Source organism: Zalophus californianus, chromosome 1 (assembly GCF_009762305.2).
Source record: "Zalophus californianus isolate mZalCal1 chromosome 1, mZalCal1.pri.v2, whole genome shotgun sequence".
In the NCBI taxonomy this organism is placed as follows: domain Eukaryota; kingdom Metazoa; phylum Chordata; class Mammalia; order Carnivora; family Otariidae; genus Zalophus; species Zalophus californianus.
The window spans coordinates 58,554,797-58,626,885 of NC_045595.1; the positions used below are offsets into that span (position 1 = coordinate 58,554,797).

Consider the following 72,089-nt stretch of genomic DNA (forward strand, 5'->3'; position numbering starts at 1 on the left):
GAAGCAGGTTTAAGGTTGGAGAAGGGGCGAATCAAGAGTTCAGTTGGGCACAAGTTAGAGGCGCTCATGAGATGTCTAAGTAGATGCCAAGTAGACAGTTGACTTCATTCATCCTGAGTTGGGACAGGGCCTGAGCTGGTGACAGCAAATGGGGAAGTCAGGGACGAGTGAGATCCCTGGGGTGTGAATTTGGATGGGAAGAGAGAGGTCCGCTCCTGGGGCATGCCGGTATCCATGCTGGGAGTTTGGGGAGGGCACAGCAAGACTGAGAATGAGTGGCCAACGGCAGGCGACTCTGCCTGACACCGTGGACAGGTCCAGAAAAGGCAGGCGGAAGGCTTAACGGCTAGCTTAGGTCAATGTAGTGACCTCAGCAGTTCCCATGCAGCCAAGGCTGAGAGTTCAGTGAGGGGCTATAAGAAGATGCGTGTGGGAGGCAGGTAGGGTTTGGAGCAGAAGGTGGGGCAGCGGGGGGGCGGGGCAGCAAGGGGCGGGGCAGCAGAGGGCAGGCATTTCGGATTTAAGAAGGGTTGCTTATAAGATGAAGTTTTACACCACAGGTCTGCTCCTGGGGATGATCCCCCCACAGCAGAAGAATCTAGAGGCGGTGAGGGGAAGCAAAGGCAGAAGCAGCAGGGGCTGGAGGCTGGGCAGAGGGAGGGGGCTGCGCTACGCCACCAGGAAGGGTGTATCCCTGGTAACATTAGGATGGACACGGATGCAGGTACCTGGGCAGCTAGTTTGGCGGGGCGGTTTAGGGAGGATGGGAGTACACAAGCAGGGCCTCCAGGTCTGGGACCATGAGGTCATAGTGAGACCAAGTTACCGGGAGCCGTATGAGGCTGCTCAGGTGCAGGCATGGAGCAGGAGGAGAGCAGGGACTTGCCAAGTGAGTATGAGGACCCTGGTTGGCCGGCAGAAGTATTAGAACCGGGGCCAGAGGCAGTGATCTGGAGAGACAGAGGTGGCAGGCCATGGGGGCAGGGATGGAATTTGAGGGGACAGGTGGGGCTAAGACGAGGTCTAGGGCCTGACCATGGGAGGGTGGCTCCAGGAGCGGGGGAGCAGTACAGGAGAAGGGAAAATGTCCAGGGCATGAAGGATGAGTTATGTGTTGTGCAAACCCTGACCCACCAAGCCCTTCGGGGCCCCCACACCTGCCGGCAGAGGCCTAGGGTAGAAATCCAGGTCCGGAGCCAGGAAACAGAATTATCCTTTCATATCTGAGTGCCTATGAAGAATGGACCCACGACAGGTTCAGAACTCAGTGGGATGAAGCTTTCTGCAAACCTATCCAGAAACAATTGCAACAGAAAAGGCCCGTGCGCGATGGGGAGGCTTTCCTGGCAATGTCACCAGACCCAGAAACCACTAATGGTAAATTGATGCGACGACAAAAAATCAAACAAACAAAAACCTTAAGAGCATCTCTATGCCAAAAAACAAAAACAAACAAAGAAAAACCCAGAAAGAAAAGAAAAAGAAAAAGAAAGACTAAGTAGGGCCATGTCACCCGGGAAGACTTTTAAAGACCAGTAGACAAATGGGAATCCTGTTAACTTCAAGAGTAATTGGAGAAACATGAAAAAAAGAAAAAGTAAAAATGTGATACTATTTTTCATCTGTCTGATTGTCAGATTAAAGGGTTTGACACGTGGGATTCCAAGGCTGAGGAGAAAAATGCGTTCATAGGCATGGTTGGGGGCGCTAAGTGGGTATAACCTTTAGGGAATGCAATTTGGAAATTGCTCTCAAATTTAAAATGTCTATTCCCTTTGGCCCTGCTGTTCGGCTTCCATGTTCAAGGTAAATTGTTAACTGAAAAAGGCAATTTTGACTCCAGCGGGAGGTGTCTTTGTGATAGAGGTTGGTCCCGGGAGATTTATTAGGGGAGAACGGAGCAGGTGGGTGGGTTGCAAACCAGCCCCTGGGGCCCCCTGAGCTTCATGCCCCACAGGGAGGGGAGAACATCAGGCCCAGCACTGACTCTGTGTGGCTGGGGCTTGGCTGAGGAGGAGAGCTTTGAGCCTGCATGGAAGGGGGTAGGGCAGGGAGGACTTAGGGGTGGCAAATGGGTTGCTCAAATGCCAGCAGAAGAGAGCTAACGTTGGGGAAGGGGTGAGGAGCAGAGGGGATGGAGTGGGCAGAGAGGCGCCAGCTCATTCTGGATCCAGGAACAGCAGCTGGGCTGACTTCTCCAGAGGAGGTCCGGCTGTTTACCAGGAACCAAGGGAGGTGGGAGGAGGAGGGGCTGGGCTGGAGGAAGCAGAAGCGAGTTGGAGGTGACATCAGCTAGTGGCCCTGTGGCCTGCCACCCTAGGCAAAAGAGCCAGCCCAGTTACAGATCCATCATTCCCTCCACATCTGACCACAGAAACTCCACCTACCTGCATCTTTGGAGCTCACAGAAGCCCGACAGCTTCAATGACAGCAGCGGGCCTTCCCCCAGAGGGCCAGGCCTGTGCCCGTGGAGGCTGCTGTTGACGCCCTGGCAGGTGCCGGGGCTGGGGAGTGCATAAGAGCAAGCCCAGACTCCCTCTCCCAGGTGAGGGCCGGTGGCTGCTTCTGGGTGGGCCTTGCCTTGACTGTGTAGGTGGTGCTTTATGGCTCCAGGTACCGGTCTGGGTCCAGGTGCCCGTGGTCGGAAGCCTGGGCTCACCACTTGGACGGGACGAGACTCTGGTTTCCTGGTGTGAGGATGAGGCAAGCCAGCTCCCACTTGAAACAGGGCCTGTGAAGTTTGCACAGCTCTGTGAACACACGAAGGATAACTGCAGCTCCCACTCCCACAGGGGGACCTCCAGGGTCTGTGCATCCTACCTCGCTGCAGCTGTTTAGAAGCCTGGAAGGACACACATCCAAGTGCTAAGGGTGGTCGCCTCTGGAGATAGGCACTGGGGGAAGGGAGTGCCTTCCCGTTTTTTTACCTCATATATAACTACCTGTACGGTTTTACAATAAACATGTATTACTTTTGTAATTAAAGCCTTGAATGAAGAGTTCTTTTTAAAGACAGACACAAAAGCCAGGGCCTGCAAAGTAAGCACACACTGCTGGCACTGCCCTGCCAACACTCTGGTTCCTGTCAGGCTGGCTTTGGTGGAGCGGGGGGGGCCTCCCCAGGACCGGACCTTGCCTTAAATCTGCAGGTCAGGCAGTGTTGTCTGTGTGGGGCCGAGGGGCAGCAGGGAATGAGGTGGGGGGAAGGCCATGGTAACCAGACGGATCACAGGGCAGGAAGAGCTGGGGAGGCTGGGGTTCCTTTGATACCACCCCCTCTATGGGGATCATTGCTGCCCCAGGAAACACCTACTCCCCTGACGGTGTGAGATCTCCTCAGCCTCCGCCCCATACGCCCCGACAGGCCTTTGGTGGCCAGGCTGCCAGCCTGGAGACACTGTCTTCCCACAGAAGAGCAAAACAGATTTGCTGGGGGCCTGCAGAGGCCTCCAGGGGATGGGGTGAAACGGGGGGGGGGGGGGAGAGTGGATTCCACCAGGCAGGAGCAGGGAAGGGTCTCTGGGGTGCCCAGCAGGGGGGGTCAGAGGTGGGGGTGAGGGAGGGATGGGGGACAAAGCTGGAGGGGAGCAGGTCAGGGAGGGGAGCGCTCTGTTGAGGTCAGCTTGTGCAGAGGGAGTTTGGAGCTGAGACCTTGATCCTGAACCAGGGCTGGCCTGGGGGCACCTGCCCCTGCGGGGGGGGGGGGGGGGGGGGGGGGGAAAGGCCAGGGGGTAGCTCTGAATTGAACCCTGAGAGCAGTAGGAAGCCTTTGAAGGTTGTTCTGCCCAGGGGTGACTGATTTTTCATTTCAAAAACATCCCCTGGGCTAAGGGGGAGGGGACTGGCAGGACTAATAGGGAGTCTGGGGGCTGTCAGAAGGAACTCATCAACAGGAATTGGACAGATCTAGAGCAGCTGGGGGCTCCCCCTCTGATCTGGGGAGGGGTGAGGTCTTGGGCAGCCGTGTAAAGGCAGGAGGTCAGAGGTGCAATGGTGGGAGTTGGGACAGGACGTCACCTGCCCAGGGAAAGGGCAGAGCCACACCAGGACAGGGAGAGGCTGGGAAGCCACCTTATTGTAAAATGAGTCCTCCCTAAATTAATAAATGCTCATAATACCGTTCCACTTGGAAACCCGATGTTGTTTGTTTTGGGGTCTGAACAAAATGGTTTTAAAGTTTCCTTAGACTAAAAGCACACGCCCACTGAACAATGAGATGCACCCAAAAAGGATATTCTTTAGACACCCTGGAAAGATTGCCAGTGGCACAGGGGAGGGAGAGACAGGGCATCAGTCTGCAGTAGGAGGTGCTCTGTGGGCACTGTTAGCTCTGTGCCCGAGTCCTAAACACTGGGGCAAATCATGCATGGAATTTCTCCAAACTAGGAATGCGTTCACTCCCACCAGTGCAAGAGAAGGAATATGAAACATGAAGAACAGTGGCCACCTCTCAGCCCTCCTCCCTGCCCCACTGGGCTGACGACAGACGTCCAGGTACAGGGGCGGTGCTGCTTGTTTTCTCAGCATGGGCAGTACTGCAAACCCGGGGGAGCAGACTCCAATGTCTGGGGCAAGAAAAGCCATCTTTTAATCCAGCCCGCAGATCCTTACGGTGCAGCAAGAACCATGCCTCCAGGCTCGTGTTCTGGATCGGTAACCAGTTTCTCAGCCTTTTGGAGCAAATACAGGTCCCTTTCATGCCTTGTCTTACTGACTTTCCACGTGGGTGCTCCCAGTCACAGCCCACTTGGGTCTTTCCTTCTGCACTGATGTCACAGTGCTCTGGTCCCAGTGGCTTTCTAGTTAAGGGGTGACATCTGGCCAGACATGGGGCCCTTGTGTTTTCACTTAACCCTGAGGGTCTGGTTTAAAGGCAGATTCTGATTCACTGGGTCTGGGTGGGGTTTGAGATTCTGAATTTCTAACGGCTTCGGGTCCTGGTCTGAGGTCCACAGCGAGTAACGAGCTCTAGAGCACATTTGGGTTGACATTTTTTACTCCGTGCACTTTTAGGATGCTTCCTGATGCCGTGATGCCTGCCTCGTGAATGATCTATTCTGTGGTGTGCACCTGCTGGTTTTCTTATCTGGTTATTTCCAGATGGACCCGCTGGTTGCTTCTGGCTCCTCACACCCCATGGCAGTGAAAGATCTTGCCCAAGACCACTGGGTCTTCAGGGTTGGTGTGCACTGAACTCGAAGAAGCACCCCCTTGGTCCGCAACAGCGGCATCATGCCAGCCAAGAGACACCAGCAACACCTTTTGAGTTTGCCAACCTGACGGGCTAAAGTGAGCCACTATAGCTTTATTTTGCATTTGTCAATAAATAAGGCATTCTGCTCACATGTTTGTGAGCCTTTGAAGTTTCTTTTTCTTTTTCCCTATTTTAATCCTTTAGCCTGCTTTCTTAATAGAGCTGAGTCTTTTACTTGTTGATTTACAGGAATAGATCTCTATCAGCACACATTACACTAAATATTAGTCCTTTTTCAATTTTAGACATGCAAATGCCTTGTTCCAGTCTATCACCTGCCTGCTAACTTTGTCTCAAGTATCCTTTGTTGAGCAGAAATCCTTGATTTTGATGTGCACAAATCCATCCATTCTGCTTTGTGATTGTTACTCTGGGGGTTGTGTTCAAGGAGTCCTGCCTCTCCTCCCCACCCCACCCCTGCCCCAAGAGCTCTCTCTCATTTATCACTTCACCTCTGGTTTTATCTTTCATTTTTAGGTTCTTAATCCTTCCAGAAGCTACCTCTGTATATGGTGAATACAGAGAAAAATAAGACTAGACAGCTGCTACCACCATCTACAACAGGGGATGGCATTTTATTTGTAGGTTAATTGGGGGATACTTGACATCTTTATAATATTAAGTCACCCCCATTCAGGAACACTAAATTCTTTCACTTTTTTCAGGTCTTTTTAAAACATCTCACTTAAAATTTCCCCATGGAGGGTTTTTTTTTCCTTTAATTTTTTTTATTGTAAAAGAAAATACGCATGACATAAAACTAATCCTCTTAACCCTATTTCAGTACTCAGCGCAGTGATATCAATGTATTCATAATGCTGTGTGACCAACCCCACCATCATCGTCGGAGATCTCCTCCTCTTGTGAAAACGAAACTGTGTTATATTATTCAATAATAACTGCCCCCCCCCGCAGCCCCTGGCACCCACTGTCCTACCTTCTCTCTCTGTGAGTTTGATGACCTCATGAGTGTGGGATCATATGGTGCTTGTCCTTTGGTAACTGGCTTATCTCACTGAGCACCATGTCCTCAGGGTTCACCCATGTTGTAGCATGTGACAGAATTTCCTTCTTTTTGAAGACAGAATAATATTCCATTGTCTGCATAGACCACATTTTGAGTTTATCCACTCATTTGTCAGTGGTCACTTGGGTTGCTTCCACCTTCTGTCTCTTGTGAATAATGCTGCAGGGAACACGGTGTACAAATGTCTCTTCGAGACTCTGCTTCCAATTCTTTTCCCCATGGATTTTATGTATTCCTTACTAAGGCAATTCCTAGATGCTATACATTCTGTTGCTCTTACGAATAATATCTAATCTATTATAGTTATTATATTTTCTCAATGGTGTGGAGAAATGCTGCTAGGTTTTCTAAGTGGATCTTGTATCCACCAATCTGGGTGAATTATTAAATTTCAAGGTTTGTATTTTGATGGGTTTTTTTATGTGGCATATGTATAAAATGTCATATATACAAATGACATAGTATATATATATATATACTATGTCATTAAAAGAATGTGTCTAGGGGCGCCTGGGTGGCTCAGACGGTTAAGCATCTGACTCTTGATTTTGGTTCAGGTCATGATCTCAGGGTCATGAGATTGGGCCCACATTGGGCCCCAGGCTGGGTGTGGTGTCTCTTAAAATTCTCTCTCTCCCTCTCCCTCTCTCCCCCCGACCCCACACAAACTCTCTCCTCTCTCTCTCTTAAAAAAAAAAAAAGAGAGAGAGAGAGAATGTGTCTAAAATTTCCTGCATTAAGTAGAGTGTTCTGTTTTATAAATTAACCATGATAAAATTAAAGCACAAGTAGAAAAATTAGTTTGAAGTTGGTGAAAGAACACTGTGCCTGTTGTAACAGGAGGAAAGGGGGACTGAATATGTGACCATGGTAAGTCCGTGTATTTTGTCAGTGGGACATTGAAGGACTGTGGTAAAATAACTTTGTCCCCCAGGTCCTGGCATCAAGCTCCTACATGCTTTGGGATCTCCTGAGTGATAGGAGTGTCTTTTGTGTGTGAATGAATGAGCTGACTCTTCGCAGAGGCTCCTAGAGAGCTTCAGGATGGAGCCTGGTCTCCAGAAAGACCAAGTTGTTATTAGAGAGTGTTGGGACTTTCAGCCTCAGCCCCTGAATTCTGGGGAGGGGACAAGGGCTAGAGATTGAGCTAATCACCCTTGGGCAATGATTTAGTCAGTCAAGCCTACATAGTGGGACGTCCATAAAAACCTTAAGTGAAGGGGTTTGGAGAGCATTGTGCTGGGGAATACGTGGAGGTGCTGTGAGGGTGGTGTGCCCAGAATGGTCACAGGAGCTCCAAACACCTCCCTCATCCCTTGCTCTATTCATATCTTCCATTTGGCTGTTCTTGAGTCATATTCTTTATAGTAAACAGATAAGCTAGTGAGTAAAGCACTTTCCTGAGTCCTGTGAGTCATTCTAGGGAATTATCAAATCTCAGGGGATGGGTCATGGGAACCCCCAAATTTGTAGTCAGCCAGGCAGAAATGTGAGTGGCTTGGGCACCCCATTTGTGGCTGGCATTTGATGTGGGGGTAGTCTAGTGAGACTGACACTTCAACCTGTGGAGTCTGGTGCCAAATCCAGGTGGTTGGTGTCAGAATTGAGTTGTTGGACACCAGTTGGTGTCAGCGTTGGTGGCAGGGGAAAAAACCCTTCAAGGGCTTATAAGAGCTTCTGTTTTCTCTGCAAAGTAAGAGATAAAGGCATTTACAGAGAGAAAACATGGTTCAGTAATATAAGAAAAAATAGAAATATTAAGGTGCCTGGGTGGATCAGTCGGTTAAGTCTGCCTTCGGCTCAGGTCATGATCCCAGGGTCCTGGGATTGAGTCCCACATGGGCCCCCTGCTCAGTGGGGGTTCTGCTTCTCCCTCTGCCCTTCACCCTGCTTGTGCTCTCTTGCCCACTTGCTCTCTCTCTCAAATAAATAAATAAAATATTTAAAAAAATAGAAATATTAAAAGTAAGAAGTAAAGCTCTAATTTGGGGGAGAGAGTGGGATGGGTGGCTGACTCATAAGCCTGGAGGCTGACTGCCAACATCACCATTTTACTAACTAGTGACCTTGGAAAATCATTTACCTATGTTCTGCCTCCATTTCCTCACCTGTAAAATGGGCTCAGTAGCAGGACCCGCTTTGGAGTTCTTGTGAGGCCTAAATGAAAGATTCCTGGCATATCCTCAGCACTCACTAATTATTAGCTGCTATTATAATTATTTGCAGTAGTATTTCTCCTACCCAAACCCTCATGAGAATAGATTGGACTTGAAAAATAGTTTTAATAAGGTAGCCAGTTCTAGAGTCAATAGGCAAAAATCTAAAACTTTTCTAAATATCAGCAGGAATCAGAAAGGAAATATAATAATAGACAAGCTTCCAATCACAAAAGCAAAAATGCCAGATAGCATATGACAATAGCATATGACAAAAACAAACCTAAAAATTCCTATGGAAGTGTAAAAGTCCATGAAAGTCAATAAGATGGGGGCAGACACTCTCTACCAACTATATAGACTTATTAGAAAGTTACAGTAAATTAAACACAGTTTGGTACCAGAGTAGTTTTTTAAAAAATCAATGAAATAGCATAGACAGTGCCAAACATGGCCCTGAACTCATATGAGAAAACTGGTATAACACAGAGAGGCTGTAACAAATTGCTGGTGAAGCAACAGACTGCCACAGAAACAGTGCTGGGAAACTGGTCATTTGCATGGAAGCTTTAAAGTAATCCTTTATGTCATAGCATGGGCAAGAATAAATTCCAAATGGATTAAGTGCTTAAATTTAAAAAAAAATATATTTAACATTAGGGGAAAATGTTGGAAAATACCTCAGATGATGTCGGGGTAGGGAAGAACTTCTTAAACAAGGCATAAAGAATAAGGTGAATTTTGTTGCATTAAAATTAAAGCTTTTAGATGATAAAAGACACCACCAACAAAGTGAACAGACAGAAGGGAGAAGATGTGTGCAATGCATAGGACTCATGGAGAATTTGTACCTAGCTTATAAAGACCGCTCCTACAAATCAGTAAGACAAGGACAAAAATCTGAATGGAAACATGAGCAAAGAATATGAACAGGCAATTCAGAGAAGAATAAATCTAAATGACAAACACGAAAACATAATAAAGCTCATTACAAATCAGGAAACGCATATTAAAGCAATAATGAGATGTTATTCCATATCCATTGCCTTAGCAAAAAATATAAAGTGTGGCAAGAAATAACTGTTGGTGGGAATGTGGGGTGATGGGAACTCTTGTACTCTGCTGGCGCTGGGGGTGGTGGGCACAAACTGGCATAGCTACCTTGGAGAACAGTTTGGCGTCATCTACTACATGAAAGGTGCACACGTCCCCTGACCCAGAAATGCCACTTCTGGGGATCAGCCTGGAGAACCTCTTACATGTGTCAGAGGACAGATATCCAAGGATGTTCACTACTTGGAATGGTAAGAAATAATAGTAAGGAAATTGGAGCAACCTAAATGTCCATCAACAGGAAAGGGATTACACAAATCACAAATTGTGGCATTTTCATACAGCAGTGAAAATGAAGTATTTCAACATCAATGTATCTCAAAAACCTAATGCTGGTGGAAAACAGCTAGTTACAAAGCAAGATTTACAGTGTGATGATCTAGAGTTTTAATGCATGCAAAACAATTCTATATATTGTTTATGGACACAAACATATTTAGTAGAAGTTTAAAATTGAGTGGCCCACAGAATGAAAGAAAATATTTATGGATCATATATCCGATAAGGGTTAATATCTGGAACATATAGAGAACTCCTAAAATGCAACCACAAAAATCCTAATTCCAAAAATACGTAAAGGGCTTGAATAGACTTTTCTCCGAAGAAGATAAGCAAATGGTCAATAAGCACACAAAAAGATGCTTAGCTTCACCAATGATTAAGGAAATGCAAATTGAAACTACAATGAGATCACCGCTCACACTTGTTTGGATGGTTACTATCAAAAAAGTAAAAACAGTAAGTGCTGGCAAGGATGTGGAAAAATTAGAACCCTATGCACTGCTGGTGGGAATATAAAATGGTACAGCCACTGGGGATAACTTACGGTGGTTCCTTCAAATATAAAAAATAGAATCATTGGGATGCCTGGGTGGCTCAGTCAGTGAAGCAGCTGCCTGCCACTCAGGTCATGATCCCAGGGTCCTGGGATCGAACCCCACCTTGGGCCCTCTGCTCAGCGAGGAGCCTGCTTCTCCCTCTCCCTCTCCCTCTGCCTTCTGCTCCCCCTGCTTGTGCTCGCTCTCGCTCTCTGTCAAATAAATAAATAAATAAATAAATAAATAAATAAAATCTTTAAAAAAAACAGAATCATCATATGATCCAACAATTCCACTTCTGGATATATACACAAAAAAACCTGAAAGCAGGGTCTTGAAAAGATGTTTGTACAACCTATGTTCACAGCAGCATCATTCATAACAGCTAAAACATGGAGGCAATCCACGTGTTCGTGTTGGACGAATGGATTAGCAAAATGTGGTCTATCCAGACAATGGAATATTATTCAGCCTTGAAAAGGAAGGAAATTCTGTCACATGCTACAATGTGAATGAACCTTGAGGACATTATATTAAGTGAAATAAGCCTGTCACAAAAAGACAAATACTGTCAGATCCCACTTATACGAGGTCCCTAGAGTCATCGCATTCACAGAGACAGAAAGCAGGATGGTGGCTGCCAGGAGCTGGGGGAGTGGAATGGGGAGTTCGTGTTTAATGGGGACAGAGTTTCTGTTTGGGAAGATGAAATGGTTCTGGAGATGGCGGTAATGGTTACACAACAGTGTGAATGTACTTAATGCCACAGAACTTCACTCTTAAAAACAGTTATGACGGTAAATTTTATACTATGTGTATTTTACTACAATAAAACAAGAAAGAACTGAATGCCAGAACAGAGGGGGACAGAGAGAAAAGGGATTCCAGAGGAGAAAAAAGAGTTCAAATGTAATTTCTCTTTAAAAAAATCTCAAACTGTGGCATAATATTAAGTTTGTTAAATTTGCCAAATTATAGTGGTACGCACATGAATATTCATTATTTTGTTCTCATCACTTTTCAGTGTTTTGAGACATTTCATAATAAAAAAGAAAATAGATACATGAAGACATGAACCCCAAACCCTAGAATAGGAACAACAACACAAATAGCCAAAAAAGGAAAAAAATAATAAAAGGAGAGATTACTTTTGTATTTTTTATTGCATTAGTGTTTATCCATAAAGCTGAAGTTTATTCTTTCAACAGACTCAAAAAACTGGCCATTGGCCAATCTTTGTAAGAGAGAGAGCATGCAGAGGGAGATGCAAATTCTCATCAGGAGAAAAATGGAATTTAACTTCAAGGAAAGAGAATATTTTTTTAAAAAATCATAAGAATGTGTCATGAACAATTACTATCATTACATTTTAAATGCTTAATGAGATGGACAACTCTCTAGGAAAATCTGTATAATCAAAAATCAAACCAAGAAAAAGTAGACAATTAGGAGAGCTCAATCAGCTTAAAGTAAACTAAAAGTGGAGCCAAGATCAACACGTAAAATATTTGTGCATGAATTTGACCAAGGCATTTCATGCAACTTATTTTGGAACATGGAAACACGGGGCACCACTCACAGTAGGCTGTGACCAATTCTGTTGTCAAGTGACTAACCAAACACTTGCCCACAACCCCTCCACTTTCATCAAACTCTACCAAGAGAGGCCAAAAAAAAAGAAATACTCACTTTCTCAGTCTTCCTCACAATTAGAGGTTCCCATATGACAATTCTGGCCAATGAAACACAAACAGATATTTCCTGGGAGCCTCAGGGAAAGTTCTTGTTTTCTTGATGAAAGGAGAAGGCCATCTGGTGCCACCATCCCCCTGCTTCCTGCCATGGACAGGAATCCTGGAGCTGAGATGGCCATCTTGCAGCCATGGCTGAAAAGCCAAGACACTGCAGAATGAAGGCCCAGATCTGGTTGAGTAACTGAAGGAAGGTCAACAGCCACCTACCCTCTACACTTCTTGTCATGGACACTGTTGAAAAGTTTCATATTTGTTTATCTGTTACTTACAGCTGAGTCATTTCTAAAATAAGCACAAACCTGATTTAAACCCCATCAAGGACACTATAAGAAAGTTAAGTTACAGCCAATCTCATACACAAACAGATGGAAATAATCCCAAATAAAATAGCAAGTCAAAGCCAGCAGTGCATTAAAAGAAAATGCCAAGTAGGGTTTAGTCCAGGAATTTAAGGATAATTTAACATTAGAAAAGTCATCAATGTTATTCACTTCATTAGCAGACTAAAGGAGAAAAACCATCTGTTCATCTCAATAGATGCTAAAAAAGCATTTGATGAAATTCAAAACTAATTCATAGTAAACATTCTTAGTGAACCAGGTGTAGATGCTATCTTCTTTAATTGAATAGAACTCTTTATTGAATAGAAATCTGCAGCAAATATCTTACCAGGAGAAGAGGAGAATTTCCACGAAAGTGAGAAGGTAGGCAAGGATGTGTGCTGTCCCTGTCAATATAAGCTCTAGCCAATGCAAGTAAATAAGAAAAAAGAATAAGCATACATTTTGGAAAGGGAGAGAGATAATTGTCATTGTTATCTTGTTGTTTACAGGCAACAGAATCATCTATTCAAAAATCTAAGAGATTTTACAAAGAAACAACCTTTCTCTGGCCTCTTTTTCATAGCTATAAATGAGAGATACTATTTGCATGGACCTCATAGGGTCATTAGGACTATTAATTGACTTAGTGCATGTAAGGAACTTTGAATGCATATGATAAGCACTAATAAGGCACAAGATCAACTATCCTAAAGACCAGTCATAACAAATTAGAAATTGAAAAAAAAAATCTTCTTTTTTAAAATTTTGTTTACAATAGCAATCAACCTATGATATACCAGAAATAAACATAACCAAAGATGGGACTTAGGCAGCAGATGACAAAATCCCTAGAAGGAACAATACAGAAGTCTGGAACAAGTGGAGAGACGAAGTGGGCCTGAGGGGTGCCGTGAAATGTCATCACCCTCCAAAGTAAGTCAGGTGTTCAATGCAATTACAAGCCATATCACACAAAGACTTTTCCTAGAACTTTGCCAGCCAGTCCTCAGATGTACATGAGAAGAACGGAAATCCATGAATACCCTAAAATAGACTGTAAGCACAGAACAGGGAAGCCCAGAGTCACCTGCCCAAGTCATTTCCTCTTCCTCCTATGGGTATGCCTCAGTCATAGAAGTGGAATTGTTGGTGCTTGCAGATCCCCCGCCAGATCCCAGGCCAGATTCTGCTCTCCAGTGTCCAATGCCCTCCAAAAAGATGTACCGACTCGTGATGATGCTAACATAGGATGACCACGTTTGCCCTAAAGTTGATTATCCATACTTTAGTATCTGACAAATCAGATAATTGAAAAATATCCCACTGTTTTAAAAATTATTAGTGCAGCTAACAGGATGAGATCATGTGTTTTCCTATTTGCCACAGTCCCCACTAGTCCCAGTGGCTTTATGGCATAGAACTATAAGGTATATAAGTAGGAGTGGAATAGCTGGATCACCGGGTACCACAGCTTCTACTTTATTTTTAATACCAAACAATCCTCCAAAACGAGTGTCCTTAGCTGTACTCCCACCCATGTGTGAGCATGTAAGGAACTCTGCTTGCTCTGCAGCTGCCTCAGCTTTTGGCATTGTCAGACTCTGTGATGTTAGCCATGCGAGTGGGTAGATAGTGGCATTTCATTGTGATTTTCATTTGCATTTTCACAATTACTAACAAGGCTGAGCACCTTAAAAATTTTTATTTTATTTGAGTACAGTCGACACACAATGTTACATTAGCTTCAGGTGTACAACACATGATCCAACAACTCTATACGTTATGCTGGGCTCACTGCAAGTGTTAGCTGCCATCTGTTATCGTACAGCACTGTTACAATATTGTTGACTCTAGTCCTTAGGCTCTGCCTTTTATACCCGGGACTTATTCTTTCCGAAACTGGAAGCTTGCCCCTCTCACGCCCCTCCACCCAATCTGCCCATCCCCCACCCCCTCCCCCCTGGCAACCATCAGTGTGTCCTCTGTATTTATAGGTCTCATTCTGCTTTTTTCATGTGTTTTGTTTTTTTAGATTCCACAAGGCTGAGTACTTTTTCATAGGTCTGTTGGCATTTGGAGATCCTCTTCTGTGAAGGGTCTGTTCAAACCTCTTGCCCATTTTTCTGTTAGGTTATCTCTTTTTTAAATTGATATGTAGGGTTCTTACTATATTCTGGGTTGCAATCCTTATCAGTGCCCTGCGGATGTAATCTCACAGCTGCCTTTTCCCTCCTCAATTTACTGCCTGCTTTTACTCACCTGGACCATTAGGAACCTGACTTTGTGACATGTGCATCACATCTGCTCCCATGAGCATCTGAACATCCGTGACATCTTAAGGCCATTCAGCCTCTATCTCTCTGTTGAGCTGCAGACCCACATGCCCAGCTCCCTTCTACAGTCTTGCTATTCAAATTGGGTCCACAGACAAACAATACTACACCCCCAAGGGCTGGTTAAAAATGCAACATCTTGGGCCCTATCCCAGACAGATCTCCAGAGCCAGAATCTCCATGTGAAGTAAGATCCCTGGGGAGTTTATGTGCACATTCAAGTTGGAAAAAATCTGCCTTGGTCCCTTCCACAAAGCTGTGTTGTGCACACTAGCATTCAGCATATCTTGGAGAACAGAGTGGCTCCTGCATGCGCATCCCTCACCCCCACCACCAGCAGCCCTGCCTCCACGAAGGGCCCAGTCTCCACCCAGGGTTCAGGGGGAATCAGGACCTCCCACAGGCTGAGAGAGCTTGGCCACTTCCACATGGAAGTTTCATGTGACCCTAGAATGAACACATGCCAAAACAGGGATACCAAGTTGGATATATTTAACTAAACTTAGCAAATTAATGTTTTACACACACATTTCAATATATCAGCTATAGGTGAAATCTCACTGCAGACAATCAAAGGCTAGATCCAAAACACTTTGGTCATGGAAACTCCAGGCCAGATGGGGTCCTTGGCCTCTTGGCGACAATCCCCACAGAACCCCAAGCACCCCTAGTGCTCTGTTGGCTCTCTCCTCTCCACCTCCAAAGTAGCTCAGAAATCCCCCTGCTTCTCTCTGTCCTGCTACCCACACCACCTGTCTACTAGATTATGGCTTCCTCTCCCAAGGGCACTGCCTGGGGCCATGCTTGACCTCCTAAAACCTATTATCCACCCTTCAGCCAGAGCATTCCTTCTAAAACACAAATCTGTTTGTGTCACTTCTGGCTTAAGCCAATTCAATCCCTCCCTGCTGCTGTCAGGATAAAATAAAACTCCTGACACCCAGTTAATTCTAGCCCATCCCCAGCCCTCCCACCATGCCACCAGCCAATTGAGCTTCTCTGTTCCTCAAATACTGACTCTCACGAAAGGCTCCAGCAGCCTCCATCTCTCCATCCAGAAGTTTCCTTCTCAACCACCTGCCCTAACTTTCAGGCCTGGATCAGGGCTCTTGGGCCCTCTGCTTCCCCCTCAGAGCGCATGCTACTCTTCCCACTGTGGCCTGTTCAGGGGTCTCTCTCCTGAGTGGAACCCCGGGGCCACTGCCTCCAGAACCACACCTGTTTGCTCACAGTGGTGCCGGCTCCCAGCACAGGGCTGACCCTGAGTCGGCCCTCAGCAGCTGATGCATTTGGGCTCTCACCTGCTGGGGGTTATGATGGCTAAAGAAAGCTGCCCACAAGTTAGCGTGCAAGTCTGTGTGGACAGATGTGTCTATTTCTCTTGGGCAAATACTGAGGAAAAGAATGCTTGCCAAGTGCATATTTGACTTTACAGGAAACTGCCCGTGGTTCCCTTTCCCATCCTGCTAGGAAAGAAAGGGGTGGCAATGGGTCCTTCGTCACCAAGGATCTGGCTTCCTCCGCCAAGAGTCTGTGTTCTCAGCAATACAAGCGGGGGCTCTAAGGGAAGAGGAACCATGTGTTCCCCCAGTGTAGGAGGAGCTGGCTTGCTGGCATCCCCCTGTCTTCTCTCTGGCTCCTTCACGTCACACTCCTAGTCCCCCCCACATGCTCAACACTTCTGGTGACTTTCCTTGTGGTCATGCTGTCCTCAGTTAGGTTGTGAAGGGCTCTTTTTTGCAGCCATTGGATGGAGCTGGGTCCTCGTATGGACTCTGGCCCCCATTAGGACCAGGCTGCACACAGGGTTATGCTCCACCATGACAGAGGTGGTCCCTGTCCAGACGGATGGGGTCTCCTAACATCTATGCCCAGAGGAGTCTCCCTGCCTCCTGGCCAAGGTAACATCTTAGGGGGCTGCTTTTGGTTTCAACCTGCCTGGGACTTAAACATCTAGTTATCTCAGCCTCTTGTACATGGACCAGGGAAATCTCCAGCTTCTATCCTAGGTGAGAATCCAACCTCTACCCAAGGCAGGCTGGAGGCTCCACTGAGGTTTCATCCCTGGACAGACCTCCATTCCATCCCTTCTAAGTGGATTACTGCATGTCCCATTGTTGGCCTACAGACCTTCTTCCCCCAGCCCAGAGCGCTGCTTTCTGCTCCATACCCTCAGCTTAAACCCCAGGCCCCAGCCCTGCCCCACAGACAACACTGACCACGCCCCAATCTTGCCACATCTCCCTCCTCTCTCCTCCACCCTCTCCCCCTCTCGCCTAAGAGGTTTGAATCCTGCTGGGGCTTTGAAAGAAGATTGGCTGGGGGTTGATGAATGTCAGGGTTTACCTGTGAGACAGAGCTCAAGGGACTCCATTTCTGCCATTTTTCTGCTAGCTCCCATTTTATTAATGTTCCATAATTTGCCTGCAAGTAAGCCAAAGAAGCTATGTTCCCACTCCAAGAGGGAAACAAGAAAGTTAATCATTCTGAGTTTGTCCTAGGCCTCAGACACCTAATAACATCTAAGGAGAGCCAGATCCCAAACACAATCTAGCGCACTAGCTGCAAATAAACCTCGGCAGACACTGGCATCAATACCCCTCCCTTCGGTAATTTATGAAATAACACCTATGGTTCACCTGACACTTAGCTTTGATCAGACCCTACCCTGGATTCCTCAACGAACACGTACACGGGACCCCTTTCCAATATAAGCCCTTAGCTACAAGCGACAATAGGACCCATTCTCCTTTCCTTTCTGAATCTCCCACCCTATCTGCTATTCTCCACCTGTCACTTATGTGCTTCAGTGAACTCTGTTTTCACTTGCTGCACTTCACGTGTGATTTCTACCCTGCTCGAAGCCAAGGACCCCCTGGGCTGGTCCTGTGGGACGCCACTCTGGGCCCTCGGATCGGGCCTGCCTGCATCACCTGGGGCCAAGAAGCTCTGCAAGTGTCCCCTACTAGAAGGTATAAAGGCAGCTTCTCTGCACTGCCTGTCAGCTTGGCCTATATGCCACGTGCCCTCAGTCCCTGAACTGTTCCTCTGCCCTGTCCCGTTGGTCACTCCTGGGATGACCACCCTTGTCGCTTCCAACTATCTTTTGAAAAAAGAAAAATCAACTTTGAGATGTAATTTACAAGAATAAAGTTCGTCTACTTTAAGTGTAAAGTTTGAGTTTTGATAAGTACATACAGTCATATAATCACCACCGTAATTGTGGCCTACAGTATTTCCATAACCTCAAAAAGTCTCCCTGTGCCCCTCTGCAGCAGACCACCACACTACCCCACCCCCTGGTGACCACTGATCTGTTTTGTCACTAGAGCTCAACTGGCTTTTCTACCTTCCTTGTGTTTTCCATGGTCCTAAACTGTAGAATGGGCTAATGGTGTTTATTTCCTGCAGTGGTAGGAAACGTCGAACAAGAAATAAAATGAGGTTTTATTTGTATAGTTGCATTATGTGTAAAGGGGTAGAAGATTTTTCTTCAAATTTGAAGGATTTTTCATTCTCTGCCTTAGAACACAGTCCACTTTGCAAATCCTAAGAGTACCACCTGGGTAAGAAAAACAATCTTCCTTCTGGGCAGCTCCAACCACAGCCCTGCCAAGCCTGTGAGATGTCGCAGAGGGAGAGAAGTATATGCATTTCATCACCAGCAAAGAAAGTGTGATTTCTGTTGGGAGCCACAAACCACAATGCAGAAGGGCAGTGCTGGGATGGCAGGCCCAGGGAGGGCACTTTGAAATGTTGTGCAAAGTATTTTCCTTGCAGGGAAGTCTGGGGGTCCTGCAGCCCTCCATGCATTGATGCTCAGGCCTCCCCAGCCTCTGGTGGGAAGAGAAGAACCCAGTGGAGAATATAGAAGGAGTTGTCTGGGTTCACAAAGAATGAGCACAGATGCAGTCTGAGATGGAGGGAAGATCATTCAGGCACTTAGCTCTTCCAAAGGTGATTTTTAATAAGTAGGGGTCAAGAAATTGTAGAGATGAGAATAAGTTAGTGGTTCCTGGGAGTTGGGGCTGATTCCGGGGGGGAGGGGAGGCGTGGCCATAAAGGGCAGCACGGGGGAGGGATAGTCATTGTCTTAATGACATCTACACACATGATAAGAGACACAGAACTAGACAAGCACACAAAGTCAGTGTCCTGGTTTCCATATGGTGCTACAGTTGGGTAAGATGTAACCGCTGGGGGACAGCAGGAGAAGGGGACAGGGTCTCTCTGTACTATCTTTGCACTTCCTGTGAATCTATAATCATTTCAAGATTGAAAAGTTAGAAAAGACAGTAGTGAGCTAAGCTTGGAGTGCTGAACGGAGAGATCTTTGTAATAAGCCACTGCATTGGGAAGAAGAAGGATGAGATTTATGAGTTTCTGCCAAATGCAACCCCAGTGAGTAAAGAAGCCGGACAAGGCTGGCAAGATGGAAAGGAGGCTGAGACTTCCTGGGACCCAGAAAGGGGAACGACATCCCCCTCCTTCCAACTTTACCAGTCTAGGGACTGGGCAAGGTGCTGAGAACCTGCGTAGGTTGAGAAAGCTATGTGCCTCTTAGAGACACCCTGTATTCTACCTGGCATCAACACCCTGTCCCTTGATCAGTGTGGTGTCAGGGTGAAAGGCCTGAGGGAGGCTCACAGAGCCCCACACACCTTTGGAGAAACAGCCAATGTCACCTGAGCTCCAGAGGGAGTGTGGAAGAGCTGATGGCCTAATAGGCGGGCAGTGGCTAGACTCAGGCTAAGAAGCCCTCTGAACCACAAGCCACAGAGTGTTAAAGACACGAGCAGTGGACACCAGCTCCCCAATGCCAAAAATACCAGGACCCAGCCCCCGATCAGCAGGTGCCAGCCTGTAGTACCCAGCACCAGGCAATATACGCACCCCTCAGAAGAGGCTGGGTATTAGTATTGGGAACTACACTTGATCTTAGCCAAAAGGCCGAGAAGCGATTAGTATTGGGAACTTACTAGAAATGCAAACTCTCCAACCCACCCCACACTCATAGAATCAGAAATTCTGGGGTCAAGCCTCAGCCCTCTGTATTGTAACAAGCCCTCCTGGCTAAAATGAAGGCTGAGAACCCCAGGGACTAAGGGAACATCTCTACTCCATGGATTTCTCATCAATCCTTACCTGGGTATGATGGATTCTAATTCTTCCTCATAAAGCTGTGCACCCAGTTCTTTGTGTCTTTAGATTGAGCACCTCTTTTTTTTTTTAAAGATTTTATTTATTTATTTGGCAGAGAGAGACACAGCAAGAGAGGGAACACAAGCAGGGGGAGCCTGAGATCATGACCTGAGCCGAAGGCAGATGCTTAACGACTGAGCAACCCAGACACCCCTGAGGACCTCATTCTTAATCAAAGAGAATTTTTAGTCCATTTATTTGCAATTTCTCAAGTTCATGATTTGAATAGCAGGATCATCAAATGATTTATTTTTTAATTACCAAGCTAATAGATCCTTGTTATCAAAAATGGACGATGCATATAAGCAGAAATAAGAAAATTATGATTACCCATAATTTTACCTCCTAAATATAATCTATGTCATCATTTTGGTAGGCACTCTTCTGGACCATTTTCTTATGCACAGATACGTTTCTTTCACTCACCAAAAAAGGGATCAGCTTGTATAAACTGCACCATAACTTGCCTTTTTCATTTCATAATATATTATGAACAATTTTCCTTGTTAATCAATAAACTTTTATTAGCTTTTTTTTTTTTTTAGGCCTTAAATAAGGTTTAATAGCTGGTGATTTTCCCAGTGCTCTTGGCACATCCTCATCTGAGTTCAGTGGGTAAGAGCAGAGCTGGGCATGCCACAGAAACCTTTAGAACCTTGTTCCAATACAGCTCCACTGCTTGTTGGTTGTGTGACTTTGCTGGGTTAACTTTGCTGAGCCCAAGGTCTAGGGAAGGGGCATTGGGGTGGAGTAATGATGGCGCCTGCTATTTTTGAATGCCTCCAAGGAAGATAAAACATTATCTTTACTCCCCTGGGACCGGAGGAAGGAGGCATCTTAAGCTTTAAAATCCTGGAATTTCTTCAAGGAGAGAGATAGTCTCTGTCTTTATCATATATGCTCATTCTTTCCAGCTTCTAAGGCATGTTTGCTGTTCGGTCATTTCTTTTTTTTTTAATTTTTTTATTGTTATGTTAATCACCATATATTACATCATTAGTTTTTGATGTAGTGTCCCATGATTCATTTTTTGTGCATAACACCCAGTGCTCCATTGCAGAATGTGCCCTCTTTAATACCCATCACCAGGCTAACCCATCCCCCTACCCTCCTCCCCTCTGGAACCCTCAGTTTATTTTTCAGAGTCCATCGTCTCTCAGGGTTCGTCTCCCGCTCTGACTTAATCCCCTTCATTCTTCCCCTCCTGCTATCTTCTTCTTTTTCTTTTTTCTTAACATATGTTGCATTACTTGTTTCAGAAGTACAGATCTGTGATTCAACAGTCTTGCACAATTCACAGCGCTCACCATAGCACATACCCTCCCCAATGTCTATCACCCAGCCACCCCATCCCTCCCACCCCCCACCACTCCAGCAACACTCAGTTTGTTCCCTAGATTAAGAATTCCTCATATCAGTGAGGTCATGTGATATATGTCTTTCTCTGATTGACTTATTTCACTCAGCATAACACCCTCCAGTTCCATCCACGTCGTTGCAAATGACAAGATCTCATTCCTTTTGATGGCTGCATAATATTCCATTGTGTATATATACCACTCCTTCTTTATCCATTCATCTGTTGATGGACATCTTGGCTCTTTCCACAGTTTGGCTATTGTGGACATTACTGCTATAAACATTGGGGTGCACGTACCCCTTCGGATCCCTACATTTGTATCTTTGTGGTAAATACCCAGTAGTGCAATTGCTGGGTCATATGGTAGCTCTATTTTCAACTGTTTGAGGAAACTCCACACTCTTTTCCAGAGGGGTTGCACCAGCTTGCATTCCCACCAACAGTGTAGGAGGGTTCCCCTTTCTCCACAACCCCGCCAACATCTGTCATTTCCTGACTTGTTAATTTTAGCCATTCTGACGGGTGTGAGGTGGTATCTCATGGAGGTTTTGATTTGGATTTCCCTGATGCCGAGCGATGTTGAGCACTTTTTCATGTGTCTGTTGACCATTTGGATGTCTTCTTTGGAAAAATGTCTGTTCATGTCTTCTGCCCATTTCTTGATTGGATTATTTGTTCTTTGGGTGTTGAGTTTGAGAAGTTCTTTATAGATTTTGGATACTAGCCCTTTATCTGATATGTCATTTGCCAATATTTTCTCTCATTCTGTCGGTTGTCTTTTGGTTTTGTGGACTGTTTCTTTTGCTGTGCAAAAGCTTTTTATCTTGATGAAATCCCAATAGTTCATTTTTGCCCTGGCTTCCCTTGCCTTTGGTGATGTTTCTAGGAAGAAGTTGCTGCGGCTGAGGTCGAAGAGGTTGCCCCCTGTGTTCTTCTTTAGGATGTTGATGGACTCCTGTCTCACGTTTAGGTCTTTCAACCATTTGGAGTCTATTTTTGTGTGTGGTGAAAGGAAACGGTCCAGTTTCATTCTTCTGCATGTGGCTGTCCAATGTTCCCAAAACCATTTGTGGAAGAGACTGTACTTTTGCCATTGGACATTCTTGCCTGCTTTGTCAAAGATGAGTTGACCATAGAGTTGAGGGTCCATTTCTGGGCTCTCGATTCTGTTCCATTGATCTATGTGTCTGTTTTTGTGCCAGTAGCATACTGTCTTGATGATGACAGCTTTGTAATAGAGCTGGAAGTCTGGAATTGTGATGCCGCCAGCTTTGCTTTTCTTTTTCGATATTCCTCTGGCTAATCGGTGTCTCTTCTGGTTCCATACAAATTTTAGGATGATTTGTTCCATTTCTTTGAAAAAAGTGGATGGTATTTTGATGGGGATTCCATTGAATGTGTAGATTGCTCTAGGTAGCACTGACATCTTCACAATGTTGGTTCTTCCAATCCATGAGCATGGAACGTTTTTCCATTTCTTTGTGTCTTCTTCGATTTCTTTCATGAGTATTTTATAGTTTTCTGAGTACAGATCCTTTGCCTCTTTGGTTAAATTTATTCCTAGGTACCTTATGGTTTTGGGTGCAATTGTAAATGGGATCAACTCCTTGATTTGTCTCTCTTCTGTCTTGTTGTTGGTGTACAGGAATGTCACTGATTTCTGTGCATTGATTTTATAGCCTGCCACTTTACTGAATTCCTGTAGGAGTTCTAGCAGTTTTGGGGTGGAGTCCTTTGGGTTTTCCACATACAGTATCATATCACCTGCAAAGAGTGAGAGTTTGACTTCCTCTTTGCCGATTTGGATGCCTTTGATTTCTTTTTGTGGTCTCATTGCTGTGGCTAGGACTTCTAATACTATGTTGAATAGCAGTGGTGAGAGTGGACATCCCTGCCGCGTTCCTGACCTTAGGGGAAGAGCTCTCAGCTTTTCCCCATTAAGAATGATATTCGCTGTAGGTTTTTCATAGATGGCTTTTATGATATTGAGGTAGGTATCCTCTATCCCTGTACTCTGAAGAGTTTTGATCAAGAAAGGATGCTGTACTTTGTCAAATGCTTTTTCTGCATCTACTGAGAGGATCTTATGATTCTTGTTCTTTCTTCTGTTAATGTATTGTATCACGTTGATTGATTTGTGGATGTTGAACCAGCCTTGCAGCCCAGGGATAAATCCCACTTGGTCATGGTGAATAATCCTTTTAATGTACTGTTGGATCCTCTTGGCTAGTATTTTGGTGAGAATTTTTGCATCCATGTTCATCAAGGATATTGGTCTGTAATTCTCCTTTTTGATGGGGTCTTTGTCTGGTTTTGGGGTCAAGGTAATGCTGGCCTCATAAAATGAGTTTGGAAGTTTTCCTCCATTTCTATTTTTTGGAACAGTTTCAGGAGAATAGGTATTAATTCTTCTTTAAATGTCTGATAGAATTCCCCTGGGAAGCCATCTGGCCCTGGGCTTTTGTTTCTTGGGAGATTTTTGATGACTGCTTCAATTTCCTTAGTGGCTATAGGTCTGTTCAGGTTTTCTATTTCTTCCTGGTTCAATTTTGGTAGTTGATACATCTCTAGGAATGCACCCATTTCTTCCAGGTTATCTAATTTGCTGGCCTAGAGTTGCTCATAATACGTTCTTATAATTGTTTGTATTTCTTTGGTGTTGGTTGTGATCTCTCCTCTTTCATTCATGGTTTTGTTGATTTGGGTCATTTCTCTTTTCTTTTTGATCAGTCTGGTCAGGGGTTTATCAATCTTGCTAATTCTTTCAACGACCCAGCTCCTAGTTTCGTTGATCTGTTCTACTGTTCCTTTGGTTTCTAGTTCTCTGATTTCTGCTCTGATCTTTATTATTTCTCTTCTCCTGCTGGGTTTAGGCTTTATTTGCTGTTCTTTCTCCAGCTCCTTTAGGTGTAGGGTTAGGTTGTGTATTTGAGACCTTTCTTGTTTCTTGAGAAAGGCTTGTATTGCTATATACTTTCCTCTCAGGACTGCCTTTGCTGTATCCCAAAGCTTTTGAACAGTTGTGTTTTCATTTTCATTGGTTTCCATGGATTTTTTTCATTCTTCTTTAATTTCCTGGCTGACCCATTCATTCTTTAGTAGGATGCTCTTTAGCCTCCATGGATTTGAGTTCTTTCCGACTTTCCTCTTGTGATTGAGTTCTAGTTTCAAAGCATTGTGGTCTGAAAATATGCAGGGAATGATCCCAATCTTTTGGTACCGGTTGAGACCTGATTTGAGACCTAGGATGTGATCTATTCTGGAGAATGTTCCCTGGGCACTAGAGAAGAATGTGTATTCCGTTGCTTTGGGATGGAATCTTCTGAATATGTCTGTGAGGTCCATTTGGTCCAGTGTGTCATTTGAAGTCTTTATTTCCTTGTTGATCTTTTGCTTAGATGATCTGTCCATTTCAGTCAGGGGGCTGTTAAAGTCCCCCACTATTATTGTATTGCTGTCAATGTGTTTCTTCGGTTTTGTTATTAATTGCCTTAATAATTGGCTGCTCCCATGTTTGGGGCATAGATATTTACAATTGTTAGATCTTCTTGTTGGATAGACCCTTTAAGTAGGATATAGTGTCCTTCCTCATCTCTTATTACAGTCTTTGTGTTAAAATCTAGTTTGTCTGATATAAGGATTGCCACCCCAGCTTTCTTTTGGTGTCCATTAGCATGGTAAATGGTTTTCCACCCCTTCACTTTCAATCTGGGGGTGTCTTTGGGTCTAAAATGAGTCTCTTGCAGACAGCATATCGATTGGTCTTGTTTTTTAATCCAATCTGATAGCTTGTGTCTTTTGATTGGGGCATTTAGCCCATTTACATTCAGGGTAACTATTGAAAGGTATGAATTTAGTGCCATTGTATTGCCTGTAAGGTGACTGTTACTGTATATTGTCTGTGTTCCTTTCTGATCTATGCTGCTTTTAGGCTCTCCCTTTGCTTAGAGGACCTCTTTCAATATTTCTTGGAGGGCTGGTTTCGTGTTTGCAAATCCCTTTAGTTTTTGTTTGTCCTGGAAGCTTTTTATCTCTCCTTCAATTTTCAATGACAGCCTAGCTGGATATAGTATTCTTGGCTGCATATTTTTCTCGTTTAGTGCTCTGAAGATATCTTGCCAGTCCTTTCTGCCTGCCAGGTCTCTGTGGATAGGTCTGTTGCCAATCTAATATTTCTACCATTGTAGGTTACACATCTCTTCTCCCGAGCTGCTTTCAGGATTTTCTCTTTGTCTCTGAGACTCGTAAGTTTTACTATTAGATGTCGGGGTGTTGACCTATTATTATTGATTTTGAGAGGGGTTCTCTGTGCCTCCTGGATTTTGATGCCTGTTTCCTTCTTCACGTTAGGGAAGTTCTCTGCTATTATTTGCTACAATATACCTTCTGCCCCCCTCTCTCTTTCTTCTTCTTCTGGGATCCCAATTATTCCAGTGTTGTTTCCTCTTATCGTATCACTTATCTCTCGAATTCTGCCCTCGTGTTCCTGTAGTTGTTCATCTCTCTTTTTCTCAGCCTCTTTATTTTCCATCATTTGGTCTTCTATATCACTGATTCTCTCTTCTGCCTCATTTATCCTAGCAGTTAGTGCCCGCAGTTTTGATTGCACCTCATCAATAGCCTTTTTGATTTTGACTTGGTTAGATTTCAGTTCTTTTATTTCTCCAGAAAGGGTTTCTCTAATAACTTCCACCCTTTTTTCAAGCCCAGCTAGGATCTTTAAAGTCATGATTCTGAACTCTAGGTCCAACATCGTACTAATGTCCGTATTGAGTAGGTCCCTGGCTGACGGTACTACCTCTTGTTCTTTTTGCTGAGGTGATTTTTTCATCTTGTCATTTTGTCCGGAGGAGAATAGATGAATGAGAGAACAAAATGCTAACAGGTTAACAATGTTCCCAGCAAATATACTCTACAGAAATCAGAAAAGACCTGAAACCAGGGGAAAAGAAAGGGAAAGAAAGAAAAAAGAAAGAGGAAAATAAAAGAAAAAAAGATAAAAACAAAAACAGAACAATACTAAAAAATCCGAATATGATCAAATATGATCAGGCTAGTGCATAGATCAGTGCCACACACTAGATTTTGGGTGTATTTTGGTCTGTTAGAAAAAAGTGCCTCCTAAAATTTTAAAGGAAGAAAGACATATGTACAAAATAAGGGTTGATACAATGAAGGGATGGAAGATGACTGTAATGATGAAAATTATAAAGATTTTATAAAAGGAATTGATAAGATAAGTTGTTTGAAAAATGAAAGAAGAAGATTTTAAAAAAAGAGATAAAAGGGAGATAATGTGATCAGGCAGGAGACTGGAACAAAGTCACTAGTGATTTAGGGTATATTTTGATCTGTTAGAAGAAACTGTATCTCAAAATTTTAAAGAGAGAACAACTTATATATATATGCCAAAAATAAGGGTAACCACTATGAAGGGATAAAATATGACTTAAAAATGAAAAATAAAAAATGTTTTTTTTTTTAAAAAGGGATTGATAAGATGTTGGCTGAAAAAGGGAAAAAGAAAAATAAAAAAACAGTTAAAAAAATTAACTTTGATGAACTAATGAATCATGGTAAAATTCCCCTATCGCTGGAGTTCTCCAGTTCTCCTTGATCGGTAAACTTGGTCTTGGCTTGCGGGCTGTTCCTGCTGATCTTCTGGGGGAGGGGCCTGTTGCCGTGGTTTCCAAATGTCTTTGCCGGAGGCGGAATTGCCCCACCCTTGTTGTTCTGGGCTAAGCAAGCTGCTCGGGTTTGCTCTCAGGAGCTTTTGTTCCCTGAAAGCTCTCGGTACAGCTTTGGAGGACCAGGGCGAAAATGGTGGCCTCCCAATCTCCACCCAGAGGAGCTGAGAACTCAGGGTCCTGCTCCTCAGTGCGCCCCCAGAGAAAAGCAGTCACTCCCATCTCCCTGGTCTCCAGCCGCACTCTGCTCACCCAGCCTGTGACTGAGCGTTTCTATCTCTGGCACCCGACCCAGTGTGGAGTCTCCAAACCCAGCAGATTCCTGCGGTGCATTCCCGTGCCGCTCCTCCCCGGGGGAGAAAGGGGAGTCTCCGCAGATCTGCCGCTTGTTGGGTCCCTGCTGGAGGACCAGTGGCCCGACTGGGCCGTGGATCAGTTTATGGCCACCCCGAGCTGAGAGCCTGCGCCTCGGCTCCGTCTCTGCAGCCAGCTTCCCCGCTCCAATACCTGGGACCTCTGCCGCACTCAGGCACCCCCGGTCTTTCTGTGACCCCGAGGGTCCTGAGACCACACTCTCCCGCGGGGGTTCCACCCCCCCGCTTAGCCACTGGAGCGACGTCCCTCCGCGGAGCCGACTTCTAAAAGTTCTGATTTTGTGCTCCGCGGCTCTATCACTTGCCAGAAGCGGCCGGCGGAGGCCCCTCCCCCGCCGTCTATCCTCCCGAATATCACCGCGGATTCACTTCTCCGCACGTCCTACCTTCCAGTAAGTCGTCGCTTCTCTGTTCAGAGCGTTGTTGCTACTCTCCTCTTTGATCTCCTGTTGAGTTCGTAGGTGTTCAGAATGGTTTGATCCCTATTCAGCTGAATTCCTGAGACCAGACGAAATCCAGATCTCCTACTCCTCCGCCATCTTGCTCCGCCCCCTTATTAGCTTTTTCAAAGCCCTTACTGTATAATTTTCTGAACCCATCTCCTATTGTTAGAATTGATTAAATGAGTTCGTATTTGGACAGTGCCTGACACCTGGTAAGTGCTATATAAATAATTGGCCTCAAAATGTGTTAATCCAAAAGCCACAAAAATACAGAGAAGCTGGCAAGTCCACAATCATAATGGAAGGTTTTTAACACTTCTTGGAAAACTACAAATCAATACATACAAAACAGAGGGAGCTATGAGGATTGGAATAACCTCTGGATGTCTTAACTGCCTCTGCAAAGCTGTGTTCTCATGTAGACCACTCTCATGGTGCATTTCTTCTACACGGCCCTGTCCCACTTTAACCCAAGGGACACTGCATAGTGCCCTCCCAGCCATGCCAACATCTACCTGGCTCCCCAGGCTGTAGCCAGATATGCTGCTCTGAAATTCAAACCTGCATTCATCTCTGCTCCTAACCCCCAACTCCACCATGGCTCCCTTATCCGGGCACACAGGTCCCTGGAAGGTGGGACCACGTGCCTGTCCGACCACCCCCAGCTCCCTTGTCTTGGGCTGTAGCCACATTGGCCCTGTAGGCTCCTGGAAGGGCTCTGCTCCTGCCCTGGGGCCTTGGCAGCTAGGCTTCCCTTTGCCCACAAAGCCCCCACTCCCCACCCAGCAGGGCTGACTTGCACTCTCTCTTCAGGCCCAGCTCAAAGCGCCCTGGTTGGTCATCTTTCACTGACCTCTGACAACTAGGTCAGTTTCACACTCTGGACCCTCTCCTTGCCAGCATCCTGGCAATCCTGTCTGTACTTTTATTTCTGGGATAAACAGTTTACTGGATCAATTCAACCAGCTTCTTGCTTGCAATTGAGCCACATGCAGGCACCATTTGACAGTGATTGATCCTATCATTTCCTTCAGAGTCAAATCAGATGACCTGACCCCGCCTTCCTCACATGCCAGGCCGTGTCCTACCTGCCTTTTATAAGGGCACCAGATGTAGGGCCAACTCACAGCCTGCTGGAAAACCACGAGCTGCCGGCCGGTGTGGCCCCTTGCTTCTTCCTGATCTATGAGGAGGTTGGTGGGTTGCCTGACCTGGGACGACTGCACCACCTGGGGACTCCTAAGACCGCTGGCTTCTCCTCGGAGAGTGTTTCAGCACTAAATAAACCAGGTGTGTGTGGGTTCTGGGGCTTATGCAGGGGAGAGAGAGAGAGCGCAGCTTTTGCCCGGTGAAAATGGGTCCTCTCCTCCTTTGTCTTGTCTCCTGGCCACGGCTAATCTTGTGTATTCTACCCCCTTCCTCAGCATCCGGGGCCCTCTAATCAGTCCCTCCAGTTCCAACACCCTCCTGCTCTCTCCCCTTTAATTGGCTCTTCATCTCTGTCATGTAAACAACCCTCCTCCTCATTCTTTAAACAAAACTCTTCCTCACCCTCCCCAGCTGCCAGCCTACCTAATCACCCCCTCCGTGTTTCTGAATTGCTCACAGTTAGAACCCACAGTGGTTTCTCCATCAAGGAGGAGCTTGGTCTGGAGCCCAAGACTCTCCTATCCCAGACGGCTACTGCCTTTCTGTCAGTCTGCCTGCAGATGCCAGCCCCCAAATCTTTGTCCCACCCACACCCCTGGAGTGCCTTTCAGGGGTCCCCTTCCACACACAGCTTCCTCTTCTCCACTCATGATACACAACTAAGGGAGAGAGCAACTTGCCTGGGTGGGGGGGTGGGTTGTCACATGTTAAGTTTTGATCAGTTGCTGCTAGATTGCCCTGTAAAGAGATCATGTCCATTTTGCTCCCACGAGGAAAGAATTAGACCAATTTCCCCACCTCCTCCCCAACACTCAGTACGATCTTTTAAAAATAGTACTTTTAAATCAATCTTTTAAACCTTGTCCAGTCTGATGGTGAAAAATGAGAGCTTCCTCTTTTGTTTGGCTCTGACTGATAATCAATTTCATACATTTAACTTAGAAGCAAATAGTCTTAAGGAGTTGACATGGAAAGGAATCTTCCCCCTCACTCCCTCTTTCCCAGGGACAATTCCTTGCAACTCTTTTAGCTAATTATTTCGGTACCTACTTCTGTATTTCCACAGAACAAGCTAGTACCTGGATTTTCAGTTCTAGGCACAATAGGTGTAGCTGTTTCATGGCCCTGCCCCTCCCACCTCATCTCCTCACTGTGTTCACACACATCAGGGCTTCTCCCGGTCTCACCTTCCAGAAGCATTTTCTCCAGGAATCTTCTAGACTGGCCTGGTTCACAACTGTCCTCTGGGGACTTCTCTGTTTTCCTGGTCTTCTCTTTCTCGGCTGACACCCTCATTTTGCTGTAGTGTATCCTCCAGCCGCTTTCTGAGAAAGGCAGCCTCCGAGGTAAACTTTGACATCTTGCATGTCTTAGAGTATAGTGACTGCACCTGCACCATCTACATTTTGCCTAGATTTAGAACTCTAAGCTAGAAAACAACTCTCTGTCAGAATTTTGAAAGCCCTGCTCTCTTTCCTTCCAGCTTTCAGGGCAGGTATTGAACTGTGAAGCCATTCCAGTTCCAAAACCTTTGTATTTGTTTTCTCTGGGGACTATAGGGTTTTCTTTGTCCCCAGTGTCCTGAAATTTCCCAATCGTATACTTGGTGTGGTGGTCTGTTTTCATCTATCTGCTGGACCCTTGGTGGGTCCCATGCCCTCTAGAATCCTATGCTTCAGGTTCTGGGAAATTTTCTTGATTCATGTCTTTGATGAACTCTCCTCCAGTTTCTCTTCTGTTTCTAGAATCCCTGTCATTCAGATGTTAGATCTCTAGTGACCCTTTCGTTTTCATTTTCTTATTTTCTCACCCATTCTGCACTTTTATAATTTTGTTCAATTTTCTGGGGAGACTTCTCCCACTTTATCTTCCAACCCTTATGCTTTTCATTTTAGCTATCCTGTTTAATTTGCAAGCTTCTTGCTCTGAGAGGTTTTTTTAAAATAATATCCTGTTTATGTTTTAAGAAAACAGTCTTACCTCTCTGAGGATATTACTTTTCTGAGGTTTTTTCTCTCCTCTATATTGCCTTTGTTGTCCGAGTCTCATGCCTTAGTTCTTGATCTTTGAGGTAGCAGAGATATCTGACATTATAATATGTAATAAATAATATCTTGTGTGTGACAGGTTTTCATCTGAAGCCTAGTGAAACTTGGTTGCTGGCTCATAGTTAGGAGTGGGCGCCAAAGAGTCGGTTGGAAGTCCTGAGCCTGTGAGTGCGTCTTCCAGTGACAGCCAGGCCTTATCTTTGAGGGACCATCAACGTTACTACCTTTGGATTTTTCCTCTTGGCCTGGTCATGGTTTCCAGAGAAGGCTCTTCCACTCTCGTGCCCCAAGCTGAAAGGGTGGCACGCAGGGAACGGAGAGAAGGTAAGAGCAGGAATCTGGGCAGACTGCAAGCCTTGTTCACGCCCTGACCTCTGCCTTCGTTTTCAGTGTAGAGAGGAAAAGTCTAGTCTCCTCTCTTGGGGGCAGGGGAGGTGTCTCCATTCCAACTACTTGTCAGAGAGTCTTTGAAAACTTAACCAACCTTCTGCTTTTAGCCCCTACCTTATCCCACTTCCACACCACCTCCAACCTCACCTGATACCAGAAATTTGAGACCCTCTCAGAGGTTCTCCAGTGGCCTTGTGGCTTAGGACTCAGCTCTTTGTCTTCCTCCCTGAGCTGGGCTTCAGTTACTATGTGGCCTCCTGCTTTCTCACTTCCCAAATTTCATTCCTGCTTCCTCTCTTGTGATCATTGTTCTTGCAGGCTGATACCTTTCCAAAACCCCCTTTATCCTTGTCTAAGTGGGGGTGGGGAGAGGGCACTAGCAAATACATACATTCAACCTGCTGTCTAGCCCATTTCTTTCAGTTGCATTTATTTCATTATTTATATGTTTGAACACATTTTCAGATGCTGTTGGCCTCTTGTCTCCCAACCCACCTCTGACTTTTTTTTTAAAAATATAGTGGCATTAAATATAGTCACCATGATGTATATTTCATCCCTACGACTTAGTAATTTTATAACTGGAAATGTGTACATTTTGACCCCCTTCACCCATTTTACACCACCGCCCCCCCACTCTGCCTCTGGCCACCACCAATCTTTTCCCTGTTTCTCTGAGGTTGGTTTTGTTTGGTGTGGTTTCTAGATTCCACATAGAAGTGAGATCATATGGTATTTTTTTCTTTCTCTGGCTTATTTCACTTAGCATCATGGCCCAGAGTCCATCTGTGTTGTGGCAAATGGCAAGATTTTATTATTTTTTATGGCTGAATAAGGTTCCATTGTGTGTGTGTGTGTATATACACACCACATCCTCTTTATCCATTCATTCATCAGTGGCTGCTTCCATATCTTGACTATTGTAAACAGTGCTGCAGTGGACATGGGGGTGCATATGTCTTTTTGAGTCAATATCTTTGTTTCCCTCAGATAAACACCCAGAAGTGGAATTGCTGGATCATACAGTAGGTCAAGTCTATAATCCATTTGGAGTTAATTTTTGTGTGTGATGTAAGATAGTGGTTTAGTTTCATTCTTTTGTATGTGACTGTCCAGTTTACCCAACACTATTTATTGAAGAGACTGTCCCTACCCCCGTTGTATATTCTTGTATTGTATATTCTTGTATATTCTTGACTCCTTTGTTGTAAATTAATTGACCATCGATGCGTGGACTTATTTCTGGGCTCTCTATTCCATGGATCTATGGAATTTATTGGAATTTATTCCAATACTGTACTATTTTGATTACTATAGCTTGGTAATTCAGTTTGAAATCAGGGAATGTGATGCCTCCAGGTTTGTTCTTTCTCAAATTTGCTTTGGCTATTTGTTTTTTGTTTTTGTTTTTGTTTTTTTGTGCATCTATGAAAACTTAGGATTGTTTGTTCTATGAAAAATGCCACTGGAGTTTTGCTAGGGATTGCATCAAATCTGCGGATTGTTTTAGGGAGTATGGACATTTTAACAATATCAATTTTCTAATTCATGAGCACTTTTTTTTTCAACCCACAAATGGCTTTTTTTTAGGTTTTCCCCATTTTTCAATGGACTTGAATGTTCTTATTCAATACTAAGAACTTGTATTTCTCCGCCCCCCCATCACTGGACATCATTTCTATCTGTCCCCATTTTATTTGTTGGGGGAAATTTTTTCTTAGGTGGTGCAAGCCTATTCAGAGGTTCCCCGTCCTCTGTGCAGTGAAGGCTGAATCCAGACCAGATGGGCAGTGAGGCTCCCATGTGCAAAGCATGGTGTGGGTTCATCTGGTCCATTTGCTCCTGGGGCCCCTTTGCTCTGCTCTTCATTGCCAGTCTTTATTGCCTGTGACATCCATGGAAGCATCTATTTAAACATCCGCATTCCCACCTGGATCCTGTTCATAGTCGAATTCTGCTCTACATCCCAACCTCACGTCTTCAGGTGTGCGTGTTGAATCACAGCACAATCCTTCTGTCTAGAGGGCAGCTGACCGCTCCGCCAGGCCCTGTGCCCACACCCCTCCCATGACTGCCTTCATGTCATTACTGTTCTACCCACTGTGGGGGGGGCAGGGATGAGACCAGCTGTCCTCTCCCCTCCAGGGTGTCCTGCTGGCTCGTCCCTCAGAATGTGTCCTGGAGGGAAGGGAACAGGATGGAGCACCCTGCTTCTTTATCCTCTCTGACTTTTTCTTGCGGTAGCCCTTGGAATGTACTGGGGAAGTTAGGGGTGGGGGAAATTGTGTCCGTCATCTATTGCAAAATAATCCCGTGTGACAATAAAAACACCAGCTCCTCTGTAGCACACAGCAAATGTCTCGTAGCTTACAAACCTACCGGGTTCTGCTCAACTCAGCTCTGCTCCCAGCTGGGGTCCAGCAGGCCCTGCAGCTCAGCGAGGCCAGTTCTTCCCAGTGGTTAGTGTGCATGAGAATCACCTGGAGAGTGTGCTCAGCTCCAGATCCCAGGCCACACCGCTCAAGGCTCAGTGGGACTGAATCCACCTCTCCTGGGCTCACATGTGTCTGCAGGTCCACTGGCTCAGGGCTGACCCATAACCAGTGGGGTGCCTCAGCTCTGTGCTCATTCTCTTACACTCCCTCAGCATGTTCTCAGGGCAATCACAGAGGCTCTGGCCAGATTGAAAGAACCCCTCTAAAACCTCTGTTCACATCATACTTGCCCACGTCCCTTGAGCTTGGAGCCTGAGTGGGTCACCTGGGGTGGGGCTACGGGGAGAAGGAAGAATTGAGGCCTTGAATGCAATCAGCTGCCCTGGGAAATGTGGAGGAAAACTGACTCACACAGAACAGGCTGTCCTCCCCAAGTCCATTGTTTGCCCCTGTTTTTGGTGTGTCTGTTGGTCTATCTCTACCCAGGCTCCGTTCTGGACTCTTTCTTCAACACCTGCTTGCTAAGGACTCCAGTGTGGTCTCCTAAACATAGCTGAAGCCCCCCACTTCTCTCCCTGTCCACTGCATCCGTTAGGTTTAAGGGCTGTCACCTCTCCCCTAAGTTGCTGCTACCACCCCTCCTGTTCTTCCTCCCTCTGGGACAAAGCTCTTCCAGTCTGGTCTCTGCCCGTCAGGAAGAGTGCATTTCTGAAATATGGCCCTGACCTTGGCACACTTCTGCTTATCACTTACTGACCTGTTGAGCAAGGCTCCGGGAGGTGGGCACCTGGTCTGGGGGGTGTGTTGAAAAGGTGGATGGGTACCTTCTCCCTCTCCAGGGAGAGCCCCTTATTCTGCCCATTTCCATTATGTTTCTGACTGTTGCAAGGGAGGGATTTGGAATTTGTCTCCTCATTTTCTTCCTTGTACCGACCCAGGTGTCCCCAGAGCCTGGCCGTGAATCCTCTCAGGTTCTTGTTTTCCACATTGGGGTGCGGGTGGGGGGTTCATAAGGACAGGAAAGGACAACTTAACTCAAAGAAATGCTACACACTCCCCAAGCCCCAACTCGACCCAAAACTAGTTTGTGCTGTTGGGCCTCTCCTGACATCTCTGGCCCCTCCCCAGGCTTGCCACACACCCCCTTCCTGTACCTCTTCTTTCTCCTCCAGCCTCCATCCACTCCACAGGTGGGGAGCCAGGACGGCAAGCTGGCCACATGTACCCAGGCTTGGGAAGAACGGGAAGTGTCCTGTCCACAATGGGGGCAGCCTCTCAGGAACAAGCTATGCAGAAACACGTACCCCTGGCCTCCCACCCCTCAAAGGAAATCCACGTACCTCCAGCTGCCTCTGGGGCAGACGTGAAGCTTCTGTGCCTGTGTGGCACCAACACATAAAACCCCTGTGCTGTCCACCCCTGCATAGGGTACCCAGCCCCTTGGAGTTACACGTGGGTGTCCTTTGGCAGTCCTTTCTGGATGGGGCATCCCCCTCCAGCTGCCCCAGCGCCTTCAGTCTGGCCTTGGGGCTTCTCCAGCTTTGATCCCCAAGTAGGGAGCCAGCACCTGGCCATCATGACCTCCATTGTATTTCCTTACCCTATGGGACCACCACCCCCATACTCCTCAGTCCCTCCGACTCTGAACGGGGAGGCCTCTGGCCACTATCCCCAGATGGAATGGCAGATTCCCGCCAGCTCAGCCTTCCCGGCTGCAGTGGGTGGCTGTCCAGAGGAGCTCCTCACTTGGAGAGGTGCCAAGCCCCTCCATCAGAATTCAGGTTCAGGGCCTCAGGTTCAGCATTTGGGCACCTTGCATCACCCTGCAGCCCAGAGCTCTGCCCTCTGCCCCCTTCCCCCACTGAGGACCCTCAGCCCGATCCCCACTGACCCTGCTCCCCTCAGCTACCCTGCAGGGCCTGCTGTCACCTCTTCCAGTGCTCATCAGTCAATCCCCCTGTCACCTGCCCCAACCATGGGAGATGTATTCCATGACGCCTAGGGAGCTGTGGGTCTGCCCAGACTCTTAGGTGTGACTTCTGATTTTTTGAAGGATCTCAGATGTAAGTTGTTCACTGCTCTTTAGTACACAGCACACTCTTGTTGGCCCGGGCAAGGCCCTCTATTTGTTATCTCTTTTCACTTTTATTTTCTTTTACCTGCACCCTTTCCTCTCTCCTGCCTTTGTCATGGGCCTGCACCGTAGTATGTTTGATGCAGGTCCTCAAATATGGGAGCATGCAGTCTTGTAAAGTGAGTTTTGCTTGCTTGTGTTTAGAAATTACACTAGTGACCTATTACAATAACTCAGGTTTCTTTGCTCTTTATCAGTTGACACAATGTTTACAATCCACCCACTGAGCTGTATGTATATTTAGTTTGTGGCTCAAAACTGCTCTGCCGAAGGTCCTAGTAGGGCCCACCACCCTTGGCTGAAAAAATGATCTGGGAAGATGGGAGCTACTGGTTGGAAAAGGAAATGCTCTCCATTTATTGAGGAATGGGTATACTTAGAGAAATGACGAGATCTGGGTTTGGCCATGGGAGTGGATGACTCCCATGGATGATTGGGGTAAGTTAAGAGATGACTGGCACTGAGAAGGAAAAAGAACAGAGAGCTGGCTGCATCCATCCATGTGGATGTGGGAATTACAAAGAAATAGGGCAGGAGAAGTGGGGAAGAAAGCTGCTAGATCAGCTGCTGAATCCTAAGACATGAGGAGAGAGGACCGTGGCCAGAGGGAGTAGCAACCACATAGTCTGATGTGATCTTCAAAGGACAGCAGTGTGGAACGAGCCGTGAGGAGCAAGAAGCACCTGTGGACACACGAAAGAAGATGCTGGAAAGGACTTCAGGGGAGCAGTGCCCCCAGGGGAGCCAGGTGTCCTTTCCAGTGGGCATGCTGCATAGAGTCTCAAAAGTATTCTGGGGCTTTTCTGATATGTTGGAAGAGTGTTACTCGCCTCTCATGGGCAGGACTGTGGAAACTAAGTGATTTACACTGTGCAGGTGTCCCTCCCATTGGAGGACTGCCCTTGATTTCCCTGTCCTTCACTTGTCCCCCTGGTGGCTTGTAGAGGTGAGAAACCAAGGATAGTTCCTGAAGCCTAGAAAAGAACTCATTTTACAGAGACACAAAGTATGTTTGCAACCATTTTAATGTCATGCCACACCAGTGACTGTGACCTCCCCTCTCATTTTCCTGTATTTTTTTAAAATGGAAATGGCTCTGATATTATTTCTCAGATCCTGACTTCTTGATCATAGTTCGACATCTGATGCCATCACGTCTTCTAGGAAGGCGTACCCAAGGATCCACATAGTAGAGACAGATTATTTCTCCTTCATTTACAAGTGTATTGACCTTTTAAAATATGTGTAAGTTATAATCTGTGATTTTTTTTAATCGTGAAATTATAGGTTTCCAGGAAGTTGCAAAGGCTGTGCAGGGAGGTCCCATGCGCCATTCACCCATTTCCCCCCATGGTTGCACCTTGCCTTACTCCAGGGTAACAGCAAATGGGGCGCCTGAGGTTGGGGCCATGTGGATATAGTTCTGTGTGATCGTGTCACACGTGCGGCTTTCTGAAACCACCACCTCAGTCAAGACACAGAATTACTCTCTCCCAACAAAGATCTCTTTTGTACTAGCCCTTCCCCCTGCACCACCATCCCTGACTCCTGGCAACTGTTAGTATGTTCTCTGTGTCTGTACTCCCAGCATTTCGAGAATGTTGTATAAATAGAATCATACTGTATGTGAGACTATTAGCATTTAATATAATTATTGCTATGTTAGGGCTTAAATCTGTTATTTCATTTTTCATTTTCTACTTGTCCCCTCTGTTTTTCATTTCTGTCTTCTTTCACCTGCCTTCCCAAGGGTTTCTTGAACATTTATCTGTAATGTTTTTGAATATCTCTCTCTCTCTCTTTTTTTGAGAGAGAGAGAGAGAAAGAGAGAGAACACCTGACAGTGGGGTCTGGGGGGAGGGGCAGAGGGAGAGAGAGAGAATCTCAAGCAGATTTCACGCCCAGAGAGGAGCCCAACATGGGGCTTGATCTCATGACCCTGAGATCATGACCTGAGCCAAAATCAAGACTCTAACACCTGACCGACTGAGCCACCCAGACGTCCCTAAATGTATCTCTTTATATAGATTTTTGAAGAAATACACATCGTTCGAATTGTTTTCCTCTTACAGATTAGATGTCATTTCTCTCTCACTACTTTCAAGACTTTTTTTATCTTTAGTTTTCAGTAGTTGGACTATGACGTATCTTGCTGTGAATTTTTTTTGAACTTACTTCATTTGGGATTGCTCAGTTTCTTGAATCTGTAGGTTTCTGTCTTCTGCAAAATTTGGGAAATTTCCTGCTATTATCTCGTTGACTACTTTTGCAGCCCCACCCTCTCTCTCCTCTCCTGGGCCTTCAGTGACCCAAATGTTAGATCTTTTGTTATAGACCCACCTGTCCCTAAGATTCTGTGCATTTTTTTTTCTCACTGTTTGGACCAGATCATTTTCATCATTCTGTCTTGGAGTTTATTAATTCTTTCTTCTGTTCTCTCCATTCTACTTTGAGCCCATCCATTGAAGTTCCTTTTTTAAAATTTCAGTTATTTTTGAGTTCTAAAATTCCCATTTGGTTCTTTTTTTATATCTTCCATTTCTTTGCTGATACTTTCTATTTTCGTTGCAAGTGTGGTTTTAATTGCTTTAATTGCAGCAAGATACATTAAATGGGAACCAGGAAGAGCAACGACAGGACTGAGTCCTAACAATAATAAAAGCATCTTTTATGATGGTGGCTTCAAAGGGTCAGGTAATTTCCACATCCATGTCCTCTTGTATTTAGTCTGTGACTAAATTTTTTCATTGTGATTGAGATTCTGGTTCTTAGCATGACAAGTGATTTTCAGTTGTATCCTGGACATTTTGGGTATTATGCTGAGGCTCTGGTCTTATTTAAAGCTTCTGTTTTAGCTGGCCTCCTCTGACACCAGGCTGCTGGTAGAAAAGGGGGATTGCCTTGTCACAGCCAGGTGTGGAAGGAGGTCCAGGTTCCCCACTTGGCCACTCTTGACGAGGAGTAGTGTCTTGCTCACCCCCAGGGTGGGAGCAGGTGAGGCTCCCTCTAGGCCTCCACGGATATGACCTTGCTGGGCCCAGGAGGGGCACCTCTTTATAGCTAGGCAAGGGTGGAAGTCTGCGCTCCCCATTTGGCCTTTGCTGATGAGATGGGGCCATGTTTTTTTCCCATGGCGCTCTGCTGGTGGAGGGCGGTTCTTCACATTTGCAGTCTTCTGAGGCATGCCCGTGTTCGCTACCTTTGTATGCCCTTGCTCTATTATTTCTTTCACCTGAATGTAATCCCCTCCCTTTCTCCTGTATGACAGTTCTCCTTGGCGTAAATTTTATCTGGTTTAGGTATGAGGACCTCAAATTTGTTTTTATTTTGTATTTGCCTAGTGCATAGTCGTATAGCTTCATGCTCTTCCTCTCTGAATCCTTGTGTTTTGGATATTCCCCCTTTAGAGGTGTTGCTGAATCAGGGCTTTTTAATGACTTGAAGTCCGTTTACATTTCTTGTCGTTATTGTTAGGACTCAGTTCTGTCATTGCTCTTCCTGGTTTCCATTTAATGTATCTTGTTGCTGCCTTGTTCTCCTACTCACTTTCCCCTGGATGCATCTAGTTTTCTTCTGCTGGTTTGTATATTATTCTCAGTTTTCAAGGGATAACCAGTGACTTTGAAGATCTGTAGTATAGTGTCTCTCTCCCTGCCAGTTTCCTAAGCTTATCAGCAGATTTATCGCCCAGCCAATAAGACGGTTACTTGAGCATGCTTTCAGCACAGCAGACCTGTAGGCATCTAGACTCTTCATTCTGGATCTTTATAGATTTAGTGCTCTCTCTCCCTCCCTCTCCTTTTACTCTTTTAGATAAAAGAGTTACTATGTCATTGACTCACTCCTACCCTGCCCCCGTCTCAGCACTCTCTCGCTGCATTTTTTATCTTGCTCTATTCCCCCCAAGTGCTTCCCGAGGGGGGTCTTTATGGAGCAGGCCCTCTGCAGCCGTGGGCTGCCCTCACGGTCAATGACCACTCAGCTGGAAGCTCAGGTTTCCGTGCGTCTTCTGTCAGCACTTTGAGAATACAGTGGACCCTTGAGCAAAACAAGTTTGAACTGCAAGGGTCCACTCTGGCCTGGATTTGGTAGGGTACGGTGCCATAAGTGTAGTTTCCCTTCTCGATTTTCTTATTTCTTTTGCTACCTTACTTTATTGTGAGAATACAGTATATAACGCACACAACTGCAAAATATGTGTTAGTTGGCCATTAGCAGGTGAGTTTTGGGGGGTCAGAAATTATATGTGGATTATCTCCTGCATGAGGGGGTTGGCGCCCCTAACCCTTGCATTGTTCAGGGGTCAACTGTGTTTGTCTTTCGTCTTTGTGCCTGCCTGGGCGGCAGGGAAGCCTGGCAGCACCCCGAGTCCTGCTTCTTGTGGGTGGGAGAGTGTTTCTCCCAGGAACCTCGCAGAGGTGTTTTCCTACTTGAGGATATTAAATCTCATCATGTGTCTGCAGGGTGGGTGTTTTCATTCTCCATTCTTCTGTTTTTCAATCTTTAACTCTAGAAAATTTTGGTCATCATATCTTCGAACACTCTTTCTGCTACATTAATTGTGTGTCTTCTGCTGAGATCCTAACATTTGGGTGTTGGAGCATCTATCCTCCACATCTCTGAACTTCTCTCTTACATTTCCAGCTCTATTCCTCCCGCCTTCTGAGCATGTTCCTCTACCTCATCTTCCGGCTCATTAAGTCTGTTTTTCCGATCTATTAAGGTCTTCATTGTTTCCATTTATTATATTTCCATTCCGGCATTTTCTTAAGGTCTTCTTTTAACTGCTTGCTCCTGCTTTGTATTAGCAACATTCTCTTGTCCCCCGGAGGATATTTGTCACATCTCCTTTCATTCCTGATGTGACTGTTGCCAAGTCTTGCTCCTCATACTCTGGGTTTCCTGCATTGCTTTTCCTTCATGGCCTGCACCTGGTACCTTAACTCTTTCCCTTTGAGCTCCTTACCTCTGGGGACAGTGGCCACCTTCATGGTGGCCCAGGTACTAGCTCATGCCATTTCTATGTCACCTCCTCCAGCTTGGGTCTCAGGGTTCACCACCCCTCGTGTGCTGTCCTGTCTCCTAGTATACTTCCCTGGCTGTGATCCCCATCCTTCAGGGTGGATGGGTCTGATGGGTCTGGGAGGAAGCCTCTCTGCACTGGGGTCGTCTTCATCCCTCCCCAGCAGGGCTCTGGCATTTTGGGAGGGGACCAGCTCTGCTGTTTCACTGTTGCTCAGAGCAGAGGGACTCTCCTGGAGTTTTGTGATGGTGAGTGGCCAAGACTTTGCCTGGGGCTGCGAAGCCTCCCGGGGCCATGCTTAGCAGGAAGTGAGATCATTAAGAGGAAACAGTGAGAGAGTATGTCAGCCTATGTATAGCGCTGTCTGGCCACCTCTGTGCCACATGAGGTTGGCAGGATTGACTGGAACATTGGAGGCATGGTCAGGACTGTCTTGCCTGGGATGTCAGCTCTGTGGCACACGCACAGTTCACACCTGGCCGTGTGGGGGGCACCTCGGAGAAGGCAGCACCCTCCAAACCAGCCCACCTTTGGCATAACAGTAATTCAAGACCTAACTGAAAGTCACAGGGATACCCTGGGTGTGATGGAGGCAGGCCTGGTGCTGAGTCCATCCTCCCTGAATCTGCTCCTCCCCACTGCCTCCCCCTGGCCCTCCTGATCCTCTGAGAGCTCAGGGACACCACATGATGATTACCTTGCATATGCATGTGTCCCTTGTATCCCGCTTTGCTTGCTTATATTCACGTTTTTTCACTTAAGGTGTTCTTTCAAGAAATAGCTTGTGTCATTTGGGGAAACAGAGCTCATGTCAATGAGCATCACTCATCCTCAATAGAAGGTAGTTGCAAAAGTGAATATACTAAAAAACAGCTGTTAAATCCAGATAGAAGCTCTCCCTGGAAGCCCAGCACAGACTGGAGAGGGGAAAGAAGCCTGTGGCTCACTGAGCTCACCCCTCGAGAAGGAGGATGGGGAGGCAATGGGAAGTCTGTCGCCGCGTGAGTCAGTGACCATTAGTGCGTGTCTGCACACCACTGAGACACCTCATGCCCTGGCCTCCTGCCCCTGCTGGAGATCAGTCCTGACCTCAACCCAGAAAATGTCCCCTTTTAGACAAAGCAGGCCCCTGGGCTGGGATGGTGGCAGATGGGTTTGAAGCCCAGATCCGGCACTTGCTGGCTGTGTGACTTGAGCAGGTTATGAACTCTTTCCTGGCCTCCATTTCCTGTAGAATGGGGAGGTTGGTGTGGATTTTATTAGTACCTCCTTACAGGGCTGGAATGTGAGGATTCCATGGAATGACCCATACGAAGCTCTTACACCGTGTGTGTGGTCAAAGCTGGCTGAGGCTTTCATTTTCCCAGCCTCTGCTCCCTCCAACAATCCCGCCCCCTCCCACAACCCAGTGACCTCAGTCAGGGGCAAATCAGACCTGCTGAGAGCATCTGCCCCTGTCAGCAGAGCCCTGGAGCCATCCCACTCCTTGTTAGTGTCCTCTGTTGCTGAGTTAGCCCTCACCACGGCCACCGCCACACGGAGAGCCCACAGCACAGACTGCATCACTGTGTGTCCAGCTCTGAGCCTGCATCAACCCGTTTAATCCCCCTGAGAGCCCTGTCATGTGGATACTGGAGTGACCCTACTTCCAGATGAGGAGACAGCACCAAAATCACGTGGCAATGTAGAGCCTGGAGTGGGTCCCTAGGAGCCTGCTCCCAGGTTCCCACCGTCCACCAGAGACTTCTCCAGGACTCCCTGTGGGTGACTGCCCTGCTCTTCCTGCAGGTGGGAAAGGTGAGGCACATGTGGAAACTGGATCTCCCAGGCAGAGAGCTGGGTGGATGCACTGCATACCTTATCACATTCTGGTCCAGAGTCCTGTCCGCTCATATGCAGAGGGCTCTGCAGGGGGCTTGTAGGGGCCTGAGCATGGGGTGCAGGCAGTGCGCCAGGGGCTGGTATGCAGCCCACCTGGTGCCTGCAGATGGTCGCGGGAAGCCCAAGGAGGCACAGCTCCCTCCCGCTGCTCTGGCCAAGCATGGCGCCCAGCAGGATGACTTAGGCCGGACTCTCAGCTCCGGCCTCCCTTCTACCAGGTCCACAAATGTTAAGGCACAGTGACATCAGAGCTCTCAAAATCCTCACTCACCAGCACCCCCGGCCCAAAGATTTCACTAAAGAATCTTGTCTGGGCTCAAGCCCAGTGGGCAGCACAGGCCTCCATCTGCCCATCCCACAACTGGCATGCAGTCACTACCAGGCCACCCACCACCCTGGCAGTGCTGCCTGAGGGACAGGTGGGCACGGCTAGTTCTCAGCTCCTGGTAGGGCTCCACTCAGCACCTCTGGGGCCATCTACCTCAGGGGAGCCTCACAAGGGTAGGCCAGTGCTCCGGCCATGTGGACAGGCTGATGGACAGGCTGAGCTGCAGCTGGCTGCTTCCCAGCAGGGGACACCAACTTGTCAACTCTCCCATGGACTCCTGCTCTTAAGAAAGCCCTGGGCGCCCTCATGGTGGCCAGCATGAGGAACTCCATGGCATTGGAGTCGGCCTGCCTGCCGCCCTGCATCCCCCCTCAGCCTGGTGCACTCTGGCCTCCTCTCCTGCAAAGCCAAGTGTGGTCCTGCGAATGATCGAATTCTTTTTGGTGACTAACCTGCCTACGTTTGCAGAAGTGCTGGCAGGCACGCTGACATCCAGTCTCATCACCTGGGTATCTTGAGATACACCAGATTCCTTCTAGCAAACAAATATTCTTGAGGAAGACAGTTCACATGCCCATCTGTGAGCTAGATAAAGTCTGTGGTGCCATGGCCTCCCCCTCACCTAAAGACTTGCTTGGCAGATGATGATGTGTCAGCACCTTTGTGGCCAACATCGGGCAGCCAGCATCCTTCTGGTTAGGGCTGGACAGAGGGCAGCTTAAGAGGAGATGGGGAAAAAGGGGTCTTTGAGGTTTGGGGCAATCCACAGACCTTGAGACCCTGATGGTCCCCCCAGGGACAGGGAGAGCCTGCTTTCAGCCTGTTATACAGACTAAGGAGTCACCAATCCCACCACTGACCACGCATTGCTAACCCGAGCCATTTCGCAGTGTGGCTTTTCTTACAAAAGGATGGCTGCTGGCCAGACCTGAATTCTTAAATAGGCCAACAAGTGCCCCTGAGTCTGGGCACAGTGTCAGACCATCACCTGCACTCAGCCAGCCCTCCTGGCTCTCAGGGTCGGGGCTATGGGTTGGGGGCCACTGCCTACTGCTCTGACCCTCCAGCCCAGGCTGGTGCCTGGGAGTGAGTCCCCGATGATGTGTCTGGCTATCCAGCTCAACCTGGCCACCAGAGTCTGAAGTTACAGCCCTCGCCCCCGCGTTTGCTTCCTGCTCTCACCCCAGCCCGAGTCTGTGGCCTCGTGCGTGCACCAGGCAGGCCCTTTTCCGACTCCCTTGAGCCCACCCCTGACAACCTGTCATCTACACTCTGCTCATACCCCGCACGGAGCCCTTGCCTCCGCCAGAAGCTGCCAGAGCAGCAGGGAAGGTGGGCCCAGGAACAGTAGCAGGATGGGTAGGAATCGTGGGGGCGAGGACGAGAGGACTGCCCTTGGGTGAGGGACCGGGCATGGGGGCCTCCCTGTGGCGACAACGAGACCTGTCCTGCCGAGGGAGCGGACTGCAGGCTGCTGGGCTGAGGGGACCTCAAACGTGTAGCCACCTTGTGATTCGGCATCCCCATCTGTGAAATGGTGAGGGAACCCCTGCCTCACCGGTCTGTGGTGCAGCCTGCAAGGGCTGACTTGTGCCAGCTCAGCACCGGGCACACAGTAGGTTCTCAGGTGATGCCACCGTTCCCGCTGTCGTCACCGTAAAGCTAAGGCACCCAGGGCAGTGAGCACAATACACAGAAGTGCAGAACTAAAGAGGATGGTGGGTCTCTCGGGGGCAGGAGGGTCTGGGTCACCAGGGGTGGGGCGCGTGACAGTCAGGAGCACGGAATCGGGAGACAGACAGCCTGTCCCAGAGGCCCAGCTCTGCCGCTTTCTAGAGCATGGCCCTAGCTCAGGCCTTCACCTCCTTGTGCCTCAGTTTCTTCATCTGGAAAATGGGGACAATAGTACCAGCCACTCTACCAGGACTGCAGCGAGGATTCGGTTAGCTGGCACAGGGGCTGGCTTTGTCGCCATCGGTCTGTGAGCCTGGCGAAGGGGCTCCTGAGCTGGGTCCAGCTGGCCACGCAGGGCCTTACCGGGGCTTGAGCTGGGGAAGGTCGTACTCGGAAATGTCTTATATAATCCTTCTTGAGAAAGGAAAAGGGGCAGCCCTGCCATCCGGAAGCTGGTCTGGTGTGGCCAGCTGGGCAGTGCTGTTCTCTGTGGGACAGAAGCCTCACAGAACACCAACCTCAGGTGAGGTCCCTCTGAGACCACCCTTGGAGTGAGACGGCCAGGCCACCCCACAGTCGCGCCTCCACCCAGACAAAACACCCATGCCCCCTTCTCGCGGCTAACGTGAGTTTCTGTCTCCGTGCTGGTTTCTCCTCCACGTAGATACGATTTATCCAGAAAAGCCCATCATGGAATTGTCTCCGCATTCTGGCAATAACCATGCAGAGTGATCCCTGCTTCCTTAGACACCCCCCAAGCCACCCAGCCAAAGCCCAAATCCAGTCATGGTTTTTCTCTGACCTCCTCCATGAGACACCCCATGGTCTCTGTCACTGGAAAGGAGTAAGAAGCCCACCTGTCAGTGGCAGCTGTGTCCCTGGTAGCCTCTGGCTGGACGGTGGCCACACCCTCCAGAGGCTGGCTGTGCAGCTGAGCCCAGTTGCCCTGACTGGTCCCTTCCTTGCACCACCTTTTCCCACCCTGACACTCCACGGGCACTAAGCACTAACTAGCCAAGTAGCACCGGGAGAGCAGGAAGGTTCTGGGATTCCCCAGACCCAGAGTCCCGTACCACATCAGGGCTGCCCTGTCTCCCCTAGTCAGCGTCCTGTCAAGGGTGCAGGTCCTCACCTTCCTTCTTCCTCCTTGGCATTTCCATGCAGCGCAACCAGTCTGCCAGGGGATAAGCCCCTGGAGATCTTATAAACCAAGGGAATGTGTTTCAGAGAATTGGTTTCACAGGTAATGGAAGAGCTGAGAAGCCTGGTGGGACAGCAAGGCAACAGCAAGAAACCCCCACTCCCAGCTGAATGACGAGGGGAGAGAGGATGCTACCAGAACCCAGGACTCAGGGCATCAGAATGGCCTTAGAAGGGGCTGCCCAGGGGAGCCCAGGAGGCAAACTGAGTGGGAACAATCCTGGCCGTGTCCCTTCTTCCCTCCCTCTAAGGTCTTCGGTGCCTCCCATCAGCTGACTCTGTCAGGGAACCTCAGTTCTTTGGTGCAGAGCACAGCCAAAGGACAGGCACATGAGCCCAGTGTGAGGTTTGCCCACGCTAGCCCCTGCCCCCATGAGTCATCCTCACTTGGCTGTGGGGAGATGTTAGCGTCATCGGGGAGGTGCGCTAGCCCAGCCTGGCAGTGACAGTGGCGGAAGCAAACTTCCCCAGGACTGGTGGACCAGCACGTCCAAGATGAAGTAGCTGCCAACAAGGGAGGGCATCTTGTTTTCTCGCTTCCCAGGTGGAGGACTGCACAGGGTGTAGGAACGCTCACAGCACGTGGATCCTCCCCTGAGGAAGAGGCCTGGCCATGCTTACCCTGCCGCTCCTGCTCAGGTTCTCCTGACCCGGGCCTCTTCCCCTCCCCACCCTGTGGAAGCCTGCATGGACCCCCTACCATAGGCTGGATTTCCCAGGCACTTGGAGATCCCGGGAACAGAAGCACGTTCTTCAAGGTGAATTCTACCTCCTACCAGATCAATTATTTCAAATTCCAAAAACATATTTTTAATGATTTCTCTTTCAGGATCAGTATAAGAAAACACCACTACTTACGAGATTTTTAAAGTTTTGTTCAGAATGCTGCTCAATGGAACTAGTTTTCAGGTTAGCACACATGCTGTTAGTGTATGAATAGTAGAAGTGAACAACTCCCATGTTAACGTGCTATAACTCTATTATATAAACACTGCTCTCACTTTAATTAGTAGTCTACTGTAATAGCAGCTGCAAATGCAATCGTGATTGGGATATTCTAGAGATCTACGAGAGGCTTTTAAAATCACAGAGAGGATTCTGGTTTGTCTGGAACAACGAGAAGACAACTTAATGGTGATTGTTTAAAAAGATACAAAAATAAACATATCACATATCACTACTGCAGGGTGCACTTAAAGTGGTATGTTTAAAGGGAAATTTATAGCATTAAAAATTCATATTAGAAAAGAATAAAAGCGAAAAATGAATTGACTGAGTGTCATCTTTAAGAAGTTACAAAATGAACAAGAAGCTTACAGTAAATAAAGAGGTGAAGAGACACTTCAGAAGACACAAGAGAGAATCAATGTGTCAACAGACAAACCTATGGCAAGATTTTCTTTTTGTCCTTCCTTCCTTTGATATATGAAATATTAGGAAAGAAAAGTGGGATACAGCAGGTAATACAAATGATAGGAAATAATAGTATTGAAAGCTTTATGCTAATAAATTTGAAAACGTAAATGAACTGTGCCGTACACATATACAGGTAAGGCTAGATCTTAAAATACACTAACATATGAAAAATAAGAAAGATACAATTGATAGCACACTAACATTTATTTCAATTCTAAGAACACAGTCACCATTCAATAATTTATATGAATGCATGCTTTACCTCTATCTATTACAGGAGGGCAGATGTACCTTAAAATAAACACTGCAAACCCTCAGGCATAGCGCACCATAGCATGCACTGGATCCCACGGGTCCCTAAGTGTTGGAGTGGGTGGCTCCCAAGAACATCTCGGAGCTAGAAGAGGCGGCAGCAGGCCCTGCAGGGGCCGAGGGGAGCGGGGACAGTGGGGATCGGGCTGAGGGTCCGCAGTGGGGGAAGGGGGCAGAGGGCAGAGCTCTGGGCTGCAGGGTGGTGCAAGGTGCTCAAATGCTGAAACTGAGGCCCATTCTGATGGAGGGGCTTGGCACCTCTCCAAGTGAGCAGCTCCTCTGGACAGTCCACCCACTGCAGCCAGGAAGGCTGAGTTGGCGGGAATCTGCCATTCCACCTGGAGATAGTGGCCAGAGGCCTCCCTGTTCAGAGTTAGAGGGACTGAGGAGTATGGGGGTGGTGGTCCCATAGGGTAAGGAAATACAATGGAGGTCATGGTGGCCAGGTGCTGGCTCCCTACTTGGGGAATCAAAGCTGGAGAAGCCCCAAGGCCAGACTGAAGGCACTGGGGTAGCTAGAGGGGGATGCCCCATCCAGAAAGGACTGTCAAAGGACACCCACGTGTAACTCCAAGGGGCTGGGTATCTCATCCAGGAGTGGACAGCACAGGGAGCCCCCATGACAGTCCGGAGGTTTGGGTCAATTGCAGGCTGGGCTCCCAGACAGGCACAGAAGCCACAGACAGGGTGCACAGGTGCCCAGGAGGTGGTGACAGCTGGAGCCTCATGGTCTTCCTCAGGTATCTGGGATGTAGGGTGGATGCTCTGCTTGGCTAGTTCCGTAGGTGCACTAGCCCCCATCTTAGATGAGAACTGCTCTCCGAAGCCAGACGGCCAGGAGTTTCCCTCCTGGGCTGATTCCACAAGGCACCTCCAGGTGGCTCCTTGCTATCTGTGGGGTGAGCAGACAGGGTTAGAGATGGGGCAGGGAGAAGGGTGTGAAGGGGATCGGAGGAGAGGAAAAGTTCCAGGTGAGGTGGTCACAGGCCATGTTCATCCTGGGGAGGATGAGGAGATAGGGTGGACCAAGAACCAGTTCATGGGACAGGGACACTGGGCAGTTTCGGGAGAAAGACTGAGTTTGGTCTGGGTGGGCACCGTGTGATCAGGGTTACTCCTTCTCTCCCCCACCCAAGGAAGGAGGAAGAATCACTGGGGAAACAAGGTTTGAGAGCTGCCTTCCTCCTTCCTGGCACCAGGCTGGAGGACAGGTTGCAGGGAAGCGAGAATCAGTGCTCTTTCCTGGTGGGGCCTGGGAAGCAGGTGTGGTCCTGATATCATGAGCTGGAATTGCTGGGGAGGGCAGAGGGTGAGCTTGTGTGACTGGGGCACCTGGGTGGCTCAGTCAGTTGAGCGTCTGCCTTGGGCTCAGGCCATGATCCCAGCAAGGAGTCTGCTTCTTCTGCCCCTCGCCCTGCTTGTGCTCTCTCTCTCTCACTCTCTCTCAAATAATTAAATAAAATTTTTAAAAGAAAACATGTGGGTGAAGAAGCAACTCATACTCTCCTGACCAAGAATGGGGTGGGCAGCGGGGAGAGTCCCGGGGCTAACAAGAGGGCAGCAGCCCCACAGAAGGTCGTCTTTAGGGATATAAAGGAGGCAGAGGGACAGCCAGAGACAAGAGGGGAGGTTGGTGTGTCCTCGATACCAGCAGGGACAGGGGCCTGGCCAAACACCAGATAGGGACCAGCAGACCCGTGCTCCCAGGGCTTTAATGCGAAGCTGCCCCCACTCCGGGCCTGAGATGCAGAAGCACCTCCCAGACAGGGGCCTGAGGAAGCCTGGAATATGCTGGGAAAGGCCCAAGTGACTGGCTAGCCAGCACTGAGGAGGAGCCCCTTTTCCACAACTGCCCAAAGGAGGGCTCTAGAAGGAAAACAGGTTCGGTTCCAGGAAGCCATACCAGTTTGTATCCATGAATCTGTGGGCTGTGACATGGGCACCCCATGCAAGTTCAGAGCATCCTCTATAGAATTAATGCTCAAAAATTCCCAGGAGTGTTCTCAAAAACTGAATATGATAGAGGAGGCCATTTTGCATGATACTAAAACCAGAAAATATTTAAATTTAAAAACTAAATATCTAGTTAAAAAATAAAAATCCAAAATTGGCATGTTCAAAGTCAAAAGGCAAAACACAAAATGAGCAGGATATTTCCAACTTATGGCAGACAAGGGCGAATAATCTGTCTAACAAAGTGCCTACTAGTCAATAGTGAGAAAATAAAGAACCCATCAATAAAAACGGGCAAAGGGCAGCTACAAGCAAGTCACAGAGTAAGTTGTCCTTTATCATGTAAAAATGTCTAGCTTCACTGGATGTTTAGATGTTTGAAAAGTCAAATTTTGAAAAGAACAAAACTTTGGCTTTTACAACTAATTTGATAAAAGAATAAAGCCTTGTGGATGCCTGGGTGGCTCAGTCGGTTAAGTGTCTGCCTTTGGCTCAGGTCATGATCCTGGGGTCCTGGGATGGAGCCCCGCACATCGGGCTCCCTGCGCAGCGGGGAGCCTGCTTCTCCCTCTGCCTGCCGCTCCCGCTGCTTGTGCTCACTCTCTCTCTGACAAATAAAATCTTAAAAAAATAAATAAATAAAATCTTAAAAAAAAAGTTCATTCTATATTATTTCAGTTATATGAAATTCAAGAACAGAGACAAAAAATAATTTATAGTGATAGAAGTTAGTATAGAAGTTACTCTTGGGATGAGTGTGGGTAATTTGATAAGAAGGGGCACATGGGAACCTTCCAAAGGCTGGGGATAATTTACATATTGACCTGAGATGTGGTTACATGTGCATCTAAATATATAAAATTCACTGACATGGGAGTTCCAGAGAAAGAGGGGAGCAAAAAAGGAGTAGAAAAAAGTATCTGAATAATGGTTGAAAACTTAACAAATCTGATGAAAACCTTCACATCCAAAAAGTTCAATGAAGCCCAAGTAGAATAAATTCAAAGAAATCCACGCTTAGATTATAATCAAACTATTAAAAGCCAAAACAAAAGAGAAAAAAATCTTGAAAGTGGCAAAAGAGAGGTAACTCATTATGTACCAGAGATCCTCAATAAGATTAACAGAAATCATGAAAACAATGAGATGAGATATTCAAAGTTCTGGGGTGAAAAAAAGGACTATCAATCAAGAATTCTATGTCCAACAAAATTATCTTTCAAAAATGAAGAATAGGGCACCTGGGTATCTCAGTAGGTTAAGCGTCTGCCTTCTGCTCAGGTCATGATCTCAGGGTCATGGGATCAAGTCCTACATCAGGCTCCCTGCTCAGCGGGGAGTCTGCTTCTCTCTCTCCCTCTACCCATTCCCCCCCGCTTGTGCTCTCTCTCCCTCTCAAATAAATAAAGTATTTTTTAAAAATGAAGAAGAAATTAACAAATGCCCAGATTAAAAAAACAAATAATTCATTGCTAGAAGATCTGCCTTACAAGAAATACTAAGGAACGTCCTTCAGGCTGAAATGAAAGGACACTAGATAGTAACTTGAATACCCACAAAGAAATAAATAGCACCAGTAAATGTAACTATGTAGGTAAATATAAAAGATAGTACAAATATATTTTTTGTTTATAGCTCTTTCTTTCTTTCATTCATTTTGAAAAACAACTACAGAAAGCAATGCTTATAAATCTCTGTTGATGGACACACATATAAATGTATAATTTGTATGACAATAATAGCATAATGGAGGGGGAGGGAATAGAGCTTTATAGGAGCAAAATTTTATATATTATTGAAACGAAGTTCATATTAATCCAAACTAGATTATAATAATTAAGGGTGTTAATTGTAACCCATGGGTAACCACTAAGAAAATCACTCCAAAAAAATTGTAAAAGAAATGACAAGGAAATTAAAATGGTACAATGGAGGATATATATTTAACACAAAGGAAGGCATAAGGGAGGACTAGAGGAACAAATAAAACACAAGACATAGAGCAAAATAGCAGACATAAATCCTACCACAATACTTGTTACAATAAATATAAATGGATTAATCATTTCAATTAAAAGGGGAAGGTTAGCAGAATCAATTTTTAAAATTTAAAAACATGATCCAACTATATTCTGTGTACAAGAGATACAATTTAGATTCAGAGACACAAATAGCTTGAAAGTAAATGGGTTAAAAAATATATACCATACAAACACTAACCAAAAAACAGTTGGAACAGCTATACTGATATCAGACAAAAGCACTTTAAGACATAAATTGTTATGAGAAACAAAGAAGTAGATATTACAATGATAAAAGACTCAATCCATCAAGATGATATAACAATTATAAACATATATGCCCATAATAACAGAGACCCAAAATACATGAAGCAAAAACTGATGTCATTAAAGGGGGAAATAAACAATTCAACAATAATAGGAGGCTTTGATACCTCACTTTTAATAATAGATAGAATAACTAGACAGAACATCAGTAAGAGAACAGAAGATGTGAACAAAACTCAAAATCAACTAGATTCAACAGATATCTATAGAACATTCTACACAACAATAACAGAACACACTTTCTTCTCAAGTGCACATGGAACATTCTCCAGGATCAATCAGTTGTTACATCATAAAACAAATCTCAATAAGTTTAAAAGGATTGAAATCATACAATGTATGTTCAACCACATTGGACTAAAAGTAGAAATCAATAGCAGAAGGAAATTTGGAAAATTCACAAATATGTGGATATTAAGCAACACACTTCTAAAGAACCAGTGGGTCAAAGAAGAAATCTCAAGGGAAATTAGAAAATACTTTGAGATGAGTGAAAACAAAATGGGTTGCAGTGAAAGCAGTGCTCAGAAGAAAATTTTTACCTGTATGTAGGAGCTGAAACTATAAAACTGTTAGAAGAACATATAAGAGTAAATCTGGATGACTTTGGAATTAGACAATGATTTCTGGGATATGACACCTAACACACAAGCAACCAATAAAAAATAGATAGATTGGACTTCATCAAAATTAAATTTTTTGTGCTTCAAAGAACACCATCAAGAAAATGAAAAGATCCACAGAATGAGAGGACGTATTTATAAATCATATATCTGATGAGGGACATTTATCTAGAATAGATTTGTTAAAAGCTCCTACAGCTCAACAATAAAAAGCAAAACCCCAATTTAATAATGGGCAAAGGATTTGAATTCACATCTTTCCAAAAAAGATATAAGAGTGGCCAATCACCTTCTAAAAAGACGTTTAACATCATTGGTCCTTAGGGAAATGCAAATCAATCACAAGTATGTCATAGCCACTCAGGATGGCTATAATAAAAAGACGCTAATTAGGATGTGGAGAAAGTGGGACCCCCACACATTGCTGGTAGGAATGTAAAATGGTGCAGCTGCTGTGCAAGACAGTTCCCCACTTCCTCACTGAGTTAATTATAGAGTTACCATATGACCCACTAATTCCTCTCCTAGGTTTATACCCAAGAGAAACAAAAACATCTGGCCACACAAAAGCTTGTACATGAATGTTCATTGCAGCATTATTCATAGTAGCCAAAAAGTGAAGCCACCTAAACGTCTACCAATCATGAGCGGATAAACAAAATCCGTCCATTCAATAAAATATTGTGCAACCACAAAAAAGAATGAAATCTAATACGTGCTACGACATGGAAAAACCTTGAAAATATTATCCTAAGTGGAAGAAGCCATGCATTTATATGAAATGTCCAGAGCAGACAAATCCATAGAGACAAATTAAATTAGTGGTTTCCAGGGGGCTGGGGGGAAGTGAGAAAGGAGAGGGACAAACTAATGGGTATGCAGTTTCTTTTTGCAGTGATGAAAATGTTATGGAATTAGGTAGTGGTGATTCACGAGCCAAGATCTGAATACAATAAAAACGATTGAATAGTATAGTCTAAAAAAGTGAATTATATGGCATATGAATTATATTTCAATAAAAAGTATTAATTGAGCTGTACACTTAACATTAGTGCACTTTATTGTATATATACCATTTTGCAGTAGAAAGTAAAAAGGGGGATATATTTAATCTAAATTAAAAGAGAATTAAAAAATGCATCTTAGTCCATAGATCTAACAATCAACTGCAATGCATGGTTACTGATCGATCCTAGGGTTTTTTTTAGTCTATAAAATATGTTCTGAGGACATTTATGCAAATTTGAATATGGAGGAAAATAACTATTGATGTTATCATGGAACTGATCACTGTTGCAGGTAAGAGAATGGTATGTGCGAATGCGAGAGAGCATCCTGATTTGTTGGAGATGCCTCCTGGTGTATCCCAATATTTCTGATGTATTTTTCAGTAGTTTAGCCATGTGTATGCGGACAGAGGGACAGAGAGAGAGAGAAAGGAAAGGCAAATATGGCAAAACGTCAATGCTTGTTGAATTCAGACAGTGAAGCATGGATGTTCTTTATACTTATTGTCATGTTTAAAGGTTTTGTTTTGTTTTGCTTTTTGCTTTTAGGAGAGAGAGCCCATGTGAGCCGGGTGGGGAGGCAAAGGGATAGGGAGAGAGAAAATCTTAAGCAGAGCCCAGTGAGGAGCCCAATGCAGGGCTCAATCCCATGACCCTGAGATCATGACCTGAGCCGAAACCAAGAGTCAGACGCTTAACTGACTAAGCCACCCAGGCGCCCCTGTTGAAAGTTTTTTCATGGTAAAAATGTTAAAAGGAGAGAGAAGAGAGAGAATGGCTGTGTATGTTTGAGTTATCCTCCATGACCAGCCCCTGTGCCGGTTGCCATGCGTGGTTGGGTTCCAGGCAGAGCGCTGGCAGCCTCTCCATCCTGGTTGTGCCCAGTGGAGCCATGGCTCCTGGGGGAGTCCTGCAGAGCTGGCTCCACACGGATCCCTGGGAAGCAGTGGGAAGTGCTGGTCAGGCTGCCCCAGGCTTGAGGCCTGGGAGTGGGGAGTGGTTGTGCTCCCGCCTGCAACTTTTGGCCATTATGGTCCTCACGTTCATTCAGATGAGGGCAGTTTGTTGAAAGCTGAGTCCGTGAAAAGAAATGCAGTTTTCCTAAAACCTTGTGGCCCTCATTCAGAAGTGAAAAATCCTGAATGAGCCTGGGGCCTGTTCAAAAATAATATGCCACACTGGAGTCCTCTGCAGAGAATGGAGAAAGACTGGAGAAAAACTCACCAGGAGAATCAAGCTTGGAAGAAAATTATGAGGAGCTGGAGGACAAACTCAACCCCAGGGGAGGAATCACCTTCCCAAGAATGAGAGGTGAGTGGAGATAGCCCAGTGCTCAGCACGCAGAGAGGGGGTGGCCCGAACTGCAATGGCGGTCCAGCCCTTCAAAGTGACTCGGGGTCCTGGCAGCACAATCATCCTGCCCCGGGGACTCGGGCCCCGGGGCCGTCCCCAGCATGGCCCCCACCGGCGCTTTACTTCCATCTGAGAGCTGTCCTCTTCCTGTGGGTTTGAGGGAATAGTTCATGAGAAGAACTTCTGCCCTCTGCCTCCTTCTTAAGAAGGGCCTACAGACCCGACCGTAAAACCCCTTTTCAGGCTGGCTGTCCATCCTCCTTCATACCCTGAAAATGGAGCTGAGTTCCCTCAGCTTAATTTAAACTTCAGAACCCAGAAGTGCACTCACAACACTTTGGGGTGCATCTTTGTTTTATACTTGTTTTTACGAGGAATCTCGAGCTGTTTGTCATTAGTGGTTTAAGAAGCAACCTGGATGTAGTGGCTCAGAGCTGAAGGGACTGAGGCATAGGGGTGGGGGGGGGGGGTCCCACACGGTAAGGAAATACATGAGAGGCCAAGGGGGCCGGGTTCTGGCTTCCCATTCGGGGGTCAAAGTTGAAGAAGTCCCAAGGCCAGATTGAAGGTGCTGGGGCAGCTGGAGGGAGATGTCCCATCCAGAGAAGACTGCCAAAGGGCACCTACGTGTGAGTCCAGGGGGCTAGGTGAACATGCAGTGGGCACCTCATGTGGGGTCAGTGATTCAGGAAGCACCCCCATGACAAAGCTGGTTACATGTTGAATTCCCTGGCAGACCAGAGGTTCACCATGGGGGCTGGGGCTGCTGCATGCCCAGGGAGTTTCTTTGAGGGCTGAGAGGCCAGCTAACATATGAAAAGATGTTCTGCTCACTAACAAAGAAAATAAAAGTTTAAAAAGGAATGGAAGATCGGCTTTAACCAATTAATTTGGTAAATCATAACAATTTTTATCCCACCTGTTGTTTCACAAGCTATGGAGATAAATGCTTTTCGGTGTATTGTTGGGGCATAAAGGGGGGCTTGGAGAAAACTTGGCAAAACACCCCAACCCTCAAATTCATAGACCAGGGTAGGAGATGGGGAGGCAAGGAGCCAGGATACCAGATCTACCTCCACAAGGGCCCCTGAGGGCATTGCAGGCCATTTGTAGGATGAGGTCTCCAGGGCAGGAGTCTTGGTGGTCCTGATAGAAGCCCGGGTGGGAGCAGATGCAGGGGGAGGGCTGAGCAGGTAGCCAGGAGGGGAAGGGAGGAGAGGGCAGTCTTGTAAGGTGCATGTGGAGAGGGAACTGCTGAGCAAAGAAGAGACAGTAGGGGATTAGGGCTGTGGGAGGGAAGAGCCAGTGGCCCTCCGTCCAGAATAGATTACCCCCTCCCCAATCCAAACACCTCCGACCCCATCAGACAAGATCTGCTCACCACCTGTCTGATGCCTGATGTCTTAGGATGTCTTTTTTGGCTCTGTGCTTGGAAGGTTTGGCCTCGAATATTCTAGGACAGGGAGGTGGCCACCACTGGGGCATTGTGAGCTCCAAGCAGCGATGGCCTCTGCCCTACATTGTTGCTTTCAACTAGGGATAGAGGGACCCAGACCTACTAGGTAAAAGTGAGATAGGTCAGGTCGGCGGCGGGGGTGGATGGGCGGGGGAGGTGTTTGACGAGGTGTGACTCAAAGGAGAATATAGTTTCAGAGTCCACTATCAAATGGTGCACCTCCCCTAACTTAATCATAGCCAAGAAGCTGGTTGGATTGATCCAATAATCTGTTTATCCCAGAAACAGGTACAGCCAGAATTGTGTTAGATACTGGCAAGGAGAGAGTCTAGGGTATGTAATTGATCTAGTTACCAGAAGTCAGGGAAAGGTGACCAACCAAGGGGCTTTGAGCTGAGTCTAAAGGGGGATTAGGAATCACCCTCACTAGGAGAAGGGGTCAGAGAGTGAGGGCCTTATGGGCAGAGGGAACCCCTCCACCAAGGCCCCAGGAGAGGAGCAGACCTCTTTTTTTTTTTTAATTTATTTATTTATTTGAGAGAGAGAGAAGAGCATGAGTGGGGGAGGGGCAGGGGGAGAGACTCTCAAGCAGACTCCCCTGCAGGGCTCCATCTCACAACCCTGAGATCATGACCTGAGCGGAAACCAAGAGTCGGATGCTTCACTGACTGAGCCACCCAGGCGCCCCAGAAGACCTCTTTCAGGAGTCCACAGGACCAGTATGAACACATGGGCTGCTACTATTGTGAGACTAATTCCTAAAATACATATTTTCAGACCTCTCTCGTGTCCCCAAAGCCCAAAAGTAAAGAGCTGGTTGCACGGTGAGAAAGCTGAAAGGCACAAAGGGCAGGGACAGCCACTCTTGCCCTAGTCCCACCCTCAGAGGTCCACCAGGTAGCCTCCATGTTGGGGAGACAGATGAGGCCATCAGAGGCGGGAGCCCATCTCCCATCTCCCTAGCCCTACATGTGCATTTGAGCTGGTTCTGGGGTTACTGTCCCCATTTCAGAGCGGGGATTACAGCCTTTGGCTCAGACCTCCCTGGGGCTCACCACGGGTCCGCAGGGCATGCGCGTGTGCTAATACTTTCAGTCTCTGAAAAATGGACGCTTTTAGCCTTTTCACTTGTTTTTCTACTTGATCTGTCACTTCCTGAGAAGGGTGTGTTGTTAAATCCCCCATATTTATGGATTTATTTAAATATTTTGAAGTTTCTTTTTTAGGCCAATAGAGGTGATTTATTCTTGGTGGAATGTGTCTTCTATCAAAATTAAGTACGCTTCTTTGTTCTTTTTAACATTTTTACCCTCAATTACATCTTCCCACATAACGGTTACACTTTTCTTTTTGTCTACATTTGCCTGTTCTATCTTTTGTATTATTATTTTTTTCCCATTTCTCTTTATTCCGTTGTAGGTACGTCTTTTGTAAATAAAGTATAGCTGGATTTTGTGTTTTAATCCAATTTGAGAGGCCCTATCTTTTAATAGATTAATATAATCCATTTGCATTTATTCTTCCCAGTTTAATTTTTCTATTTATTACTTTTGCTGTGTTTCCCATCCTGACATTCCTCATTTAATTCTTTTTGTTCCATTTTTCCTCTCTACTTTCTTGAAAGTTATACCTTCTGTTTCTGCTCTTCTAGTCATTATCTTTAAATTAACACATACACACATATTACTGAAATTCTGGTGTTAACTACATCTGTATTCTTTCTCCCAAAATATACTAGTCTCTCAAAATTCTTTCATTCACCTCTTCTCATCAGCTCCAGTGTTATCATTAGAAACTTCCATCTAATTAGTAATATTTTGCTTTATTGTTTTCATTGATACTATTTGATCATATCATGAAGATTTCCGATGTTCTCACCATCTCAGTGTGATCCTTTATGAGAGAGCCTTGTGGATTGTCTCTCTTGTCCTCATAGTTCTATCATTTTTGCTTTATGGATTTTCAGGTTTGTTATTGCATATAATAAGAGCTGTGCTCATGATATTTCTTCAGTGGTTGTTCCTTTCATGTATGAAATGTACATCTCGGTGATGATTTTCTACTTGCATCCCAAGCCCCCTTTTCTGCCCTGTTTGGTACCCTAGAGGCTGGCCTCGGATGGACTGCAGCTTCTGACCCCTGCCCTCCCTGGCTTCCAGGAGACCAGAGGGTGGGAAGGGAGTGAGCTCAAGTTCCAAGTTCGCCCACCACCCAGTCTCTCCCTGCAGGGCTGTGGGATGGACATAGCTGCATTTCTTATCAAAGACGGCAGCCACTACCCCCTCTTCCAGCCACAACTGCCCTGGATCCTAAGAACATCACCCTCTCCCCATCCTCTGGAGACCTAGGCTAGTCCTTGGGTGCCTTGCCATCTCTTATTGGTTCCTTCAGCCCGCCAATACCTCTGTAAATAAATATGTATTTCACTAGTCACTCTTCTATTAACGCTTCAAGTGTTTCCTTCCAGAACATGACTGATCCATTACCTTTGCTTCTTAAAATGGTTTTTGCCTTGTATTTTATTTTGTCCTATATTATTACTTCACCTCCTTCATGTGTGTTAATGTTTACCTGTCAGTCTTTATCTTTTAATAGACATGTTTAATCCATTCACATTTGCTACCCTTAATTGAGTGAATCAATACCATTATTCTTCCTCAACAGAGACTATTTTCTTGACGTCATTTTACCCCTCTCTGCTCTTCTCACATATCCCAAATGATTTTCAATCAATATTTCTATAAACCATATACCTTTAACATATGTCTCTGCTCACCATTGCTTCTTGTCTTCCACAACTTCCTCCTGGATTTTTTGTCATTACTCCTGTACCTGCTTTATTAATTTTCTCAGTGAGATCTGTGAGAGTGGCAAACTTCTTAGAATACTTTTATATGCAAAAATACCTTCACCTCATTGTCAGCCTTTGCTGACGGTATGGCTAGGTATAGGAAGCTAGCTGCAGAGTTACTGTGTCTTGGCACTTGAAAGACACCATTCTTTAATTTCTTCCCTTCACTTTTGCTGATTTCATTTGAATCTCATTCTCTGTAGATAGTCCATGTATTTCGCTGATAACTATCAGGGTTGAGTTGTTATCCTTGGTGTAATGAAATTTTACCATTATGTGTCTAGTTCTTTGTTTTACAGTGGTCTGCTCGCCTCTACACTGGTGTGTTTTCAATTTGAAGATTGATTTATTTCTTTGGTTTAACAGGTTCTCCATCTTATTTTTTGAAAATATTCCTTCCTATCTAGTCCTTCTTTCCTTCCATTCAGGAGTCCCTACTAGATAGATATTAAAACTTCTAGATTCAATGTCCCCTAACTGTTCTTTTAAACTTCCCATCTATTTCATTCCGTTGTGCTGCACTGTTCTGCAGTGTGCCCCATCTATTAATCTTTCACATGAAATATTATATACTTCATTTCCACAATCTCTCTTTTTTTTCAAAGCCCTCTGCCTTTGTTTTATAGATAAAGTAGTAGTCCTTATCTCCCTAGTGGTATTACTGATAGTGTTAGGTTGGTGTTTTTTAATGACAGCTTTTAGAAATTCCTGAAGATTAGTCTCCTAGCCCCTCCTCAAGTGGGGCTTAAGGATGGCATCGGCATCCCCCAAACAGCTTCTGACGCCTACTTGTGTTCCTCTGTTCTGGCCAAAACCCCTTACCCTGTCTGGGTGGCAGTTTTCTCCGTTTGAGAGATTCCTCACAGTTTCAGGTCCATCACGGACTCTCCTGCTTATTTGCAAGGGGGATGGTCCTTTTTCTTCTAAATTGTGGAATATTTTCATTATCAGTATGGATATAGCACAAGAAGAGGCAACTCTAGCCTTTAACAGTCCATTGTCCTGAACCAGGACTCTCTGCCTTGCTTTGAATTTTTTTTATGAAAGTCTCTATGAAATCCTTTGCTATTTTATGCTTTCTGTTGCTACCAGGAATGGAACATTTCCCCATAGCATCATTGCTATATGTTGGATTCTTCAGGAAGGTGACTTCTGGAACTACTGCCATGGAAGAGAGGGGAATGAAGCAAGACTGGGCAGAGAGAGGGCAAGCTGTGATGCTGGCCCCATGGGGAGCCCATCAGAGCTGTCTTGGTGACTTTGACCCCTACCTCCCTCAGTCATTAAATGTGTCTTGGGTAGGGTGTGTTCTTGATTGGATGGCTCTTTGCCTCTGATGCCATCCCTGAGGGGCTCCCATCTGAAGGCTATCTGCTGACGGCACTCCCAGCAGATGGAGCAACAGTCCTTCTATGAAGAAAGCTCTGGGTGGCACATCTCTATGCCTACCACAGTTTTTTAACTGGCTTTTTATATTTATAGGGGGGTTATTTACATGTGTATATTTATCCTCCATTCAGCTACCTTACAGAAGTTCCTTAAACTGTAATGAATTTTCTATTTATTCAGGGAGATGTAATTGCACATACATTAATTAAAATTAAAAAAAAATAATGATAATTTTGCTGGCTTGTTTACAAGAGTTATAACCCTCTTTGCGTTTTCCCAATGTGTTATTGCATTAGCCAGAATTTACCCCAAAATAACTGTTTATAAAAATGGTCATATAGAGACAGGAGGTGGGGTGGGAGAAGTGGATGAATGATGTCAAAAGGTACTAATATCCAGTTATAAAATAAATAATTCATGGGGATGTAATGTTCAGCGTGGTGGAAATAGTTAATAATACTGTATTGTGTACTTGCAAGTTGCTAAGAGAGTAAATCTGAAAAGTTCTCATCATGAGAAAAAACAATTTTTTGTAACTATTTAAGGTGATGGATGGTGATCATTTTGAAATATATACAAATATCGAATCGTGTTGTACACCTGCAACTTATATGATGTTATATGTCAATCATACCTCAATAAAAATAAATTAAAAAATAAATGGTCATAACTGAGAGCTCTGTTTTACTCTTGATTGCCCATGAGAATCTTGGGTGATATTAGCTGTTGCCTTGAAATGTTCCTTCTCTCCATTTAAGGAAAACTCCTTTTAAACCACATAAAAGTGCAGTAGATGGAGATTGAGAGCAGCTAGAGCAGTATCTAGTGAGTGGCATTGTTTTGTTCTCCTGTATTTAGTTGTATTTAGTACTGTCTACTTGTGGCAAATGACACTGGTTTCCCATTGACATGTTCCTTAGTGAACCCGTGAACTCCTAATGATTGCTCTTTGGTTTCTAAGTGTTCTCGAACTGTGCATGTGATGATCTATGCTAGAATTTTTTCCTGGGGCTGACATACTTCAGCTCCAGCCCCTCCAATCTACCCTTTGAAAGATGGAGGCATCTTTTGTCCATCTCCATCCCGGTAGCAACTCGATGTCCTTGCTTCCCTCACCTGGGAAGATTGAAAGAACATTGGTTCTGGGAGACGTTGTTCCAAGGACATGATCCAAGGATTGGAAATTCTGGGATCTGGCTGGTGCTCTCTCCCCGTCTCAGTCTGCATTCCTGTGACCCAGGTATGGGCCCCTCTTTCCCATCTGAGGATAATTCCCACCAAGGAAGAAGGAGAATCAAAGCAGGAACAGACTCTTGCAGCCTCAGCTGTACTGACTGGCCAGGCAGAGCCAGGCCCTCAAGATGGCAGAAGGAGATGGAGAAAATGCCTTGGAAGTGTCCCTTCCCCCTGCTGCCGCTCTCTCACGGGATCCTCTTCCTCTTCTGAAGGATCTCACATCCCCATTTGCTCTCCATGAGTCAGATCATGCCTCCCCCAGTAACGCACTCACTGGTTATATTTTCTTCTTGGTCACAACCCCGCAGTGGCCTCGCAGTCCTCAGAGGCGCTGCTGTCAGTTCTGCATCGATCCGGCATTAAATCAGGCATCACGTCATGGGGATGTAAAGACCCTCTTAATTCTCACCCAGTCTTACTTATTACCTTCCTCAGAAAGTCTCAGTTTTCTTCTAAACTGCCTTTAACATCTCTCTAACATGCTTTAATCTCCTTTTTGAGAGAGAGAGAGAGAGTAGGCATCAGGCCCAGGGCCTTGGCAGGGTGGAAGAGCAGGCTAGAACTGAGTGCTGTTGTCAGTTGTAGGCATTCGTTGTGTTTGCTTCACACTTACCTTCAGCGATGGTGGTCCTGGCTTTCGAGTTGTTTGTGAAGCTCCACAGACACATTTGTTTAGGGTGTTTAAAGTAAACAAAATTAAAGGAACTTATGAAGTAAACAAAAGCATAGGTGGTCCAACGTCACGACCAAATGCACAATGACAGTGGTCTGGGGGACGCTGGTTTACAGACTGAAGCCTGACCGAGGATGGTCCCACCCCAACCTGATTTTCCCACATCCCTATCATGCCCCCAGGAGCCAGGTAAGAGGAGTCACTGCCTTGGGCCTCCCCACCTAGGGGCCCGCTATCTGGACTGCTTGTCCCTCTCATTTGCTCGTGAAAAAGCCATGCCACTTGCCTGGGTCATCTTGGGGGTCACTCCTGCTGAGACCACAGAGTGCTCTGCTCTCCCTCTCCTAGAGCATCTCCCATGCCACCTCTCATTCCCGGGCTCTGGCCCAGTCCCAAAGGGCAAGCTGTGGCTGGGGGCACATTCCATGGCCAGTTCTGAAAGAGCGGAGCCTCGCCAGGCCGGTCAGTAGATTGGTGAGCCAGGCTGGTGTGAGCACCTGCTCTGTGCAAGGTGCTGGTGCGGGGGTTGTGTGCTTTGTGTGGGGTGATATCTCTTCATCCGTTTGGAATGCACTTGGCTCTAAGAAACAGAAGACCCCAACTTCAGAAGCTTAAGCCAGCAGGGCATTGTTGTCATATGGTGAGGGGCCCAGAGGCAGCAGTGCAGGCTGTGGCTTGCTTCTCTCTGGTGTGGGCAGGAAGCTCGCTCGTTCCATCCCTCCGCCCTGCCATCCTAGCATTCTGGCTTTGGCTCCCACACCTGCCCCTCGGACCTCACATTCCAGTTGGAGGCAGGAAGTGGGAAAGAGGGCACAGTGCCAGACTTGACTTCCCAGAACCCGCAGAAGACTCAGCTGACATTTCATTAGTTGGTCGGGACCCCATGACCACCCCCAGCTGCAAGGGAGCCTGGAAGAGAGAGGCTTTTTCAGCTGTGCTGAGATAATAGCCATTCCTCCCCCAAAATAAGGAAAAAAAGAGAGGAATGGATATTGAACAGGTGACCGAGGGTGTCTGTGTGGTGCCCATTTTGCAGATGAAAACACTGAGGCTCAGAGACGTAAATTGGAACTCTAACTGGATCTGCCTGATGCCGGGCCTGGCAACTGTCTTGCACCTCACCCCTTTTTATCTTACTCTCTGGGGCCCAAAGAAGTCCAAGAGGGAAGAATTCACATCATTCATTCATTCATTCATTCATTCATTCATTCATCCAAGAAACCTGCAGTCCCTGAGCCTATGTGAGGGCTTGTGTTGGACACTGAAGACATGGGGGTGAATCAGGCCAGGTTCTGTCCTCAGACCTCCCAGTCCAGAGGGTAAGCGGGACCTAGCATGTCACGTGTGGCCTAGAGGCTGAGGGCTGGCTGCAATGCACTGTCAACACAGGGCCGGCAGGCACAGCAGGAGGTAGGAGGGCCCTCCAGTTGTGAATGCAGAGAGGGTGTCTACTTTCTGGGCTTAGGCCCAAGTGCTCTGTGAGCAAACTCACCTAATCCTCAAAATAACCCTACATACAGATACTATTCCTGTCCTTCCACATAGAGGCAGAGAAACTGAGGCACAGAGAGGGTAAGAATTGGTGACACAGCCAAGCAGTCTGACCCCAGGCAGCTGGCTCCAGAGGCCACGCTCCTGTGCCACCCTGCCTGGCCCACCTGAGTCAGCAGAGGGAATGAGGTGGTGAGCAGCACGTCACAGGCAACGTGCAAGCCAGCGCCTTCATCAGAGATGCTGCGTCCTGGGCAGGAAAACGGGCAGTGTGACTTCCCAGGTGCCTCGTGGCCTGGCAGGTGTCTGACACAGGGAGGCAGGGGGCGGCTGCAGTGGCTGCCGAGGCCCCGGGTGTCCAGCCCCTCTTGCAGGCATGCAGGGTGATGTTTTATGTCTTAATTAAACGGAGAGGAGTTTAATTGATGAGCAGCCGGCTGGCCGCGCCAGCTTCCTGGCTCCCTACCCCAATGACTCATGCACGCAGCGGCCCCAGATGCCGAGAGCAGGCTAATAGATTTGCAACGCTGATCACCGCTCCAGACCCACTTAGCGAGGCTCCAGGAAGCCTCTTGCCACCCTGGGATTGGATTGAATTGCTTTTCATTTCGAGCATTGTCCCATAAATCCCTCACACATCAGCCCACCCCGCGGAGGGCCTCCTCCTGCACCGGCGCAGAAGCCTCCAGCTCCATCAGAAGGACAGCTGCCACAGGCTGGGAAGAGCCACTCGGGGGAGGGGGGGCGGGGCTGGGGACATCTGTGGCCTGGCCCCGTGCATGGCATTCCCACCATGGTTGTCCAGCCCACCCCGCCTGTGACCCACATGCTTTCCTGTGTTTCATAAATGACCAAGGAGAGGCCCAGAGGGTGCCGCTGACCTGTGCAGGGCTGCTTGGCTAGGAAGTGTCTACCTGGTGGTTTGCCCCACGCTGCTGAAATCCACAGCCCCTCCCCACCGTGTCACAGGGTGGTGACTCTCTGCTTCCTCACGGAAGACTAAGTGGGCCTATTAATACCCCACCCTCATGGTGTAGGGATTTAAAGGCACCATGGGTTCACTCTGGGGCTACAGTCTTGAACCAGACAGATAAAATCCCCACCCTCTAGTTGCTGACAAACCCATGGGGAGAGGCAGATGATAAACAAGCAAACCAAAAACATGATCAGGGTAATTAGAGGTTGTGGTGTTATGAAGACAGCCAGGCAGGTGATGTAATAACGAGTGACTGTGGGTGGGGTGTCTGAGAAGGGGGGAGCAGAGAGGCCTCTTCAGGGAAGGAGCATCTGGGCTGACACCTGAAGGATGAGCAAGGGCTCTCATGGGAAAAGTGCTTTGGGCAGGGGGAACAGCAAGTGCACAGGCTCTGAGCCCTCAGGAAGGGAGGCACCCGTGTGGTTGGAGCAAAGTGGCCCAGGGTCAGTCCCAAGATGAGTCAGAGGCCACGGAGGCAGATCACAAAAGAAAGGAATTCTGTTATTTCAAATGCCAGCCGACAGTAGGTGCAGTGGCTCTCCCTGAATTCCTCAGTAACTTCCCACCTCCTGAAAGCCCTGTGTTCCACTCTCTGGCTCTGCCCTCGCACCAAGTGCTGGACACGCACTTGCTCACGTGGTCCCTTTCCCCAGTGTCCTCACATTCCTCTGCTTCCTCCTCTCCAAATTCTCCCCACCATCCACAGCCCAGCTCTCGGCCCAGGCCTCCAGGGAACGTCCCTTCACCTGGGCCACCCCCAGAAGTCCCTCCAAGTGGGCATGCAGCACCTCCTGTGCCCACTCGCTTGCACAGCTCCTCTCCCCACCAGCACACACCTAGAGGTCCTCGTGCCCCAGCCTCTCCAGCACCACCCCAGGGCCCTCCATCACGCTGGGGTCCTGGGAGCCATCAGTGTGGTCCCCAGCATCTCCCTAAATAGTACTGGAGCCTGGGGCTTGGCCCGGAGAAGTGGGAGCATCAGGAGGCATGACAGCCTTCTCTGGGCTTGGCATGATGCTGCTTCCCTGCCCCGATGGGATGACTCTCTAGTGCCACCTCCCCCCGCACCCTGCCATGTCAGCACCCGAGGGGCAGGGTGGGGACTCTGGAAGGCCCCACAGTTAGTGAGGGATGGCTGCAAGGGACAGCTTCTGCTCCCTTCTGGACAGAGCCTCCTGGTAGCTCCTGCACTTCAACGATCTGGGGCAGCTTTGGGGGAGGCCAAGGACCCAGCCCAACAGGTCCTGGAGGGGGCTGCTCCTGCCCAACCTGGCCTCCCCCACAGGCAGTCTGAGCTCTGGGGCTGTCCACCCAGTGTGGCCAAGCTCTCTCCAAGCTGCCCTGCAGTCTGCAGTTCTCCCTCCCCCATCCTCCCTCCTTCCCCCTCTCCTTTCATGGGTGCTGGCCCCGGACCCCAACCTAAGGCTCTTCCCTGACGATGCATACTCCTCCCTCCTTCCCCTCATCCTTCACGGGCACTTCCCCACGAGGCTCTTGCACCTCTCAACCCATCTCCGTGCCTGCTCCTCAGAGAGCAAGACTGACATACTCCATGACCCTGCCTGACCAAGCTTGGTTCTCTGGCTCAGCTCAGTGACATCCCCTACCTGTGGCTTGTGGCCCACCTCTGCTGTCCAAGAGGGACATACAGCCCAGCCCTTCCCACCCTGTGGCCAGTCACACCTCCTGTCCCCTCCTTGGCAGAATGCCTGGGTGTTCCCCAGCCTCTGACCCCATTCTGAGGTGGTAACCATAGAAACAGGGCCATCAGCAGCTATGGCTCGCTCAGGTGTGAGGTGCCTCAGTGCCCTGCAACTGAGCTGGTGCCCACCCCCCAGCTCTGCAGGCTGGCAGGGACCCCCTCATTGGGGTGTTCCCAGCATAGCCAAGAGGGAAGGAAGAGATGCCCCTGACTCCTTCTAAGCCCGTCCAAGTTGCAGGCTCAGTTACCCCCAGAGTGTACTTCCACATCTCAAAGTGCAAGCACGTGCTGAGTACCTATTAAGTGCAGGCATTTTGTGTGTGTGACAAGTCACACATTGCCTCTTTTTACAGGTGAGGCTCAGAGAGCCTATGGGACTGGTCCAAGCATACCACTAGTGGCAGAACTAAAATTCAACTGGAGTCTCCTGATTCCAGGACAGAGCACTGGGGACCATGGGGAGGTAGGTACAGGAGCAATTCTGGAATCTGACAGGCCTGGGTATGAATCCCGGGATTGCCAGAGATCAGGACATACTAACATAGCAGTAATTGAAACAGGGTGTGGCGCGGGCCCCCAAATTGAGATGAGGCTGGAGGAAAGAATTCAGAGCCTTGAAATAGACCCCCATCAGATACAGGAGGATTCATCACTCACAAAATAATCAAGACTAAATGATGGCAAAGGGAAAAACAACTTACAAAATGATGCTGAGATATGTGGAGAACAAACTTGGGAGAGAGGATCTAGACACCCAAAGACTCCATTAAATTTGAGATAAATGGAAGATCTGACTATAAATAATCCAACTGTAGAAAACTGAGTGGAAATAGTTGAAGCTTTGGCAGGTATTCACAAGAGTTAACACCTTGCAATCAAAGAAATCAAAGAAGGAAATAATAGAATTAACAATATCAACACGAAAATTCTGGGGACATCAGAAACTAAAAAAGATTAGGAGACGTTTGCATCAAAAGGGTAGAGGGTCAACATCATCTGTAGGTCACAAACGTTTATCCAAACACAAGCTCCTACAGGTAAAGGTGCATGGGGCCAGGGACTGGGGCTCTCACCAGGAGCCAATGCTTCACCCACCCCTTACCCAAGGACCGGAAATGAAATAATGATAATTGTATACCTGTCGAATTAGTGACAGTGGAAAATTGAAATAACTGCCGGCAAGGCTGCCCAGCAAGCATGCCCACCCCATCCCCCAGGCTCACAGCTGCGTAAACCTGCACTGTCTCCTATGGAAGAGCACCTTGATGGCCCATGTCCAGAGCCACAAAGTGTCCAGCCCTGGATCTGATAATCCCACCCCTGGGGACTCATCCTCAGGAAACAGTGCAAAAGAAATGCAAAAAGCCATGAGCAAGAATATATTGGTTGAAGCACTTTTTAGCATTTTATTATGGAAAATGTCAAACCTACACAAAAGTAGAGAGAATACGATAATGAGCCCATGTGTCACCCCCGGCTTCAACTGTTATCAGCTCACAGCCAATATTGTTTCATCTTCCCCCGCAATACACACACACACACACACACACACACACACACACACACACACACACACACTTTTTTTTTTAGTATTTAAGGCAAATCCCAGACATCATTTTATTTTATCCATACATAATTCAATTTGTGTCTCTAGCAGATAAGGACTCTAAAAATCTAATCATAATATCATAATACCCAGCAAAATTAATAATTTTTTAATATCTTTTAATTCACAGCCTATGTTCAAATTTTCCCAAATGTGTTGAGATAACTTTTTGGAGTTGGTTTGTTGAAATCAGGATGCAAACAAGGGCGACGCGTTGCGTTTGGTCTCTGTGCTTCTTTTAAGTCTCTTTTATTCTAAATAGCTTCCCCCTCCTTTCTCTTTTCCTTATTGAGGCATTTTAAAATAATGCCCCCCAAATGGGGACCCATCCACATGTCCAATGCCAGGACTGCTTAGGCAGTGTATGGTGCATCTGCCTGGGACTCCCCAGTGCCCCTGCTGTCCTGGGCTGCAGCAGCTAAATTTAAACTCAGAGCAGTTGGCCATCGGCTCCTGCCCAGCCTGGCCACGGTTCACCCAGCGCTGCCACCCGCAGTGACTTGGCTCAGACTTGGCTGCGCCCTCAGACACCCTCCCTCAGATCTGGCAGCCCGGCCACAGCACGTTCACTCACGGCATGTTTGGACCTGGCCCTGTTTTGGGACGTCCTTCTTCAGCTGTGGCCATCCTATCGTACTCAACAGCTGTAGGTCAGAAGCACCTACCCTGCTCCCCTCTATGACAGCACTCAGCCTTCAAAAACCACCAACCAGGAGGCCAAGAAGCATCACAGGAAAGGTCATGATGGGGGTGCTAAATGGAAGGTCACCACCCTACCCGGCTCACGGCCAGCACTCACAGCCCTGTACGTGATGGCTGTGGTGGACAGAGTGGAAATGTCCACTGAACAAATAAATAAGAACAAAGGAAATAAACAAATAAATGTACAAAATGGAAATGCCCATTGGACGGATAAATAAAAGCAAAATTTAGAAAAAGGAAGGGATGGGTGAAGCAGGGTAAACAGGCTTGGGTTGGCGGGTTTGAACAATAGGGCTCTGGGGCCAAGGGCATCCTGAGTCCAGGAGAAAAGAAAACTGGTTGTGTTAGAAATGGAAAAGGGAGGAATATTTCCAATTTCTCCTGGAAGGTTTTTTAATGTAGAGGGAACCATAGCTGTATACTCCCTAATTAAGGGAAACAACCCATTCATCCACTCTCCATCCCTCCATTCTCGGTTGAGCCCACCTGTTGGAGAAGGGGATTGGCCACTGTCACTTGGTTGCCATGGGAACACTCCCACCAGAGAAATGGTCAGTGCAGGGGGGAGGGGATGAGTGGGCTCAACACCACAGCAGGGGCGTCCTCTGCGCTTTCTCTTCCAGCCTGGAGTGCCGAAGAAGGCAGCCAGTTGGTGAGAGGAGAAGGCTACGCTTCCCTGGCACAAACACCTGGCGCGCCTTGATCTCAGTGACTCCTGTAAAATGTAGATTTTATTGTAATTCAGGTATGGTGCGGCCAACAGATCAAAAGATGATTGCCAGTTGAAAAGATAGCTTGTTACACTCCCTGGCCACGCCACATGGGGCCACGGGGTCAGCCCCAGGGACAGTCAGGTGGCTGCCACTCAGGGAAGATGAGCAAGAACCTTTACCGCGGTGTCTTCAGGAAGGAGCAGGGAAGCAGGGTAAGGGTCCGCATCGCTGCGGGGCTCTGGCGCAGAGGGCTATTCCGAGTTGTCAATACCTAGCCCTGGACGATTAGGGCAGGTGGCTAGAAGCCCCCAAGTGTGAGAGCCTGATATCAGAGCGGGGATGTGTGGACTCTGGATTCTGTATTGGGAAAAGGCACATTCAAAAATCGTCTTTTATTGCCTAGGACTTGGCTAAGCCTGGAAGAGGCAGTCCTTCTGGGGTCAGCATGGCCCAGAGATAGCAAAGCATCAGAAAATAAAGGCACAGTTAACACGGTGGCTTGAGCCACAACCTTGGGAGTCTTTCCTCTTCCTCTCCTGAGCCCCATCTACTCAATCACCAAATTTTGTGGGTACTGCTGTCCACCTCCCCTCTTCCCAAGGCCACCAGCTTAGCCCCACACCCGCAGCTCTCCCTGGACTAACAACCTCCAGGTAACCCTCATTGTCACCTGGTGTCCATTCACTGCTCGTGCTCCTCCACCATGTGGCTCGCTGCCCCACCCCCGTGAAGAGTGACCTGTTCCTGCACCCCCTTGAGTCCAGGCGGCCCCCTGACTGCTTCAGCTGATGGAATGTGGCAGAAGCGAAGCTGTGCCAGTTTGGGATGTAGCTCTCATCTGGCCACCAGGCTTCTACTTCTGCTGTGTGAGAAGTGCAACCCCTCCTCCAACCCCCAGAGCAGAGCCCACCATATGCGAGAAGCTCAGGTCACAGAGCGATGGCCTGGAGGGTGAAAGAGAGGCCACCGGGGCACCAGATGAGATGAAGAAGCTGGCACCCACCGACACCACAGGCAGCCCAGATGAACCATCCAGTCTTCCCAGATTTCTGACCCACAGAACGGTGAGCAAAATAAAATGGCTGTTTAAGAGCTCTCGGTTTGGGGGTACTTTGTTAGACAGCAGTAGATTGCTGGAACGTGACCCAGCTGCCAGCAACATCTTCTAAAAATGGAAACCGGTTGTACCACTGCCCAACTTAAAGTTCTTCAATTGTTTCTTATAAAATCTAAACATCTCACCATGCTGCAAGGCTCTGAGGAGTCGGGCCCCTGCCCAGCTGTGCAAGCCCAGCTCCTGCCCGCTCCACCTGGCCCCTCAGGGCTCCAGCCACATGGGCCTCCTTTAGTTTCCTGCACACAGCACATTCCTGGTTACCTGCCCTGCCGTGGCGTTCCACCCCCCAGCCTGGTCTCCGCTCAGATGTCGATTCCTCCCTGTCACTAGGATGGCTACTATCAAAACAACAGACGATAGCAAGTGTTAGGAGGATGTGGGGAAACTGGAACCCTTGTGCCCTGTTGGTGGGAATGTAAAATGGTGCAAATGCTGCCAATCACAGTATTGTGGTTCCTCAAAACATTAAAAATATAGTTGCCATATGGCCCACCACCAATTCCACTTCTGGGTAAATATCCAAAAGAATGGAAAGCAGGGACTTGAGGAGGAATTTGCACACCCATGTTCAGAGCAGCAGTGTTTGCAACAGCTAGGAGGTGAAAGCAACCCAAGTGTCCCTCGACAGATGCATGGATACACAAACTGTGGTCTATCCATACAATGGGGTACTATTCAGTTTTTAAAAGGGGAGAAATTCTGACGCAGGCTACAACAGGGATGAACCTTGAAGACATTATGCTCAATGAAAGAAGCCAGTCAAATACTGTCTGATTTCACTTCTACGAGGTCCCCAGAGTAGTTAAATTCACTGGGGTAGAAAGTAGGGGGGTGGCTCCCAGGGACTCCAGGGAGGGCAATGGGAAGTCAATGTTCAGTGGGCACAGAGTTCCAGTTTGGGAAGATGAAGAGTTGTGGAGATGGATGGTGGGGATGGCCGCACAACAGGGTGAATGTGCTTAATGCCACTGAACTGGACACCTAAAAATGACTAAAATGGTAAATATTATGTTCTGTATATTTTATCACAATAAAAATTGCAAAAAAATTAATGTCACT

The 72,089-nt window shown here is 47.0% G+C and overlaps 1 protein-coding gene across 1 annotated transcript; it reads left to right on the plus strand.

The window, feature by feature from the left end:
* The first annotated feature begins 858 nt into the window (after positions 1-858).
* On the plus strand, positions 859-35,756 carry C1H3orf56 (chromosome 1 C3orf56 homolog). Its single transcript, XM_027581883.1, is given in 4 exon segments — positions 859-889; positions 34,995-35,087; positions 35,294-35,590; positions 35,593-35,756. Coding segments are annotated over 4 exon segments (585 nt in total).
* Positions 35,757-72,089: the final 36,333 nt, after the last annotated feature.